Source organism: Paralichthys olivaceus, chromosome 11 (genome assembly GCF_024713975.1).
Source record: "Paralichthys olivaceus isolate ysfri-2021 chromosome 11, ASM2471397v2, whole genome shotgun sequence".
NCBI lineage: Eukaryota > Metazoa > Chordata > Actinopteri > Pleuronectiformes > Paralichthyidae > Paralichthys > Paralichthys olivaceus.
Genome location: NC_091103.1, coordinates 13,137,524 through 13,208,778, shown reverse-complemented (window position 1 = coordinate 13,208,778; position 71,255 = coordinate 13,137,524). Strand labels below are relative to the sequence as shown.

General features: G+C 40.3%; 5 protein-coding genes across 10 annotated transcripts in view; 3 read left to right on the top strand and 2 right to left on the bottom strand.

The window, feature by feature from the left end:
* fam168a (family with sequence similarity 168 member A) overlaps positions 1-24,999 on the bottom strand; it is a 26,335-nt gene extending 1,336 nt beyond the window's left edge. The window contains exons 1-8 of one of the 4 annotated variants that reach the window (XM_020088289.2): positions 24,728-24,999; positions 10,821-10,928; positions 10,032-10,123; positions 8,029-8,109; positions 5,273-5,418; positions 4,561-4,747; positions 3,960-4,086; positions 1,021-3,761 (exon numbers count right to left, since the gene is read on the bottom strand). In XM_020088289.2, coding sequence (XP_019943848.1) covers positions 3,974-4,086; positions 4,561-4,747; positions 5,273-5,418; positions 8,029-8,109; positions 10,032-10,123; positions 10,821-10,882 — 681 coding nt within the window. In that variant the 5' untranslated portion in view covers positions 10,883-10,928; positions 24,728-24,999 and the 3' untranslated portion in view covers positions 1,021-3,761; positions 3,960-3,973. Of the gene's footprint in view, positions 3,762-3,959; positions 4,087-4,560; positions 4,748-5,272; positions 5,419-7,980; positions 8,110-10,031; positions 10,124-10,820; positions 10,929-24,727 lie in introns of all 4 variants that reach the window. The other 3 variants (XM_020088288.2, XM_020088291.2, XM_020088290.2) reach the window with 3 other exon arrangements.
* Positions 25,000-26,797: 1,798 nt separating this feature from the next.
* On the top strand, positions 26,798-34,009 carry kbtbd3 (kelch repeat and BTB (POZ) domain containing 3). 3 transcript variants are annotated; one of them, XM_069533934.1, is made up of 10 exons: positions 26,798-26,918; positions 27,386-27,671; positions 27,806-27,971; positions 28,253-28,435; positions 29,174-29,350; positions 29,720-29,995; positions 30,737-30,979; positions 31,071-31,361; positions 31,466-31,615; positions 32,311-34,009. In XM_069533934.1, exons 2-10 carry the CDS (start codon positions 27,397-27,399, stop codon positions 32,431-32,433), a joined length of 1,884 nt encoding a protein of 627 aa, XP_069390035.1. In that variant the 5' UTR covers positions 26,798-26,918; positions 27,386-27,396; the 3' UTR covers positions 32,434-34,009. The 3 variants fall into 3 exon arrangements, with proteins under 3 accessions (XP_069390035.1, XP_019943721.1, XP_069390034.1); XM_020088162.2 differs by having other exon boundaries at positions 26,849-26,990; XM_069533933.1 differs by lacking the exon at positions 26,798-26,918 and adding an exon at positions 27,022-27,083.
* A 303-nt stretch (positions 34,010-34,312) lies between these two features.
* LOC109630159 (sarcolipin) lies at positions 34,313-35,321 on the bottom strand. The gene is made up of 2 exons (XM_020088182.2): positions 35,188-35,321; positions 34,313-34,713 (listed from the first exon to the last, which is right to left on the bottom strand). Exon 2 carries the CDS (start codon positions 34,616-34,618, stop codon positions 34,523-34,525), a length of 96 nt encoding a protein of 31 aa, XP_019943741.1. The 5' UTR covers positions 34,619-34,713; positions 35,188-35,321; the 3' UTR covers positions 34,313-34,522.
* Positions 35,322-40,789: 5,468 nt separating this feature from the next.
* Positions 40,790-50,541, top strand: alkbh8 (alkB homolog 8, tRNA methyltransferase). The gene is made up of 12 exons (XM_020087933.2): positions 40,790-40,987; positions 42,124-42,257; positions 42,371-42,471; positions 42,656-42,787; positions 43,110-43,205; positions 43,562-43,666; positions 44,222-44,292; positions 46,457-46,563; positions 46,647-46,807; positions 47,152-47,426; positions 48,713-48,862; positions 49,627-50,541. The coding sequence occupies exons 1-12, from the start codon at positions 40,850-40,852 to the stop codon at positions 50,371-50,373; spliced, it is 2,217 nt and encodes a 738-aa protein (XP_019943492.2). The 5' UTR covers positions 40,790-40,849; the 3' UTR covers positions 50,374-50,541.
* Positions 50,542-52,851: 2,310 nt separating this feature from the next.
* Positions 52,852-69,647, top strand: cwf19l2 (CWF19 like cell cycle control factor 2). The gene is made up of 19 exons (XM_020088670.2): positions 52,852-53,007; positions 54,550-54,660; positions 55,106-55,231; positions 55,426-55,542; positions 55,710-55,829; positions 56,229-56,322; positions 57,662-57,777; positions 58,018-58,615; positions 58,745-58,982; positions 59,720-59,837; positions 60,675-60,776; positions 63,368-63,496; positions 63,674-63,811; positions 67,266-67,478; positions 68,056-68,172; positions 68,309-68,464; positions 68,575-68,655; positions 68,766-68,867; positions 69,362-69,647. The coding sequence occupies exons 1-19, from the start codon at positions 52,915-52,917 to the stop codon at positions 69,500-69,502; spliced, it is 2,910 nt and encodes a 969-aa protein (XP_019944229.2). The 5' UTR covers positions 52,852-52,914; the 3' UTR covers positions 69,503-69,647.
* The last annotated feature ends 1,608 nt before the right edge of the window (positions 69,648-71,255 follow it).

Below are 71,255 nucleotides of genomic sequence, written 5' to 3'. Positions count from 1 at the left end.
GAAGAAGTGTTGGTGAAATATGGCACAGAACAAAGGGCATGAAGGCTGAGGCTTTCTGAGACAACGTTCCATTCATCTTTGTAGTAGCAGAACTTAGACAGCGAGGAACACCAAGGATGTCATGGTTACCCCTTCTCACCCAGCCAAAAATAATGCGATCCATTTCTGTTGTCGTTCATCCTTACTTCGTCAAAGTCTGAAAATCCATCATAAAAATCTGGTGACAAGAATCTCAACAAGGCCCAACTTTATTTACAGACCTTGTGTTAAATATCAGAGATTTTGAGAACTTATACTTGTTTTATTACGAGAATAAAGTTGTAATATTACAAAAGCAGTCGTAATTTTAGGTTGTGTGTCAAGTTAGATGGTGAATATCAGAAGATCAGCCCGCTTCATAGTTTCTCAAGAATCAATGAGATTCGTTCACGATTTTGGATCCAGGAGAGGAACTTCAGCAAACACTGGTTCAAATTGCTGCTTATTTCCTTTATTGTGACTTTTCCTCATTAAATTACGACTTTATTCTTGTAATATTATGGGCAATTTTCTTCGTATGGCCCTTATACCCCATCCTAAATACTCCCCTCACCACAGTGACAGATATGTAGAGGACAGAGATGCAGAAGAGGTAAAAAAAAAAAATATGTAAAAGCACAAACAGTAGCTGCCACACTGATGCAACCATGCTTAGCTAGAAATACATTACTGTACCACTTGCTGTATAAATATACTGCATTTTTTTTTTTAAACTTAGAGATCCAATGCTATAGTTAAATACACCTGAATATTATGCATACCCAATATGCTTAGTTGACCAGAGGGAAATAAGAAAAAAGCTAAATAACGTAAAAAAACAAAACAAATTGAGAAATAGTGACAGAAGTAGTGGTTAGTTAAATAAATCCTAATGACAAGTAATATTACTGCTGTCGCAAGAAAATCCAGTTCTGTATTTTCTCTGATCCATACATGGTGGGAATGTTTGATGACCCTTGTGTCAATAACAACCACTTCATGTCTTCTAAAATACAGGGGTCATTTATTAAAAATAAGGTTTTTTATCCGACAGCAACATTATGAGTATTTTCTTGAGAATTAACCTACTAGTGTACAAACATCTGGACTAAGAATACCTCAAAACACTCGATCTTATTGGTTTATATTTTAAAATTACAATATAAATTGCTTCTTCCTCCCATTTGCACTACATAGCCTAGGTACCTGTTACTTAGCATTAAATTGTATTCATGGTTCTCTTATGTTGTGCAATATTCCTCACAAATTATTCAATATCCCACATTTCTGATATGTTCTACTCTTCTTAGCAGTTAAGTGTAATAATTATTGAATGGAGGCCGTGTACAGAGCCTGTGATCCATATTTAGAGACTACAACAATAAGCATTTTATTCAAAAATCAATTCAAAACGCTGATAAAATAATTACTGTGTTAAACAGCTGGAGGCATTCCCTCTTGTTTTATTGCAATATCAAACCACTTCATCTACATACCAGCACAGTAAATGCTTTTGCTAAAAAACCTGTACTATACAGAAGTTGTGATTTGATCTTTTTTCTTTTATACTTTTTTTGGTTCATTTTTTTTTTAAATGCCACAGGCCTTAACTTATTATCAAACCCCACCACAACCACAACCCCGCACCCTAAATGTCCTCCAGCCAAGGACCAATAAACAAGACTCAGTGATTCATCATCATACTTTGGATGTAAACACCTTTGCGCTTACAAACCCAGCTGTATATGATCCAGGTCTCACTGGCTGTAATATTGTCCCCATGAAATGACTTTTATTAAAATAAAGGTTTTTGTTGAAAAAAATGAAGAACAATGTTGAAATGCAGTCAGTAAAACCAAATATGTGTAAATCTCTGACTCCGGCAAAATTAACCCAGTAAGCAACTGGATCTGTTTTGCCCATAATACTGCTTAAAGTCTAAAAGTCTCTTACTGGCCCCTTGATGGTCATGAAGCTCTTTACCTCCTGTCAAAAGAAGTGAAGTAGGTTAAAATGAGGTGAGAGAGACGCTGAGTCGTCACAATTTCAAGCTCCTGCAGTCCATTTTTTCTTGATCACCAACAGAGTTAAAATTTTGACTCAAATTCTGAGAATTACAAGCTGTTAATGCAACACAGACCAGGTGTATACAGCCTCCTGACTTCCTAATGTAGCACGCGACCCAGCAAAGTCCTTTGTTTGGCCTTTTCAGCGCTCACAGCACTGAGAAAACAGACTTGTGGATTGAATCCATACATCAGCACATCGATTTCAATGGTCCATCATAAATTGAATAATCTGGCTTTTCTGTTTGGTTATAAGTCTTGGTCTGGAATCGAGGAGGAGAGGAGACGAACTGATTACAGGGAAGAATCAATGTACAATACATGTAGTGCAAAAATAGCAGAATGTGAGTGCAGTTTCTTGCAAGTGAGATGTCACCAACTTAAATGTCTTGTACTTTGAAATGAAACGACTGACTGTAACGTCACCTGCTCCTCCTCCTCCTCCCATTGTTATCTGCTCCCCAGTTTCCTCCTGCTCTCATCGCCTGGTGCCAACACAATCCCTTTAAACTCCTTCTCTGCTGGCTGTGTCTGCAATGCTCACCCCTAGAAACCCATGTGTATGCATGTTTGCTTGTGTTGAACTGGTAGTTTGGTAGTTACTGTACAGTAAGTGCCACTAAGTGATCATGTGTTTTCCAACACACCGCAGGAGTCTGTGTGTGTGTGTCTGTGTGTGTGTGTGTGTGTGTGTGTGCGACCACCCATGCTGTTGACACGGTTAGTATAAATATTTTACATTTTCTTAATGGGTTAACCTACATTAACCACAATAAAAAAGCTTGAGGACCAGAACAACCCCGAAATGTTCTCTAGATTAAGATTCCATTTGTGTCAGAACATACTAGCCTGCATAGTATGTAGCATGAAGAAGGTGATGTTTTCCTATGTATGTGCTAGGTGCTAAGCTAATGTGGACAGGCTGGGACACGCAGCTGGTTGGGCGATGGTCGGCATGGAGACGAAATGACAAGGGTGACTGACACACTACTGCTGGACAGACAGCTACATGCTGGAACAACTAAGATTTAAAAATGAAACGAATACGATAAAAAAAAAAGGATGAAGAGGAAGGAAGGGCCAAGGTAGAAAAAAAGAAGTCTACAGGAAAAGTTAAGCAATCCAGTTGAGTGTGGTAAAAAGAAAGAAAAATTAAATAACCCGCCCCAAAAATCCTAATTATGGTAAAACCCTGTGCTGATATCTAGTCGTTAGAAAATTTGGCAGCATAAGTCAGTAAGTCTTTGTAGTGAATGATGGGAGATGATAACAGGGAGTAAGTGCCCAATATTATCCAGCCAACTGAGCAGCAGCAGGCGGGACCACACACACCAGCACAACACAGAAACAGGAGCGACCGACACCCGTGATTGGTCAAAGAGTCCCGCTGGAGTTCCAATGACAGACACAGCAAAAGAAAATGAGAAATAAACCCCAAAAAAAACATACAAAATAAAGTAATGACTGGTTGGCAAATGAACAGAGAAATAAAATTTAAAAAATAAAAGCAGCTTCTGTAAGAATGTTAAGAGAATGTCGCATAATAACAATAAAAATAAAAGTAAAGTGGCTGTTGCACTTTAGTTTTGTTCTTGCAGACAGGTGCGGAGTTCCCGTGGTTACCAGCGGGAGCCCGTGTAAGATTTGAGCAGTTGCATACGATGGTGGACTCCAGACCTGGAGAGAAAAAAAAGAGGAGCAGATGTACACATTGGTGATTGCTATAAAGAGCACCTCGAGCCCTGAGGGGAAAAGAAATGTGAGGCAGCAGTTTGTTCAGGTCAGAGAGACAACGGAGGAACAAAGAGAGGAATGAAAAGGAGGAGAGGAGGAGGGGAACATTTCAATGAAAACAGCAGCAGGGCGGACACTCACATGATGGGTGGGCTCTACCAGTGAGGTGGTACGTAGCTGTACCCAGGTGTCCCTTGGGGCCTGTAGGTTGGCACAGTAACTGGGTGTGCTCCAATCGGGGGGTGCTGGGGCGTTGTCAGCAGGGTCCCTACAGGAAGTTCACAACAACATTAATTAACTTACGAAGCTACTTTCAAACATGCACTGAACTCCAGACATCTTCCTGAATTATTCTGGAGGGGCTGTATGTGAGGATGTAAATGTCTGAGTGAGTAGCTGCAGACATTTTCTGTAACTTTTCCTAATTTTCTCTCAATCGACAGATTTCTTCGAATTCTTTCAGCTCTAATTTATATCTTGTAGTTTTATGATTTTGTGACCACACCCTGACATGCTATGTCTGTGACATGTGTGAGCAAAACTAAAACCAGACTACTCACCACAGCCATTACACACACATTCAATGAGTTAACATTTCTGTGCACAAGCAAGAAAGTCAAGAACTAATGAATGACTTCAAGTCAGAATCACAAAGTCTTGTCAGCCCTCAGGATGATGCTACCTCAATCTTGTCATGTTTGAAAACTAAAGTAAATAATCAGTCCTCAGTGCTGGGCCGTACCTGCACTCATCGCCATGGTTGTCCCAGCTACCATTCCCATGGCAGCCATGCCGTTGTTGCGAGGATTAGGTACAGGGACCGGGGCAGGGTAGAGGGCTGTGGAGGGGATGCTATTGGGCTGCACCACAGTGGTGTGATGGATCACATGTGGCTGAGCCGCATACACTGGCTGGGTGTAATATGCTCCCTGTCAGGGTAGGAACAGAACAAGGTTTGTGAGTGTTTGTGTATGATTTATAAAATATTATATAATATACATTTTCATATTACATAATATAATGCATGTATCATATAAAAAAGGTTTGACTGCTAATCATCATCTTCTACTGCAGGAACAAAAGAAATCAGAACACAAACAGCTCATAAAGTTTACTTTGGAGATTGGCATGTTGCATTGCTCACATTTTCAAGTACATTTACCTCTATTCTTTTCTTCTTAAATTTAACCATTCAAAAGAAGTGAAGCATAGAGTAGAAAAACTGGACGGTGTCTTTATTTTTAATCTGATTCTTGGAAGGAAATCCTCTTCTAAGGCTGAACATTGAGCTGAGTTTATATCTAAATAATCTTTTGCAAAGACAAATTCTAAAGAACAAAAGCTTGTATTTACTGATAGTGATTCAGTTTAGCGGCAACATGACAAACCTGATCAAATTTTCTTTCAGTATCAGACTACCAGGTTAATATTATCAGTTCTTTCAGTGTCCTTACCTGTGCATATATGTTCTGCTGTGGGTAGGCACTGCGGATAGGGTACATAGCTGTCGGGTATGGGGTGGGAGTCGGGGTGTAGGGAGGGGGTGCTCCATTTGACTGAGTGGGTGGCACTTTGTACGGGGTGCCTGCTGCAGTATATCCTAAAAAAAGAGGAGAGAGGAAGGAAGAGAGACATTTTTTTTTGACACTTTAACAGATGAGATGTTGTTTTCTTAAACCTGCAATAAGTGATTTACAGTGCAACCCCCCCAAAAAATAAAAACTCAAACAACATAACATGTATATTGTCATCTTTTGAAATTCATATGGGAAACTGGATGGTGAACAGCTTCTGACTGATACTTAAATGTGTTCCCTGCGCTGTAAACTAACCTATGACTGTTCATTGACTAGATACATTCATGCTGTGTTTAATATCACATTTATCACAAAATGTATGAATAAAATCTGCATTTATGGGTTGAACATGGCACACAGTTTTAAAACCGTGTTGGAAATTGGAGGTTGGTCGCTTCAGTGGGGGACTTTGGACAAAACTTAGAGGTGAAATTACAATTGAGACACTGACCAGGAAAAGAAAAACTTTTGTGAAACCGTTTTAACTCTTTAGCTGCTTTAGATTGCCGTTTGGTGCCGGGCAGGTAGATGCACAAGGTTTGTCAAACTTCTTTCACGAAAAACAACTTCCTCAAGTATCATGATGATAGTGAGAGGGGAAAAAACCCCAAAACACTTTAAGGCAGAAAAAAACCTACAATGAGCTTTGAAAAACGAAATTACTATTATCTTTAAATACAGCAACACAAAGAGAGGATGAGAGAATGAGCAATACTCTGCATTTTATGAAAAACTGCTGCCTTACATATAGAGTGTAGACATCACGAAGTCTGGGGGCAGAGCAGTGGCTAGTTAATTAGTAAAAATATATTAGTCAAACCAATGTTTACACTAATATGTGAAAATACCCACATTTAAAACTGTTTATTTCAGCTTTCAACTGTGTTGATTATTTCTATTTGCCACAAAATCCACCAGATGGGGCACTGGTGCCACCTTTCGATGGGTATCTGGTTCGCACTCTGTGTTCAGGTCTGGGCTCTGCTCTCCAGAGTGCAGTACTTCTGAACGGCCACTAGGAGGAGCCTGAAGGTCAAACATGCTACTAGCTAGCTGCTGCAGCAGAGCTTATGAAAGCTTCCCTCACACAAGGACAAGCGAACAAAGAGATGCTGGAGCTGCTCTGTGTGTGTCTGAAAGTGTGTACGTGTGTGTGTGTGTGTGTGTGTGTGTGTGTGTGTGTGCATACTCTCATACACATTCTTTAACATGCATGCAGGGCATTAGAGGACAATGGTGCTTGACAATTACACAAAAGCCCTGCTGACAGAAAACAGTTGTCTATTCAATGGTCTTGAAGAAATAATGACATTGATCAAGACACAGTTCTAATCAGACCATATCCAGCTCATCTGAAAAAAATGTAAACAATTGAATTTCTCCCTATATTTAATAAGCCCCGCACAAGGCAGAGAATTATGATTTGCAGACAAACAGCAGCAGCAGCCTCAGTAATGAAGTTGGGGTGGTCTGTAGGAACAAAGCTGTGCGAGATTCGACGGAGCATACCTGATATTTTGTTAGACTTCCAAAAAGATAAAAACACAACTGGGGGAGGGGATGAGAGGAGAGAGGGGCTTCAAAAGCAGAAAACTACAAACCCATCCTGCCTCGTTACGACACTTAAAATTCAGGAGGATGGGGAACAATTCAAGGAGGTATTTGCCCTCCTGCTAAGAACATTTCATGTTTTATATATTCATAGAAATTAATACTTTCCAGGTATGTTGTCATTTAGGTGCCAATCTTTATGATTTCCAAGACATATTTTAAATCCATTATTTTACCAAAATTTTGAAAGCACTTTATTTTCTTTATTCTTGTTATTTATTATATCATGAAACTTAAAGGACCAAACCACCACCAAGTTCCCAATCTCTGTTTCTTTACTTTGGGTTTGTTGTTCTGTCCTCTCTAAGACTAAAGATTGTTATTGTGCAACAAACGATTACAAGAGTCTCCATTTGATCATCGCAATTTACAGGGACTTTTTAATATATTATTAATCTAGGTTTTAAAAGCTTACATTTGAAAATATGTCTCAAAAAGTCTTAAATGCAATTGTAATGTTGAAGTTTAGATTCCTATATAAAGATGGTCAATGCCAGCAGTTTATATCATGAACAAAATTATAGTCAGGTTCGTACAAAGATAATTTTTGCATTATTGTCCTCTATAGTTATTTTGCCCCTGAAATGTGCTGTAATCTCAGCCACCCAATGCTGCTGGCTGTTTGGTTCTGTTGTTTTTACTGCATGATTTTTTTCAATTCATTTTTCTACATAATAATCAAGTGCTGTAGTGTTACCTTTTTGTGATGTGCAAATAAACAGACAATATCTATCTACTCAACAGAGCTTGCATAATAAAACATTGTTGAATAGTTAAAAACATCATTATTAGCCTGTAAAATCATCTGCATATATCAGTGTGTCTGTGAGACACCCTTTTATGAAAATCCCCTACACTCTGCTGTGTGTGTGGGTTGTTTATCTCTTATTTGCATTCCTTGAAAAAATTAAAAAGAATAAATAACATCCCACTCATTAACTCCAAACAAATTGGACAGAAATAAGAGATATTACCTTTTTTTAGATAAACAAAGCCATCAAATGGTGTGTGCCAGAGCTCACCTGGTGGATACCCAGGACTGCCTGTTTGATACAGGTTGGGGGTATAGGTGGGAGCCGTGGCAGGATAACCTCCTGGATAACCTGAGTGCAATCACAGGAGAGAAAACATTAGAAACCATAGCTTAGCAGAGACGCCAGACACACACACACACACACACACAGGACAGATTTGGTTTTGAGCAGGATGTGCACAGATGGCGCTCATTAAAAAACATGTCTGCTCCAATAACATAGTTGGTTGAATGCGCCTTACATACACCAACTGGCAGACGGGACACACCTGCCAATATGGTGAGGGTGGAGATGAATCGAGAAACATTAGCAAAGCACACAAGACATGCCAAGGGGCCACACACACACACACACACACTCTTGTGAGTCACCAATTACATGCTAAGCAAACAACGCTAGTTTTGACGTGAGAAAAAGCTTCCACTGATAAAAAAAGCTACAAGTTCGTCAGAATGAGATAATGAAGCAGAAAGGGAGGAGAAAAGAAGGTTAAGATAAAGAATGAACAAACACTAAGTGCTGTTCACTGCTTTCTATTACTTGTAGTCAGTTGCCTCAGAATACAAGCCTTTGTTATATCGATCTTCAGCTGCTATAGTCAAGATGTGTACATGTCTAATAAATACGCTGCATAGGTAGTCAGCAGTGGTCAGAAACCACAAGATAAGATGGATGTATATATATACACCATTATGTCGATTCTGGATTACTCCAGCTAGTAAAACTGGGATTATCAAAACCGGGATACTGAAATTGGGACATGACAGGCGCTAGTTTATTAACTGCGCATTTCTGAAGCAATGACTAAATTTGTTCAAATCTATGTTAAGATTACAACCAATTATCCTTCATTATTTCTCTTTATTACATTATTTCTGGTAATTGGCTTACTGTCTGTAGTTAAAGGTTCAGTGTGTAGAATTTAGTGATATCTAGTGTTGAAATTGCATGTTGCAGCTGAATGCCCGTCACATCAGCCTCCCCTTCCAAACATGAAAGAGAACCTGTGGCAGCCTTCACTTGTCATAAATACTCAAAAAGTGTTTAGTTTGTAGAGTTTGAACAACTGTAAAAAACATGGCGGCCTCCGTAGAGAGGACCCCCTTGATGTAAATATAAAGTATTTAAATATAAAGACCCAATTCTTGGGTAAAGAAAACAACAATTTGTACAATTTAGATGAAGCACATTAGTGAAAACATCACAAGGATTATTTTACATTCAATTTAGCCAATAGATCCCTTTCACCCAAATCTTACACACTGGACCTTTAAGAGACTCTTGGAGTCATTTTCAATTAGTTGACTTCATTCAAGACAGTTCTGCACAGATGGAAATCAATTTTTATGAAGCATCTTATCGTTTGAATGCGTCTGTCTTGAGAGGCTTCACATCAATGAACATATGAGATGAACTGTTTACTGACATTATTGACACACTTACTGCTTCTCAAACTGGGTCAACACATCTGCCTCCTGGTTTACAAGCAAAGGTAAACAAACCAGGCTGCACCAGTAATCTCATTTTACCGCATCTAATCTCCTTTTTAGAAACTACAGTGTAATCAAAATATTAATCAGTCCTGCAGTCACCTTTAACCTGCAGTTCTAACTCTTCCCTCTCCAACACTACATTCGCACAGCGAGCCCAAGGTCTGGGAAATCCTGCAACTGACCCCAGGTCAAGCAATGGACAAGGAAACAATGGATGGATGGATGTTTGATTTATAAGAATTCTGACAATCGTGTGAAATGATGTCACAGCTGCCCTCAATAATAATCAAAGCAGCTGCTTTACAACAGTAGCCACACTGATCGAGTCTGTACCTTCAACATACTGTTGGGATACTATGATGGGCAAGCATGTTGATTGCATTTCCTCCTACTGCAGCCACATTGTGCCCACATTTATCAAACATCCATACACACCCATCCTTGAGAACAATCTGAATATTAGTGGATGATAAATGTGTATGTGCTGATTAGTCTTACCTGTGAACGCCATGTTCTTAGGGTTTCCATAAGGGGTTCCAGGCTGAACGGGGCTGTAGACTGGATTCATAGCTGAAGATAATCTGTTCTTACTGAGAGAGAGAAGGAAAGTGTAGCAAAGAGGGGAGGGGTGTGAGAGGAGAGAGAAGAAAAATGGAGGGGAGAGAGACGAAAGCCATGTAAATTGGAAAGAAAATTGTTACATCTATCAAGGATACACACACACACACACACTCTCATCACACACACACACACATTAATCCCAAACTCAAGATTCTTAGGGCGACATCCAGCCGAAGGATTTTGCCAGCATGCAACAAAAATCAAGCACCATAAATCCTCACCCTCAAGTAGGCTCAAAATAAGCTTATGTTTAAAAACACAGTCTATTGACTGAATTTAAAAAAAAGCACAAGTACTCACAGAAAATCACAGAATAATTATTGTGTGGTTTCCTGTGTGGTATTAAATACAACCAGCCAAATGTGGCACACCTGCAAAAAAGAGGCAGGACGAGCTCTACCAGCTTGGTTCCCTCTACAGGAATGAAGAGTGGCTACTAAAAAGTTAAGGTGCTGGAAATGGTTGGCGTGAAGATGTTGTAGTAAGGATTTGTTTAAACTACATCTCCCATCAGGCGTCTTGGTCGCACGATGGCGATGAAAGAACCTCAAAGTGCTCCTCTGTTATTTTGACTTACCTCTTCATTGAGAATATGGGCATGGGAAATGTGTGTGTATGAGTGTGTGTCTTTGTGTTTGTGTGTGTGTGTGCATGCGTGCCCCGTACCTCTTGTGCGTGTCTGGTTGATACATGAAACTGAATTTGTCTGTGGGATGCCCGCTCGCCATTCTTGCTGTATGCAAATGAGGAAGGAGTGGAAGTGGATATGCAAATCTGAAATTAAAACAGCGAGAGGTCATGATTACAAAGAACACAGGAAAAGGGATAAAAAAAATTAAATAAAAATAAAAAACAGCAAAAAGCAAGCACCAGTGCAACAGCAAATGGTTAGTGATAGCAGCAGGGAGACAGTGATTAGGACGGCATGTCTGAGTGAGCGGTTGAGGTAATCTGTGTTTAAATGCCAATAAATAGATTTAATAATGGGTTCTACAATGTATGTGCCGTACTGTGTTGTAGCATGTTAGCAGCTTTAAGGTGATAAAACAGATAATAAAACAGGATTGAGCTCCTATTTTACTCACGTGTATATAAAGTCTATATGATCTACAGTATGTCCGAGTCAAATGAAGCATGAGTGTGTGTACTGTGTTTACATATTAGCGGTGTAACGATTCCAAATTTGCAGTTTGGTTAAGACCTTAATTTTTGAGCGACAATTCAGTTCTCACTCAAGGTTATTATCTATCTTAAAATAATAAAGCTATGATAACCGGGCTTTCCAATTTCTATTGTTTTAGGGGCAGGGTCATTTGACCTTTAGTGTCACAAGAATTTTTAAGGTACAAAGCGCACTGCATTTGAGTTCGAACTTACAAATAAATAACTGTTTCTGATGAGGAAAAAAAGACAAATGCCGTGAAAAATATTCACTTTTCAAACTTGTGTCTGAAAATGTCAGTTGTGTAACAGTCCTTGAAATAACATTTACCTAATTTGCCACATTAATTATTTAGAATAATAGTGAAGTGAAGCTCAAAAATTCATCCGTTTAAACATGAAAACACATTTTTGACTGGAGGGTGACTTCAAAAGGTATACAAGAGTGTTAAATCTAACTCATTTATTGTACATCACCTTTGTATCACGGTTTCAGTCTCAGTTTTAAGAATCCTTATACACCTAGTACATGTATATGTGATGTGCTGAACAAAACACTGAATACAAGCAGCAATTAAAAACGTTGAGAGCCAATGAAAAAGCACACCCAAGTGAGCGTGCAAGTGACGGAGAAGAAAATATATAGTATAAAAAGAGGCAGAGTCAAGCACCTGGCCATGAATAAGCAGGATCCAGTACACGTGTACACACACACACCAGCCAGAACCACAAGAGCATCACACAGAGTGGAACAGCATAGGAATACGAAGAGGCAAGGTGTGTGTGTGTGTGTGTGTGTGTGTGTGTGTGTGTGTGTGTGTGTGTGTGTGTGTGTGTGTGTGTGTGTGTGTGTGTGTGTGTGTGTGTGTGTGCGCTGTAAGTTTTGAATTCATGTGTATCCTGTGTTGTACACAGCATATCACCAGGTCACCAAGTACAAACAATACAAATGAACCTGGATTGTACCAGAACATGAATTTCCAGCTTAAATCCAAACTGATGCATCCGGGGCCGGTGTTTCATAGCCACTTATTCTTTACATAATTACAGCGTCACTGTCATAAAGTCTGGGCATACACTGTGCCATTGCAATGCCAAACGGCACTGTTGACACTTCAAATTAGTAAAAGAATCATTTCAGCACTGTGTCCAGGAACACTGACGTCAAAACGCCTGGAGACACTTGACAACTGAATGCCAGCACTAACGTGGGTGCAGTTGCTTTTGAGTTGTTATGCATGCATTCCTTAAAATAAATATTTGCATGCATCAAAACATTCAAAACAAGACAACGTCAACACCTAATATAGCTGGAAAGTATAACGGCAATGTGTGAAATTGAGGACCATTCAACTGCAAACTGACATTTTTCGTGATATAATTGCATCATATTTGCAATTTGTGTCCTGTCAGTCGATGTAGCTTCTTCAACAAAGATGTCAACTTGGAAGGACAAGATTGTGACACCACCCCCAGTCTGAATGTTCCGGACCGGCACAATCTCCCAACGCAGGGTTACCGAAACACGCAGGAAACATTGCACTGTGTTCTTCTTATGTGAAAGACAATTTCCCAAAAAAGCCCAGATACCATTTCAAGTGACATTAAGGGGAGTGCTGGCAACTGTCTTCTATGGAAAGGGTGGGCCTGACCCAAAATGTAAACACACACACAATGAAGTGGTAGACTGTGGCCAGTCCTGCCAAGAACATGAACATCAACTCTTGTTCATTACTCAAATTCACATCAACTAATGCCCCTTGAAAATTGATTTACCTATTGTTGAACCCAGCTCACAGTACAATCCTAATTAATCTACTGCATATTCCTGCTTTAATCCCTACCTCCATCTTCCCGCCCTCCCATCTTTCATTCCTCTTTGCTGCGTTTCTTCAATTATTTTGTCATTAGCTTTCTCCACCTCAGTTCATCAGTGTCTACATATAAAGCAACAGTTTAATTATAACAAGATTAAAGCAAAACCCACAGATTACTGCAAATGCCACATAAAAGAAGAGTTTAAAAATACAATCCCTGATTTTCCGATACGTCTGCCATGCTCACAGAGCAAGTTCAATGCAGTTGATTGAAATATGTATTTGCAAGGACCATAATAGAAAAGAAACGAAAGCTTTTATTTTCATTGTATCAGCTGAATACAACTAAATAATAATTGCTGCTCCATTGATGCATCGACAACAGAATAAAAGACAATGCATTCAAACCAGTGTAGCAAAACAACATGCACACATATAATACTAAAGGTGTTGACATGTGACCAGTTTCTTGATTTTATTCTCCATTTGTCTCCATTCAGCCCACATTGTGACCTGATCTCAAAAAGCAAATTAGTTGGGGCTGGTGGACTGCTCAACAAACATGGAGCATCTAAGATCGAGGTAAGCTTCACAATGGACGACTATCACTCATTTTTGTAAGGGAATACTTCATAGCATCTGCTACTATTTGCAGCTTTGGGAGTTAGACGAGCTGTACAAATCCCATTTCCTTCTACATGCATGTGATTTCCTAATTCCGATAATCAGATTTATGTCACATTTTAATTTGAAGTGTAATTTGAAGTGGTATGCCACAATTCTAACGCTGTATGGCATAAAAGCCAGCATTAGCATGCTACAATGCACACAATAAGAACATTAATATAATGATTCTTGAGCACTAAAAAATTTAATGCTATTCATCCAGAGGGGAGCGTGATTGTCCATAAAACATTACAATCCATCCAGTTGGTCAGCTGAAATGTCGGAGGATCAAGAAAATCATCAGGATTAGACCCCAGGAGAACATTAAATCATATGCAATTTCATGGCATTAATCCAATAATTGTCGAGATGGTGGTCAAACAATTGACGCTTTAACGTGCTTAAAATAATTTCTAGATTATTATTTAAATCATTGTCAAAATTAAGAGGAGGATATCTTACAACTTAGTCTTAACGTGGTTTATTTAGTTTTTTGCTATTATCAAAAAAAAAACGTGTAACCAAAGTGACATGTAAGAGCTGCAAACAGAATTTAATCCTAATCTGGTGTTTGTTCACTTGTACTAAGTTATAATGTGCCTGTTGAAATTTGTAGAGTGAGGGAACAATAGCAATTAACAGAGACAGGTGGCTAAGCTAGCCCTGAGGTCTACAGCAAACACACACATACCCAATTACAGCTGTGAATGAATAGAAACAGACATTTCAGCCTGGAAAAAACACAGCATGTGAGTGAGTGAATGAGTGAGTGGCTGTGTGTGTGTGTGTGTGTGTGTGTGTGTGTGTGTGTGCAGGCCAAGGTGACGAAAAGTGAATGGGTGAGAACAAGAGGGGCACATCAATGTGTCTAATGAAGGTGTGTGTGTGTGTGTGTGTGTGTGTGTGTGTGTGTTTATTTAAGGAACAGGATGACAGAAAAGCATGTGATGAGTAGGAGTGTCAAACCACAACTCCCTTTGTTTTCAGGGGGAGGTTGTGATGAGGTGCATCAGGCTGTCGAATACAAACCCTTTTCTAACAAGAAGACCTTCTGTTCAAAAGAACGCTGTGATTGTAGAAGGGCATTCTCCAGGGGACATTCACAATACAGACAGAGATGGAGACTGGTTGTATATTTATTTGTAGAACAGAGAGCAAAGGAAGAGAGTCTACACATCTCTGTGGCGTGAAAGCATGTTGCTTAAGGCAAAACACAAAACGAGTAACAACAACTCAACATACGGTTGTGTGCCTGAAATGTCAAAATTAAATCTGCAGTTACAGTCAAAGATGAGATGAAATGAATTGATCAAGCAGCAACTACTGCTGATCACTTGAAATTTTGGTTTTTGATTCTGCATTATATAATTTTTTTTTGTTTTATTATTTCCTTTTCCTGTAAAAAAAAAAAACTGAACTGCCATTTTGGAAAAAGCAAATCCACATACTACAGTCAGACAATATGAATTCTGTCTTTGTAGGGCGGGCAGTAAGTTGTATCTTATATCTGTACAAGTATTTTATCTTAATGATAAACCAACTATTATTTCATTATTTAAAAATCTTGTTTATTATTTTTGTCAATAAATCATTTAGTTCGTAAATGGTCCCTAACCGTAACTGATTTCTAAAATTGCTCAAATGTCTTGTTTCGACCACAAAAACGAAGATTCTTGGTTTAGCATTTTTTCCCCATTTTCTGAATTAACTGAAAATGATCAAATAAATTATCTATAGTCTCAATAATAATAATAATAAGTGCAAACACAGGAAAACTCAATCATACTCAGTAATGAAATAAAACAACAGCTGAGAGAACAATGAAAAAATAAAATAAAAATACTATTTTAAAAACAAACAAAAAAAATGATCGTCTATACACGTGAGTTTTTAAACTGAAACTGATTCTACTGATGTTGAGTGTGAGTTTGTTTCACAGCATAGGAGCTAAAGCAAGCACGATCCCCTTTGTTCTACGCATGGCTCGTGGGACGTCAAAACAGTGGATTCTCTGATCTCAGAGCAAAGTAAGGGTTTAAAGTTCTAAAATATAACAAGGTACTGTTAAATACAAATCATGGGTTGATACAATATTAAAGAAAGAAAAAGCATTCAATCTTCCAACCAGAGCAGAGTACATCATTTAATCTGTTCGCCAAAAGCCACTGAGGGTTAACTGCCTGCAAAGGGTTGGTCTGAATCCAGACCTGAACCTTTTGGCTCTTTTTCCAGTGAGCAACATTTCAATTTATGACTTTCCACATGCACAAACACACACTTTGTCACTGTCTCGTGGCTCCCTTCTGTGAAACCTGACATCTCTGTTATTTCAGCCTTGATACAAACACGTCACCTTCAAAGACGGCAGGTCGAGCTGCAGTCTAACATCCCTCCGTCAGTCAAAGGACAGCTGCTTGCAAGGACTCTGTGATGTGAAGCACTTTCACTTATTCGCCACCAGCAATTACACCTCTATGAAGGTTATGACGCTGATGCTAGATGCTGTGCGCAGTGTGCAATTATAAATTGAGACTTGTGCTTTTGGTAGCAGCCTCATTCGTGGTTCTCCTCACTTGCAAACATGGCTTTTTCCCCACTTTTAACGAGGGTGAAAATGTTTTTGTCTCAAGTTGACCTCTAGACTAAACAGACGTAATAAAACAAAATCGTCTGAATTGCCTGAAGATATTGTATGATTCTGTATTAAGTACTGAAAATAACACAACTTACAATTACTTTTGGATTCATTTAAAAATTAGTGAAGCATTCAAATGTCTTGTTTTATCGTCCAAAACTCAAAGATACTACATTTACTATCTAAATGACAAAATATCTTCCGAGGCTCAGGAGTTGCAACCAGAAAAGCATTTTACTAGATAAAAAGGCTCAAATGTTCATTGTTCATAGTTCATTTTTCTGGCTGCACAAATCCTGGCATCAGATTGTGTTGTAAATTCTCTCCTCATCTCACACATGAACACACAGCGACCAGGGATTCATTCATCACCACTGACTAACATTATTAAAGAGACCTTACAGCTCCCGGCTTAACCAGAGTTATTTTTCAGGTCTTTGTTAAGCTTAAACTCTATTAGTGGGAGTTCATTTAGGCTGAACTCACAAGCTATAGCCTCAAGGCCAAAGTAGAAAAATATACAGGGGCTCTATAACCTGCATGCTAATAGAGCTGGGGTTTGTGTGTGTCTGTGTCTGTTTTAATGTTTTGTGTGAAAGCAGTAAAGTGACCATCACATTTTGCATTGTGTCAGATCTTGGTCCTTTGTGTCTACATATATTATATGCGTGTAAGTATGTGCATGTTTCAAAAACAATTATCTTGGTTCCACTCTATAAAGGGAGATTCCTGCAGCCAATGGGGAGCAGAAGAGGTATTAATGAGGGAGGAGGAGGGAAGGATTGTGAAAGAATAAACCACAAAACACACACACACACACACACACACAAAGAGCTACCATTCCTGGAGAACATGTACAATGCAACACAACCCCCACACCAACTCTATCCTCCCACATAATACCTCAGCAGGCATCTACTCCTTAAGCAACTAATCAAAACCGGTGGGCGTTATCACACTTCAGCACAGGAGAGAATAGAACTTAACAGCTTTTTTAATCCTCCAGAAGGAAAGCATTTCACTTGGGTCATATGAGACAGAAACAGAGAGAGAGAAACCATTAGAAAATAAACTGCTGAGTGTAATGTGGTGCGTCAATAGTGGGGTTGCAGCCATAGATGGTGTAATCTCTGTGTTCTCTGCACACAGAGATTACCTAAATTGCCCATCAGCCTCATCGTCCGTTTAATTTTTGTGCAGACCACTACAATGAGCAACAGCGTAAAACCCTAAGTTAGAGTTCTTTTATGTTGTTAAGAGAAGTGCCCAAAATATTTGGATCATAATGAAACTGTTGGGACAAATGAGACTATGACTGGATGCCACAGTTGAGGTAATTAATGGGAAACACTGCACACATTTAGGAGATCTTTTAATATTTTTTTATTTTATTCTAAAGCATATTTTAGCATTGGCTTACTTTACGGTTGAGCTGAAATCATTGACACAATTAACCAGTGAATTTATGGTCAGACTCTGCTTCTCAAATCGACAAAAAGAGTATTTTCTTTCCACCCTTGGTCAGATGAAATTAGTAATTAAAAGATGTTCCATTGGGTACTGGGAAAATGTTGTGGCCATTTTCCATCATCTTCTGACATTTTAAAAACCAAACAATCACTTAAATGGGAAAAAAATGGCAAAATATTGATAATGAAAAGAGGTAAGGTGCATCACAAATGTACCAGCAACAATAAATCTTTATTGAAGCCTGAGGCTTCCTCTGTGACACGAAACATTCAAGGCTAACGAAGCAGCAATCCAAGTCAAGAGTTCAACACTCAACACCTCAGCTAATCTGCTTATGTGTGTGTGTGAGGTAGACAGCAGCCTGGCAGCAAGCAAGCCAACAAGAACATTCTTTCTGATTCAAATGTCTTGCTTTTCTGCCCACTTTTCAAACCAGCAAGTAAAGCACAGTGAAAAAGAGAAGAATGTGAAATATTCTAAACGGTTATAAATTAGGCAGAAAGCTTGTGTCAATGTAGGATCATCACAGCTGACGTAAAAAGAGAGCTTTTACGTCAGCAATCCTCCAAACAGCATGATATCTAACAAAACACAGGCCTCACTGACAGACCAACTAATAGTGCCTGTTATTGCAATCAGAGCCGACATCCATAATCAAGTCCCAGACTACATCCATCCTGCTGTAATATTAAAAGGCAGTGTGATGGAATCAGAAATCCCCCCCGCCTTACACACAATCAGACCTGCCCTGCAGCAACGAGCTTCAAACAGCCCTGGGCTATTTTAGATCTAGGACAGCATCTCCCCCTTTCTCTGTACTTCGTCCTCTTCTAGTCTCCTTTCCAAAATCATCTCATCAGTCACACACCTCATGGGTCTGCATCCCAGGATTATGTGACAGTATTGTGCCGGCCCACTGAAAATGGAAATGTTTCTCATACCCAGAGTGCCTACCATGAAATGAATACCCTTCAACATTATCCATTTATGGAGATCTCCACCCCTGCTGTGGGCCTGGGGTATTAACACACATTTAGAAGTGCTGCATTACAGCAAATAGTACAGTAGGTTTTCTTAAGCACTGCCACTGAGGTCAGCGTGACAAATAATTTAACGGCAAAATATCCTACCTTTGTATGTCTATGAGACAAGAGGCTATTCCTCATTTTAAGTACGTTGATTATTTTAGTGGCACCTAGTACTTTCTCTGCACTATTTATGTATTTTGATGGGACTTGTGTATATTTGTTGTTCAAATCTAGAAGGACCCACAGTTAATGGTGTAAAAAGTTAATAGCAGTATCTTCACTAGGTAAAAGGAAAAGAGACCGTGGTATAAATGGTTTTCCTCAACAGACTTGTAAAAAAATGTTGATTAGAGGCGTCTGTCTATGTTCCTTAAAAGGGGAGCATCAAGTAATACGACTTTTAATGAGCTCTCACTGCAACTAAGGAGTTATAACACTGATAGTAGGACTGAATGACACAGGAAACAATCCTAGAAGTCTACAGCAACACTGATTGCAAGTGAGGCCGACACTAATTACACACCACACAGAGAAATTGTTGTATGGATTTTCCAGAGACATCTATAGATAAGACACTAAAATGTACTCAGAAGACCCAAAAAATCATTTATGGACACTGCTGGAACACTAGTTAAAAGTCCATCATTGCCAACCAAATGAACTTTTGGGGGCGCTGTGTGTGTTGATTTATGGGTCTATTAAAATGACAAGTGCATATACAGTACAGCAGTAGCAATAAAAGAATGAAATACCTCAATACAGAAAATTACTTGGATTAAACATACATAGAAAATATATTGAGTCAGTCTGTCTGCGCAAAAGATTTACAAATGAATGAGACTACTTTGCAGTCATTTGATGGTTAATGGTTTAGGCCAAATGGTGAAGATGGGCAGACCTTGAGTGAGGGTAAGGCTGAGTGGGTCGGAGGCGGCTGCCCAGTCAGGCTCCACGAAAACGTAATCTTCAGCTCTCTGCGCTGAAGTGGTGAAGTTACACTTAGTAAAAAAAACTTGCTTTAATTGCAGGTGTGTGGCAGGGTGATCTTTCTTTCATACTAGCCCGAGCCAGCAGTGTGCAGAAAGCAGTGGTTGTGAAAATTTTAGTCATTGTGAAAATTAATGAAACGTGAGATTTCAAAAATAGTTGATTTGCATATGGGGGACACATCGTAATGCATATTTGGTTACATGTCTGGAAGTCTGGATCTAAGGTCATCAATGTGCGTACGACTTGTTCTTCTTAAAACTTAATGACAGGTTAATTATTAAAAGCAACTTAACTACTAAAAGAAAATAACCTGACAGTCAAGTTTATATTGTAAAATGTTCATCTTTAAAATTACTGAAGCAGTTTGATAGTATCATATTTCCCTCTGAAATAGAGTATATAAAGTAGTATAAAGGGAAATACTTGGGTACAAGTATCTCAAAGAGTACATAAAAGTACTACTTACATTTATGTACTAAATTACTGGGTAGGATAGTTAATCCTGACCTAAAATGTTTGGGACAGACACAAAGCTAGAACCAGGACCTGGCAAATACAAAGTACATACCTTTTGTCAAGAATGGCTTGTCCAATTGTTGTGGCTTCAGGAAAAAATGTTAACACTTATTATGTAACTGTAATTCTGGCAAAATGTGTTGTTAAAAATTGAGGTGCTGGTGCACATAAATGTAAAGTTGGGCACACCAGTGCAAAAATGTAGTCTTGAACCCCGACAGGAAACAAAAACCCAGTCAGACATAAATATTAGAGTGAACGCACACGCACGAGACCAGACAGCTTTATGACCTAGGACTGGGCAGTTAAACCCTTGATAAACAATCAATACCACAAGGAGATATTAACAGGATACATGCATTATTGCCCACAGTGGAGGCATGTGACTAGTACATATTATATTGTAGTTAAAATAACATCCAGTGATATTTTTTCAAAGGACCGTCAGTCAACAGTGGTAACAAAAAGTTAGAAAATATAGTGGAAATGTAGAATTTCTGTTTGTGCCATGTATTCCTTTGAGAATGTGAGAAGCTTCACTTCAATTTTGTTTTGGAGCTTCTCCTCTCCAGTGCTCAAACTAGCTAAAACAGAGCCTGCATAATAATTATCACACTGTTGCTGTGGTTCAATGAATTTTCACAGACAAGCACAGGTGATACGTTAACTCTGGCCCTGTCCTTTACAGGTGTCCCATTAAGCCATGACACGGACAGGGAGCCAGCATGTACGGTATCAGGACCATGACACTGAAAAATCTAAAGGAATTACATTTTTTTATCCGTTGTCTTTTCTATCACCAAATGTCGGCCATGAAAGCTTATAAATTTGGTAAACTAGGCGATGCATATCACAATACAGGTGACATTTTCGTCCCGATTTGGAAACGCCATACTCAATTAAATGCCCAGATTACAGAAAGCACGTTTCCTTTACATGACATATTAGGAGTCAGCTTGCTGGGGAAAGTAAGACATAGTGGCCTGGCACATAAACACAAGACATTTCAGTAATTGGCATTACAAGAAATGAAGTTTACTATATTGTAGCAAAATTGTGACCTTACAGTGAACATCCTACACAGAGTTTACTCAGACCTTCATGTGGGCTGCGTAACTGCTGGAAAAGTCCACCTACAACTCCTGATCATTCACAGACAAGCAATTCAAATAACACTAGTGCCACAAAATGTCTCCCTGAGCTACAGAGTAATGTTTTACAAAGGGGAATCTGGTGGTGCATTTGTCAAGTGGTTTCACCTTTTGTTGTCATTATGCAGTGAACAGGTCACAATAAGGCAATGTGAGTATATTATTTCTTGATCTAATGAAAATTAAAAGGGCATTGGCACTCTCCAAAGGAGAGGTGCTGCATGACAAATACCACGTATCTGTTAAGAGCAGTGAATGGAGAACCTTCCAAAACAATGTTAGTGTTGACTACACTCCACAAAACCGAAATACAGCAACACCAAAATAGACAGAGCTTGTGGGTGGAGAGGTAAGAACTGTTCCTCTAGCTTTAACTGTGAGGGACAGAGGTGTAAATTTGCCATATGTCAGCCCAAACCAATGTGGTTTTGTAGGCTATTTTATCAATGTAGTACATACAATTTCTTCTATATTCCTGGACAGGGTGTTCCCTGTCATTATAAGACTTGGGTGCAGTGCCTAAACCAAATGAATGGAAAAAACTATGCAGAGTTCTCTGCTGGTCTGACTAGAAAGGAAACCTTTTTGTCAAAAATATAAGACGTTTTTCCCTGAAACTAAGGTTTATAAAGTGAGGGTAACCTTTCTGAAAGATGGTGTAACATGTTATTTTGCCACAGAGGAAATGAAAAGCATCGGAGGGGGTAAAGCAAAATCTTTTTTTAATATTCTATCAACATTGCATGATGTCATTCCTACCAAGTTATTACTGATGAAGGTTTGGGTCATGTGTTGTCCTGTAGGATGCACAGATACCCATTAGAAGTATTTCTGTACCAACATTAATTTTGAACTTGTTTAGTATTACTTTATGACATCACTGCATTGTTTCCAATTAATCACCTAGACTGTGGCAGGACTAATTAGACCATAGTGTCAACACAAGAGATCTCTGACTTGTGTTTTGTTCTGTTGCTTTATTGTAGAGCTGTGTGCAGCACTCTTTGCCATGTTGTTGCTCTCCCTTGCTTTCTTGTTCTCTCTCACACAGTTGACCTGTCACTCATGGTCAGACTGACCCTCAGCACCGGGATGAATTATGTTCGCTTCAGTGGCCCCTTAAAACATCCATAAATTGTTTTATCCTCATTGTCAGACAACAGACCATGGTTTAACATATGCCCTGCTCTGTAAGGTAGTAATGTGTGAGTCTTGTTTTTTATTATTGCAATTTAAATATGTTACAAAAATGATCAATGTGAGCAGTTTGCTCCAACAACATTATTCTGTGACATTTAGACTAATTACTTAAAAGGCAATTTGATGAATAACTGGAAAAGATAAATAATTATTGATTGCAGCTAAGGTTTAAGCAATCACTGCTAATGATAAACAATTCTAGTGGTATTGGCTCTAAAATGTGGTAACCTCATTGTTAATCACTGACTTTTAAGCTAGTCCCACTACACAGATGTTCGGCTTCATTAGCCTCCATAAAAAACATGTTGGCCATCAAGTGGAGACACTGGTAACTGAACGAGGTAAACAATGGGAGCGTGAATCTGGAAGTCGTTGCTCGTAAGCGTTTTGTTTACCGGTCTGTGATGAGCAACTCGTTAATTGGTTCAAACCACGTGTGAATGAAGTGCTGGAAAGACAACGGCCTGTTAAAGAACCACCACTCTCGTAACATTAAGTGACTCCAGCTCCTCAAACGCGCGACAGTTTTATGGTTGCATTGTACAACCTACCATTCATAAACATGAGACTGCCAAAACCCACCCCCCCTTCCCTTTAGCATGGCAGACATGGTCACCTTGATTATATTAAACTCGACTTTTTTTCTCAGTTTAGAATCATAGTTTTTTGTTATATTTTCAATAACTAGTTATTGACACAATATACATTTGTTTAAAATGGCACAAAAATATTACAATTTGTGTGTGGATTTTTCAAGGCTGTCCATTGTCTCTGCTTTTAACACGACTTCGTGCCAGATGCCCCTTGATTTCATGCAAGTCTTTATAGTGTGGTGATCTGATCCCATTCTGCGTGCTAAAGGGTCCTTGAGCAAGATACCAAACCACAAATTGCCCCTGACGACTGTGCAGGCAGTGTATGGTGTGTGTATAATAGAGAAAGTGCTGCACATAGATGCACTTTATCAATGTAAGTGAATTGCAAAAATGGTTTTGTAAAGCTCTTTGAGGGGTCATCAAGACCATACCATAGAGAAAAAATACCTGAGTATGAGGTGTACATTGTTGTACGTTTTAAATTCATGTTGAAAACTGAATAGACATTGTCCCTTGTTCCACTGCACAGATGCATTATAAAACGAGTGCATCAAAAACAAAGTAGTTCTTCTCTAAGATGCAGTTGTTTTGTTCGTAGCGGGGCTGTAGCCTGGAGCTCAGTCTGCAGGCTTCTGTATTTTCCACCACATCAGTGGTTAAATGCAGTTATGTCCATCACAGTGTGGCATCACTGGCGGAGCACTGCATTCCTCAGATAGTCAGCAACGCCAAAACAGCCGCGGTCGGACAAAAATGGTCACACTCAAACAAGCTTAAGACACCATTTTGAAAATCCACCGATTTCTAGATAACAACTCCGAGATGCCATCTTGCCAATTATAGCCATATTAGCCGCCGTTAGCATAGCTATCCGGCCATCCCGAGCCAGTCCCGTGCAGGAATCCGTGCGGGACGCATAATACAAACGTTAGCTTAGCTTTCCTTGCTAGCCCCTGAAAAAGACGCTAACCCGCCGTAGCATCCCCCGACACACGCTGCACAAATGGCTAATTAGCGAGCTAGCTAGAGCAAGATTAGCAAAAGACAATGAAAAAACACTCCCAGTAGGTGAGGACGGAGAGCCCCGGTACGACAGCGGCTATCTCCACCGCCAACTCTACAACATCCATCATCGACCGGACAACTAGTATCGGTTTGAGTCCGCTATTCGAGCTAGCCCACTTAGCTTAGCCCGCTAGTTCCCCACTGTAGCCACCGCTGCGGAGGACAATTGAAGGGATACGGAGGAGGAAGAAAAGGCAGGAAAAAAAACACGAACAACTACCGAGTCGACACATGGACATTCCTGTCCGCCATAACAACAAACTGCGGCTCAGACTCACCGAAGTCACTCGGTCGAAGAATTGAGGAAAATGAAACAAGATTCTCCGGTGGTGCGTACGTGCTCTCTCCCGTGTGTCTGCTCGGCTCGGCTCGCTGTGGACTGGCTGTGCTACGGCAGCGTTTTGTCGGGGGCCAGTTGCGCTGAGGAGACGAAGACAGCTTTCACCCGAAGAGACGGTCACTGTGTGGGGGATGGGGATGCACTGCCGGGAGGGAGGGAGGGAGGGAGGGAGGGAGAGAGAGGGAGAGGGAGGGAGGGATGCAGGGATGCAAGGAGAGAGGAGGTGGCCCGACAGACCCACCGAAAACATGTAGTGAGTGTAGAGGCATTCATTCTAATAATAATAATATCAACAACAAGAATACAACTAATAACAACAATAATAAAAACCCAATAACAACAATAATACAACAACTAATAATAATTAAAAATAATAATACAATTAATAACAATAATAATAATAAAACAGGAAATTGTAATAAGTCCAGGAATGGCCCTGGCTTTTGTTTACGCTAATATTGATGGAGATCTTTTCATGCACTAAATAATGAGGCGTTCAGGGTCACATTTTCTCTGACCAATTAAAGGTATTGATAATAATAATAATAATAATAATGATAATAGAAGCAGGAAATGGTAATAAGTGAAGGAATGATTTGTCTTAGTTTTGGTTTACAGTGATATTGAAGGAGTTCCTCTCATGCACTCAAAAATGAAGGGTCGATGTTAATTTGACCAATGGTGGACTGTGGGTCATCAAGTTTCTAGATGTGTGTTGATCTTTTTGTGTCTCTGTTTAGACTTTATGCAGGAGCTCTTTTTTCTTTTTTTGCTCTGATGAAATCAGTATGTGTTGGCATGCATATTGTTATTACAAGAGGTAACCCTTACTGTGGTTGTTTTGGTTCATGTCAACAACGGCCTGCTGTTATGTATCGTTTGGATTCAACATTTCCAGGCAGGAAAAGTGGTGGTGGTGACACGGTACTGCAGTGTAGCTGGAGATTCACGTTTACTGATTTAGATTCAGTGGTTTTCTTTTCATGGCCTCCTGCATTAACACAACCACAATTTTTAGTTTTCCTTACAGCAGGTTAGCGCCATCGAGTGGTGAGGAAGTGACTTACACCACATTGACTGAATACACACGACCAACACTAAGGACTTCTTGCACCCACACAATACTCTGTGCCTGTATATACTTAGTTTTAAGTATTATAAAACTACAATACTGCACCTAGTTATCTGTTGATTATTGGCTGTAGTTTGTGCAGCTGTTGAACTGTATAGCTTTCTCCATAATGGTGTTTCTGTTACATCGCAGAGAAATGAGGTGAACAAAATATTAGAAACACTTGTCAGTTTAGCACAATACAATTCAAAAGCACCACAAACTCACCAAATATCAAAAATGACCACATTATGAATGCAATTATTATCAGTTCTAACACAACATGAACATTATAACCTTGGAGAAAGAGGATTTTTTGCAGGACTGTTGTGTTTAGACTGCCTTAATTTCAGCAAGGTGTCCCGAATAAACTGTCAACTCTGTATATGATTTGAATATAGGTTTTACTTGAATGCAGCAGATTACAAGATTAATTTTCATCCTATTTTAATAATTATTTATACATTTCCTCTCCCATTAGCCAGGTTCTTGTGCTATTATATGTGAATTTATCCATGAGAGTCGCTGTTTTTCAATTAAGTACCCAGTGCATTGTCATCATTGGTGCATTTAGAGCATAAATAAAAAACAACAAAACTCTCCAAATCTGCAGAGCACATGCAAACATAAAACTATTGATTTACCAGCAGTTTTTTTGCGAATAGCCTATTTAAGCATAGTCCATTAATATCTTGCAACTGAAAGCCATTTCTATGAGTTATATACACTTATATATAAATGACATAATATATAAATATTATATAAGAACTACATAATCCAAGACATGAATGGGTCACCCTCTTGCCGGGTTTTTAAACCAACCAATGAGAGAGAACTACATCTCCCAGCTGCCCTTGCGCCCAACTTGTACCGCAAACAAAGAGCTGCATACCCGCATGCGACTCTAGGAGGTTTAGAAGCGAGACAAATATCGAATCAATAGCATCGAAACAACGCCATTTTAAAAAGGATGATGTTAATGAGGAGCCTGAAAACTCAAATCTGTCCGGATCCTCGCGTGAGTTCAGACTTCCGGAAGTGTGAATGACATGAGTAAGAGAGAGAGAGAGCTGTCCGAGGTGCTGACACTGTGAGTAGAGCTCCTGCCTGAGACTTCTCATACATTTACCTGTATCTCTATATTTACAAGTGTTTGAGGTTTAACGGCAAGACGTCGTTGAAGGTTGTGTTATATCCTTTCTGTGTAATATCTGTGTGAATTTACTGAATGTGCTGCAAACTGAAATCTTATTCTTTTAGCTGTTCTTAGTGAGATGTTTGCATTAGAGTGGATTGTGTTACAGATATGCTCTAATGAAGTAGATTTCTTTATGAATTATCCTTTATTACCACCACTCACCTCTCTCTCACACACAGACACACAAATTCACATTATTCACTATAACTCAGACTCACTGCATTCTTTGAAAATATATTATAACATTTAGATTTTTTTTTTGATCTTTACTTATTTTTCATTGTCAGAATTTGTGAAGATGGATGAAAATCAAGAGTCATCCTCCTGTATCGCCAACGCCCACGTCTCCAGCAGCAGCCCGACCAACAGTGAATCTGGCACTGCTCCACAATGCAACGGGGCCCCGGAGCACCGGAGCCTGCTGCGGGCGTCTGAGTCCCACGGACTGCAGCTGCTGGGTGTGCTCAGATCTTTGAGGGAGCGAGGCCTCCTGTTAGACTTCACCATCAAGGTCCAGGATCGCAGTTTCCCCTGCCATCGTTGTGTTCTTGCAGCTTGCAGTGATTTCTTCAGGTATCTATCCATCTATCCATCTATCCATCTATCCATCTATCTATATATCCATCTATCCATCTATCTATCTATCCATCTATCCATCTATCCATCTATCTATCTGTTACTGTATTACGAAAGTGTTCTGTGTTCAGGGCTATGTTCGAGGTTGACATGCGAGAGCGTGATGATGGTTCGGTGACTCTGGGTAACCAGTGTCCAATGGCGGTGGGTTCTTTTTTGGACTTTGCGTATTCTGGAGAGGCTCTAATCACTGACAGCAACGTAGACATGCTGTTCCAGCTTGCCTCCTTTCTACAGGTAGAGATACACACATGACATCTTTAAATTCTTGCTCTTCTCAGATTAAAACTTAACCTCCTTGGTGGAGGTAAACGTATAAAATATGTAATGCATCGTCAGTGGGCCACAGACTCATCACTAATGTGTTACTTCATTCAGTGATACACAGGGACTTTATGGACATTTGTTAAAATGAATGACACTTAAAGTCACTGATATAAACTTTCTGTGGACATCAAATTTATTTCAAAATAATATATATTTTCCATGTCTACATTTCCCTGTTGTCATTCCTCAAGGTACCAGTCCTGTCTAGAGCATGCAGCGACTTCCTGATAGGAACCATGGATCTTTGTAGCTGCCTGTCCCTCTTGTCCCTTGCTGAGGCCTATGGCTCCACCACCCTCCTCAAAAGTGCCAAAGAGTTTGTGGTTCATAACTTCAACGACCTTTCAAAAACCCTGGACTTCCTGGATATGCAGGTGTTGCTAAAGACTTTACATTGATACACAAATTCATATGTTCTTTCAATTATTTTATTCCTTGGCAATATATCATGCAAACAGATGCAATCCATATGCCTGCACGACAACTTCCACCTGATTTTGCTCATTCTTGGTAGTAAACATTACAGTTATTGATCCAACTCAGTGAACTCATCTAATTTCTACACACAGGGCACAGCAACCTTCCCACGATTATGACAAAACATCTGTTACTGAAGGGTTTTGATCATTATCTTGCCCATCATAGACTGTACATACAGATGGACGACGTGTCCCCACTTCCTTCCACTATCCAGAAATGAAAGCAAAATATTCCAGATACGAAGGCTGCCATCTTGCACATTTGAAACCAGAACCTGCTGTGTAATAGTAATTAGTGGATTGTGCCGCGGTTGCAAGGTTTTAAACGATACAAATGCTCGACTAATCAGGAGTCAGTCTCAGCTGTCAATCATGATGTTCCACTTCTTTTTAGTAGTATCATTCAATTATATTTTAAAACAAAATTAATGGGAAACAATATATATCAGTGTGATAGGAACTAAAATGACCATGTTTGAGGAAATAGATGTACTTTGACAGGATTTATGATCGAGAGATTGAGACCCTAACCCTAGCTGTCACCTCGTCCATCTTCACATCCAGTCTATATTACTCACATAAAAAATGTGACTAAACTGGCTCAGCATTTACTGTTTGGATTGCTCGTTACAGGTGGATGTGTTGGAGGCATGCCTCAGGTCAGATGCTTTAAACATGCCCAGTGAGGAGGCAGTGGTGATGGCACTTCTCAGATGGGTGCAGTGCGATCTCCCAGGACGACAGAAGCTGTTATCAGAAGGATTGTTATCTCTAACCAGACTGCACCATCTACCTGCACCTGCACTTAAGGTATAAACACACTCCAAGTACTTGATTTAAGATGTAATGAAATGTTTCAGTCTTGTGTTTGCCTCATCCTTCCTCTGTTACTTACGTCTTACTAAGGACACTGGAAGCAGGGGTGCTGAGGGGGCTGCAGCATCCCCCATTGGCAAGGGTCTGTAACTGCAAGGCAAAAAGTCTACTAAAAATATCAATAAAAAATTAGATTTCACTTTCTAGGGAAAGATTTTGTGAGTACCATAGTAGTGGATGTATTATCCACCCATTATTAGTCCTGTAATATTTGATTACAATGTAGAACATTCAGTGTATTTCCTGTGTCTGATGTTCAAATGTAATACGTGACATCGACACTTCTCTTACCTTCTCTTTCAGACTCTTCGTAATTCAGACACTCTGCTCTGCGATGACGAGTCCTGTCTCGCCCTGCTGTCAGGGGCCCAGAGCAGACAGACTCAGTACGACGGCCTGCTAGCTGATGCCAGGCCGGCTACCACACAGAGCTACATCTACATCCACAAGACGGAGGAGAACGGAGAAATCCGCCACACCTTCTGCTACTGTCTGGAAACAGACCAGTGGAAAGAGCTGGAGGGGACAACCATATTCCCAGACCCACCAGGATCCTACCTGACCAGCTATGCTGAGAAGGTAAGTTTGGGGACTGAACTGCTGCTCTGTGTTTTCAGGCCTTTCAGAATAATGTAGCAACAGTATAAATGTGTGGCACAGAACAAAGACAGCTTTTCAGAAGAAGATCTTCAACCAACTGTGAAGTACAGCGGTGGAAATGTTATGGCTTGGAGTTGATTCAAAGCTTCAGGGACAGGGCAGCAGAAAGTCATTGATTCAACTATGAAGCCCCAGTATCATATCACAGCCTGCATAAAGATAATCTGTGGCCATTTGTCAGAAAGTACATGTGGATCTTTTGATGAAGAGTTATGGATCAGCATCATCAAAGCCCAGATTTGAATTCAAAAACCCTCAGACAGAATATTACTTATATAAACTTATGTCCAAAAATAATGGCATGAAGAATCCAGGTCCAGGCACTCAAAGTGGTTTGAAAATGTAAAAGGCCTTGTGTTTAATTGGCTTGAAGCTTTAAAATACACCAACACGTATCGGCTTGTGCCTTTATCAGGGTATTTAAGAATATCTATTGATATTTTGATTTTGATATTTTCTGTTGAGTAAATGATTGAAATTTGATTTCGTTTTGCTCAAGTAAACCACCTGTTTATTTCCATGGATAAACTTTTTACACAACTGTTTCTACAAATGTAACATTTGTCCAAAATCAAGAGATATACACTGTTTTAAAACTACATATGTTTTCATCATGTTTTACAGTTTTAAAAAATGTCCCTTTTCTTGTGTGGAATGGAGATGTTTGTCACAGGTGGTTGTCGTGGAAACTGTTGCCGTGCAGTCCGTCTTCACGTGGCAGAACCCTTCCACGATGCCACTGATGAGGTCTGGTGCTTCTGTCCTGTGACTCTAACGTGCACGCCTGCACCAGCCATGCTGAAGCCCCGCACCATGCACACGGCTGTGACCTGCCTGGACAGAGTGTACGTCATCGGGGGGCGGACCAAGGGATCCAGAGGAGGGACTCCCCGTTTGCTGGAGGTAACAGTGCTTCCTTTAAATTCTATCAAAGGCAACTTGTCATTTTAAAATGTGCAGGTCAAACTCTGTTCTATTCCATCCTGTGTTCCAGGTGGAATATTACGACCCTCTGTCGCAGACGTGGTGCTCGGTCAGCCCGCTGCCCACTGCCATCTTCTACCCTGAAGCCAGTGCTTGTGGCTGTGTCATCTATACTCTTGGATCAGAGGTGGAAATCACAGACTCATTTAATCCATCTCTGGACTGCTTTTTCAGCTATGATGCCCAGCAGGACCAGTGGAGCCGCCTGGTGGCAGAGTTTGGCCAGTTCTTCCATGCCACACTGGTCAAGGCAGTGTCAATTGATAGCACACTGCACCTATGTGACCTCTCCACCTATAAGGTTAGGAGCATGAATGGATGAGTAGATCAGTCATTAAATTGGAGTTTGTTTTTAGGTTTCCCAGCACAGAAACATTTAAATGTCTTTTTCTCTGTTCCATGCAGGTTTACAGTTTCTGCCCAGAGACGAATGTGTGGAAGGGTAAAGGGTCATTCGAGTGTGCTGGCTTTAATGCAGGAGCTGTGGGTACGAGGGACAGAATCTACATCCTGGGTGGAGATTACTCTCCTGACGAGATCACAGATGAAGTTCAGGTAGGAGAGAAAAACACTTAAGTCTTTATTGCTTGTAGGCATATATACAAAACAAACAGATCAAAAACACGAAAAATAAAATAAAACATCAATTATAATTTTTTTTAATCCATAACAGCTCAATGAGAATTACATTTTCTGTAAAAGTTAAATATGTGGGTCATTTCAGAAATCCACAAACTTGAGTGACTTAATTGGACACATTTTGTTTGCTTTTTTACTACACCCAATATCAAAAGCAAACAAGTTTTAATGAAGTTCAAGGATATATGGTCCCAAAGAAATGTTGTATTTCACATTAAATATAATAATCATACTAGGATAATAATGTGGTGCTGGCGAAAGATTCGGCCAAAACTCTACTCACAGCTGGAAGAAATCCTGTCACAAGAAACTCGCTTGATTCAAACACCCCGACATGAACAGTGGTTAGATATAGTACAGGAAATATATGTGATGGAAAATAGAGACATCAGCTCTACATAAAACTAATAACAAAATAAATTATAGGGAAAAAACTGTTGTTGACTTTAGAGGAGTTCTAAGCTTTTCTTTCATGACATAAATGTGGAATTCAACCGAAGCACTGATCAATTTGACAAATTACTTAAACTAGTTAACCTTATTTTTTATGTTTGTGGTGCTCACGTCAGTGTTATTTCTACAATCAGTGTGTTTTCTTGTTACATGTGCAGGTGTACTACAGTGGGAGGAGTCAATGGGAGGAAGTGGCGCCCATGCCCAGAGCGCTCACCGAGTTTCACTGCCAACTCATCAGCTTCAACAGATACAGAGACCCATGGGGTGAAACGGCATGATGCGCATCAGACACACACGCACTTGACTAGACTAAAGAATGGGACCTACATGTGTGTTACGTAAAAATCTACCCACGAATTGTCTCCCCTGCCCTCAAACCCATATGCACGATGGACATTGAACACCTTGACAGAGAATCACCATCAGCGTTGCCAGATCCACTATAATATTTATTATTTTTTATTTGAAGGATAACTTCACGCTTTGTACGAGCAATAATACCAAATACCCCATAATGTATGATCATTTCATCATTTAGTGACAGTGTTAGGACTTATAATTATCAGTATTATAAGTTACAAATCTGTGTATATGTCTGCCTGTTGTGATTATATCAATATGGACCATGTGTCTGTTTTTTTTAATTGTGTTTCTATTCACTTGAGACTTTCCAGCCAATCATAAGGATGCAAGAGATACAGGCAGCGAATCAAAGTTGGAGTTTGAACCAATTTTTTTTCTTTGATATGACTCATGTTATAATTTCCCCCAAAATATGATACTTTTCCACATTTCACATCTGGCGATGCTGATGACCATCTAGAGTTTCTCTTCGACTAACACCACAGCTCCTCTCAGAGATATAACATGTGAGCACCTGGGCCAAATTCTTTCTTTATTTATGTATTTATTTATTTATTGAAGCTTTAATCCCTGAAATTGTACATGTGAAGCACCAGCTGTCATAAGCTCTTTGACGTGCCAATCTAAATATGGTGGAACCATATTGAGCAGAGGACTATTTTAGAAATCCTATTTTAGTACCTGGATATTTTGTCTTTGTCTGATTAATATGTTTCAAATGGTGAATCTACTAAAAGAACACACACATATACACACACACACACACACACACACACACACACACACACACACACACACACAAACACTCCACAGACATTGTTTGTTTGTATGTTATCAGTAAATGTATAAGCTCTCTCACAGAAATACGTACAGTTTTATTATTTCACGCTTTTCAGGATCAATTACCAAAGATTTCTGCTTCCTTGACTTTTCTCAAATATGGTGATTCATTTTTGTTCTGGCTAATTGAAATTCCTTTCAACTAAATAAGCTTTATTTGATATTAATTTGTAATATTTTCAGAGGATGGTGCTATGTGAAGGGTTTTCCATCTTATGTTTTCATCTCTTAATTCTGGCTGACAGAGAGCTATTCATGTACAGTGACACAGCTTACAAGGCTGTGTTAATTCTCTGGGTGGATTTTCACCGAAAAGAAAAACTTGCCTTTGTTCAGTTTCAGTCTGTCATGTTTCCACGCACATGCCCTGTTTCTCCTCTCATGATAAACAGCTTATTGCAATTTTACATGACTGTAAAATGCATCACCTGATCTTCTTCTGCAAATGCCTGTTAATGCGAACGTTCAGCTTTATCTGCACTTGTAACGCTCTGTAGCTTCAAACAACACAACGTGTGTATGTTTCAGGAAATGCAAAGGAAAAATGTGGGCTTCTCAGTGGAAAACATAAAAGTTTATGTTGGGAAAAAGAAAGAAATAATCCAACAACTGAAAGACTGCTTTATGGCAAGAAATAAAACATGAACACAAGGCTGTGTTGTTTCTGTTGATGCCTGTTTTCTGCATACAGTATTTGCATTACACATATTCACCACTTTAGTAGAAACAGAACAATGGACATTAAATGTATAGATGTTCACATGAATGCCACACTGACATGGGTTACTATCCTGAGCTTCTTTGCAGTTAAAAACTGGAGACTCAAATCCAAATTCGGTTATTTTGATTCACCTTCCCATTTGTTCTATGATTTAACCTTTCTGGCTCTTGCCAGAATTTCAAGGCCACATTCAAACATGTCGGAATACGAGAACGGATCCAAGGCGACAGTCATTGGCAATCTGCCCTGGCTCTAGCATTCAGGGTTTGTTTGTTTATTTACCTCACATGAATATTACAGGCCAGTGATCGTAGTCTAAATGAATAAAAAGATGTAAACACTGCATCTGGGCAAAGTCCTACAACCATGCTGCCTTAATCCCTCCACATCTATACCTCCATCCCTGCTCCTCTCATTCATCTCCTCACTTCTATAGCTGTGTTTCAGTCCTGGTAAACTTTCACCAGCAGCCACATGAGCAGCACAGTGATTAAGACGATCATGAAGTTTAGGAACAGCTCCTGCACCGAGCGGTCCATGGTCGCGGGACAGGCAGAGTGGGCTGGAGAGAAGGACGAGGAGCAGAGGTATCTGCCTCTGAGGAGAGGACGATGAGACGATCCTGATCCACGACCTGAGAAGAGGCAGAGGTGGAGAAAAATAACACAATATTTTAGAAGAGGAGATTCTAAAGAAATACAGGAATGGGCATACAAGTTTACAATGAGGCAATAAAATGTTTGAATATGTGTTTAAGTTTGTGTGTTTGTGTGTGTGTATGTGTGTGTGTGTGTGTGTGTGTGTGTTGGTGGCACATGTCCTGTTTGTTTGTGCATGTATGTCGCCTCTTATCATAGATTAGAGGGATCAGTCTCTGCTCAGTTTGGTTAGTACATCTGTTCACAGTTACCATCACTCAACAGGGAGCATGGCCAATATTTTGTATCTCCTTGCATACAAACATAATGCACATTACATGATGCACACACACACACACACACATTGGTTTGTTTTCCATGCCTTAGTTGTCAGTTGCAGATGTTTGCATTGATCTTACATCATTCCACAAAGTGAAAACACACAGTGGATCTGCTCAGTGAGCTGTTACCTTTCCTCTGTTGTCTCTCACTATGAACGGGAACAGGAGAAAGCAGATGTTTCTGGCTGATCCTTTCTTGGTCTTGATCTGTGACACAGCAGCTCGTCTTCTCTCTGGAAACCTCTCTGTTGTGCAGCTTCTTCTCTGAACATCTACTGGCAGCTGATCCTGCTCTTGTCCAGTGCTCTACAGTTGCCAGGGGCAGGGCCCGCTCCTAAAGTAGCCATCCTCAGGGGACCGCCCATGGTTCACATGCACACAGACTGATGTCACACACCAACTAAATGACCAATAGAGTGTGTTATTTTCCACAATGCCGTCCACTGGAGTGTTTCCCAACTAAAACCATACAGAGTCGTGCACACACACACACACACACACACACACACACACACACACACACACACACACACACACACACACTGTGTCTCCATGATTTCTGAGGACATTACATTAACTTACACTGATATCCTGGAGAGATACTCAAACCTGAACCATTGTTACTATTTTCCTAACCGTTACTGTTATGCTAACTTTAACCAAAACCAAAACCAAAACCAAAACCTTAACTTAACCTTAAAACATGTCTGCACCTTAAAATGTAATGATTTACATCATGGAGATTTGCTTTTTGACCCCACAAGGACGACAGCTCCTCATAATGTGACTGCAACAGGTCCCCCACAACATGACACATGAGTAATACCTGGCACACACACACACACACACACACACACACACACACACACACACACACACACACACACACACACACACACCAGGTTATTTATAAAACACCATGGCAAATAGCAGGTGAATCAAATTAGTTCCAAACACAATATTGACTGATGGATAATGGAAACTGTGACAGTATCACTCAGTATCTGTGGAGCAAATACGCACGGGTCAAAAAGTAGAGAGCAACCACTCCAAACTGTAAAACATGAGGACCCCAGGTTTTAACCCAGCTGATGCCATGATTCATCTCGTCGTCTGCCCTGTCACTTCTGGCCTCATACATAAACAGAGGAACTTATAGGATACTAAGAAAATAATACTTTCTCCTGGTAATTGGATGTTTTTAAGTACAATAAAATAATACATAGGTTACAGAGGAGTGACACACACAATGATTGGCACACTTCCTGAAACAGAATGACTTGACTGATGGGAGAACAAACACTAGCAGCCGGGCTGAATTAAATTCTGCTCCTGTCAGTGGAGTGCAGACAGACTGACAGGGACCAGTTCTGCAGAGCCGGGGATTTGAGATTGTAGGCCTCCCCTCAGATCATGCTTGCTGTATTCAACATACATACAGTAAACAAGCAAAACATGTTTACTGGCTTGTTTCCTGTCTTCTTGGGTTAGATGATAAACCCAAAGTGAGTAACGTTTAGCTTAGCTTAGCACAAAGACAGGAAAGAGCTAGTTTGGCCCTGGGTTGAGATAATAAAAATCCATCCACTTGTTGATGTTTCATTGCTTTTTCGGGTTGTCCGTCTGTCAGTACATCAGTCCCATTCTTGTGAACACAGTATCTCAAGAACGCCTTGAAGGAATCTCTTCAAATTTCATACAAACACACTTGGACTCACAAATGAGATGATTTGATTCGGTGGTCAAAGCTTATAAAATTATGTTTTTGGCCTATTGAACCTGATATCTCAAGTCTACCTTTGGGGAAATTCTTTAACATTTGACCAGTTGTCACTTGGACTCATTGTATTAGACTTCAGTGGTCAAGGTTTAAAGCTAACCTTATCTGTCTGGAAATAAAAATGTTGTAATCTGAAATTGCACTGGTTGGTGCAGGCATACAAACCCAGGACTGTTTTATAAGGTTGAATGCCAGACAACATGCTAGTTAACTGGCTTTAGAGGAGCTAACCTGTTAACCTGACTAGCTCTTTCCCCTGTAGTCTTTATGCTAGCTGCTAGATATAGCTTCATATTTAACTCTAATTTAACTCTCAGCAAGAAATGAAACAAGCATTTATAAAAGAATGACTAATTGGGTATTTATCTTTCCAGTCACCTTCCTCTGTGTTATGCTGGTGCTAAGAAAAGGGTTTGACAGTGACCCTCTCAACTCATCTCTCACTTGACAGCTGCTTGAACAGTGTTATCTCTAAACTAGTGTTAAACCCCGTTGACACACACCTTCTCCTGTACATACAGAAGGGTCACGGTGGGACAAAGTGAGTACAAACACAGCTCCCTTGAACCTTTCCATCAGTGGATTCCAAGGTCATTCCCAGAGGATTTATCGGATCAAAACGGCTGCCATTTTATCACCCTGTTGCTCTGCCAGCGTCACACCAAAAGCCTTTTCACACTGGATTCCCATTGTCACACGGATCCAGCGCTTGGGTTTGACTAAAGCAGGGCGAGGTGGACCATGACCCACTCTGGCATCTCTGTGTATGTGTGTGTGTGTGTGTGTTTAGGATAGATAGAAAAGTGCTGGTAAGGTTACCCTCTAAATCGGTGGAGAGACAGGAGGGTGTCAACAAGGCCTCAGAGACACCATTCCTCAAATTCCCTCCCTCTCTTTGTGTGTGTGTACGTGCACAAGTGCATGCAGTATAAATACTGTTTATTGTCAAGAGAGAGTGATAGTTTCATATTGCAATAAAGTTACATAGCAAGGAGAAGATTATTAGCTAATGTTTACCAGCACCTACAAAGTTCACTGGATTTCTGTGGTTAGATTTAGTTTATTTAACTGAAATGTAAACTTGAACAAGTTGTGTTTTCTTTCTCTGCTACTAAGCTACTGACTGTAGACGCAAATTGAGTGTACAAACAAGAGATATCTAAAGTTCTTCATTAAAGGGTCAATCAAACATGATCTTAAAAGGCAGTGGCTCTAAGAACACAAAGTAACACTGAGCACAAAGACTGGAAACAGGTGAGAGAACTACATCTGACATTTCCTCTTATTCAATAAACACCAATTGCCCTGTGGTTTAGCCTGAACTTTAGTCTACAAATAACTGGCAGTGAAAAATGATTTAGCCTGCAGCTTTGTTCATTTAAAGTGATTCAATCTTTTCCACTGTGGCACCAGAGGTTGAAGAGGAATTAATTTCAATTGACTGAGAGATGATACATGCATCAATCAAATGATCAAACAAACACTTTCCCCGTTCATATTTTCAGTTTGTTTAAATATTATGTTTGAGGCTCAAATGTGAGGTGAAAGACTTTTATCTTTGTCTTATGTCCATTAATAGTTGCCTTTACGTCACAAATTGATCTTTCATTTTTAGTCTTCTCTTGCTGAAAACTTTTCAGGTTAGTTATACGTCTTTATATAATATTCTATTATATTGTATTTCAGATGTTTCCATCCCTAGAAAGAAGCCATGAAAAACAATAAACCGACAGTTGGTGCAGCCTAACAGAATCAGATTTAGAATGCAGATGTGTGTCTTTGTTATCTTCTGTTCCATCGGTGTCTTGCCATTTACCTGCTCGTTTCATCATTTCTGTAATTTTTCTGCAAGAGCACAGTCTCTAGAGGGCGGCAGAGATCAGGACCACTATTTTAAAAAGCAGGATCTGGTTTCTTTATGTGTTCATCTCTGTCCTACAGTCTCCAGCCAATTAGAATACAAAGATGCCAGCAACAGAAGTTTGGCCTCTGGCTGTCGGCCCTGCATTTCAAAGGTTGATGGCATGCCTCAGGGTACACAAATGGTTCCACTCTACTTCTCACCATAACGGTACTTTTTCAGAGCTTGGCTGATGTGTGAGGTGAAGCTGCCCTTGTGCACTGGAAAGGGAAATTCCTTGCCTCCTTTTAATAAATTACATTTCCACTTTGTACCTCTATAATTTATTGATTCACATTAATCTTACTCTACAGTCAAGCGTTTCATCATGTCACGTGATCTCCATGAGATCCATTAGATCATCATCATCTACTAAACTACTTTTAGTAACAGTTTTTTTTATAATTTGCTGTTTCTAAAGTCATTAAATTGCTCTGAACATTTTGTACCTGAAACTGCTGTTCTGAGGAAGGCTGACATCAGGGTAATAAACTGGCTATAAATCATTGGTTTACAATGACAGAAATACATGAAATATTAATAAATCTTCCTTGAAACATCTAATTCTACCTTCGGGTTTTCACAAAGTAGGGCTACACTGGATTAAATATGTATTCAATTTCGTGAAAACAAAAAAACCTCGGGGCTTCTCTGCCAAATGAGCCTGATTCACATTTTGGTTGTGTTGTCCAAAGCTCAGTGAATAGTGAGTGAATATCCAAGTCGTCTGTTTTTGAAAACAAGATTGGAGGAGACTGTTGTTGTCATGGCGGAGAGGGCAGCCGTGTGTTCTCCTGTCTGACCAGCTGTTGTTTTGCAGGCTAAACTGAGCTGTGCTGTAAAGACGACAAAGGGTTCCCACTGGCCAGAGGCTCAGCCTGGCACTGTAATCACTCAGATGGCTGAGAACAGGTGAGGGACTCATTACACAACACGCCCATGTATAAATGCCCGCACATGCACTGATCCACGTGCACAAACACACACAGACACACACAAAGATGTGCACGTGCATGCTGGAACACGCACTTGCACCCAGAGGGGCTGTAGAGTCATTAATCTGGCAGTGGAGGAATTCATACATAGGATCTGAGATAATTGGCTCTTTTGAACGAGGATGCAGTCAGAGAGCAGTGAGGCACTCTGCCAAAGACTAAAACAATACATTATTCCATTATAATTCTGCTCTCATGCCATGAATGTGACTGTGTACACCATCTGTATCTGTCCAAGTATGTGGGGTAGTTTGTATAAAAAGCAAGCCAACTAGCCCCTTGTGACGATTCCTTTTCAAAACTGAGTAATGCCAGATCATCTGAATTTGCCAAATTTTGAGTCTGACCATCGCAATGCATATCCTATAGCTACCCTCTGCATTTACATCTCCTGACGTCAAGTTAAAGGGGCTTATAGAGTGATCCATGGAGAATTTTACTCTGGCTCTTGTGAGGAGATTACAGAGGCATGCAGCATGGATTTACCATCAGGGTTTAGGTGCTTTACAATGGAGTCCCAGGGAAAAACACTGGTTGTCATTCAGACTGGGATGTTAGAAGAGAAGAAAGAGGAACCACTTGGACAAAAAGAGCAAAAGTCACCCCATGAAAAGCACAATATTTTAGATAGATACCACATAAGAACAGCTGGAATGTTAGAAAATATAATAAAGCTGGATTACCCATGTCACACTCATGAGTGACCAAGATGTTTTTTCCCCCTGTATTGGTTGTGTTTAAATTCTGGTGTTTGGGTTTTACATTGTTGGCTAAACAAAACTAAAATATTATCATTTCACTTTCATTTGTCATATCGGTTTCATTTCCCATACAAACACATATGTTACACACATACAAGTATATGCGCAAAACATAAAGACAGTGAATAAAGAAAGAAAAATAAGAGAGAAGAAAAGGTCACAATTTTTAAAGTTATGAATCATGAATTGATAAAAACGTTTAGAGTAATTGTAACCACTCCTAAAATAAATACAACTTAAACATAGAGACTTTAAAATGAGACAGGCTGTTGATGCTGGCCTCCTGTGAGGAGACTCTTCCGGAACCACCAGTCTGCAATCCTTGTTGCACCCGGACACTTTAAAGTGACGGACCATGGACGCAGGTGTAGAAAACAACGTGAAGGCCGCGAGAAGAAGCAAAGAGGAGAAGAAAGTTCTCCGAAAACAAATCAAAGCGAGTCACACTTTGCTGAAACATGAAGGCATCAGCACGACGCCACAGCCCAACAAGGTAAACACGGGTGGCAGTGATGTTTACAGGTTGAAAACAGGAAGTGTGACAGACATGTGGCAGATTCTACTTGTTTACACAGAAACCCAGACAACTTTCAGAGGCTGCACAACCCATTTAAAGATGGGTTGAGCTTCAGTGCACCGATGTAAACTCCGGACACTGTTTGAAGTAGTAGCTTATATCTTCGGTTAAAGAAAAGAAGGATAATATCCGCCCAGCAGTCTTGCCTCCAACCCTCACTGTGATCGTGTCTCCTAACATGAATCAGGTTGAAACACTGAAGGGATGTATTTAGGTTGGTTGCATTCAAATGACACATGACGTATATCCCACCTGAACTCCTTTCCAATGCAAACATGCACCAGTCACTTTGTGTAGTCATGTCATCTGCTGTCATGTTACTGTCATGCTGCTGCTTTACTACTTCTGCAGTTGTTTTAATACTTTTTTTAAGTGTTTTGCTCAGGTTGAACATTACTTTCCATTTAGTCTTTGCACTGCTCAATACATTTGTCTATGTTGTGTACTTATATGTCACTTGAGTACTAATATGTTGTGCTACTAATATGTTACAAATATTTTTACCTTACTTATGTGAAGTACTTATTTGTTCAGTTTACGCTGAGGATGAGCGAGAAACAGCATTTTAATCATGCCCACATCCTGTACATATGGCAGACTACTTTCCCCATCCATGATTAATCAACAGAGTGTTTCTGTGATTAATCTATTAAGTGTTCTGTCAATGAAATGACATAAAATACTCAATGATGTCTGTAAACGTTCCAAATCCACAAAATACTCATTTTATTCTCATGTATGATAAAGAAAAGCATAAAATCCTCACATTTGCAACAGAAGACACAACACTTGTTTGATTATTCTACCTTTTCTATTATCGACCAACTCAGCGAGCAGTTGACAAATACTTGCGGCTCTAAAATAGTGTATTTGTTGACCAAGGTCTGCACTGAGCTTTTAGTGGCTGCTGCGTTCTGGTGTTGTACGATTTAAATCTATGTCACAAGCTGTAATGTTTTCACAGATTCCGGCTTTATTAGCTGTTGTCTTTTCACTTGCTTTTAATGTTAAACATATTCTGCAAAATCAGTCTATGTCTGTCTCCTCTGCAGAGTTTGGTGGTGGCTAACGGCGGCCTGGGGAACGGCGTCAGTCGAGAGGAGCTTTCTGCGGCTCTGAAGGAGATGGGGGAGGTGGAGACCCTGATGATGCCTCCGCACAAGCCGTATGCTTTTGTCACGTTCAGGTGCAGTTGCTGCATGGACAGAACTTAGTCACAACAAGAACTTTTTTAATACTTTTAAACCCTTTATGTCGATCGCTCCTGAAAAATGACTGTTAGAAACTCACTGTTTCCAGATGTGAAGAGAGTGCTCGCAAAGCCCTCGTCCACCTCAACGGACACAAGCTGCAGTGTGGCGAGAACAGTGTCATACTCTACGTCGGTTATGTCAACTCAGGTACTTCAACACTGACGTACACACATGACTGATACTTTTGAAACATGCATTCAGTTTACTTCCCATTTTGTTAGAAGATGATGAACTACAGCCATTTCATTTGTTCATGTGCTTGTGTGTCGTTTAAGAAACATATTTTTGTAGCAGTAGTGTGATCCTTTATCGTGTGTGTAATTGTGCACAGTGACCTGTGAGGAGGAGAAGTCTGCTTCTTTGCCGGAGGGATTAGTCTTAGTGGAAGATTTTGTGTCTCCAGAGGAAGAGGCCCTGTTGCTCGCTGCTATAGACTGGTCATCCACAAATGATGATGTCACTGGTGAGGACCTACATAGTGTGGTTTATTTGATTTGTGCTTAACTGCTTTGGAAGTTCTCTTCATCTTCTCATCATCTTTAAAATTTGACCTTAAATCTGTATAAATATCATGTGAGTAGAGAATAAAAATGAAAACCTGATTTTGAAAATTAGTTCTCGAGATAGCGACGCATCTTTCCAATCAGTCACAGTTATGTTGAAAATTCATATTAATTGTAATCATTTTTCAGCATCACTCTGAATGAATCAGAATCACATTATCATTTTACTCATTAACTGCAATGATGACATTTAACCCTTTTTTCCATTGTCATTACTTTTAGCTCAAAAAGCTCTGAAGCACAGAAGAGTCAAACATTATGGTTTTGAATTTCGTTACGACAACAACAACGTGGATAAGGACAAACCATTACCTGCAGGTAATCTATCTTTTTTCATTGGTCACATTTTCATATCACTTACAATATCATTTTACTCAATAATTGCAATGCTGAGGTTGTGGGACATTCTGTGCTTTGCTCTTTAGGTGCTACCAGTAGCAGCTGTTAAAAGAAAATCTTTAAATCCTACAAATATTTTTTAGTCATCTTGTGGGACATATGCTTATGTTTGGCCCCCATCCCTGCACCAAGTGTTGTGGAAATTGGTTTAGTAGTTATTGTGTAACTTTTCTAAAAAATAAACCGACGAACCAACATGGGTGAAAACCTAACATCTTTGAAAGAGGTAAAAAAAACCTCAGGAAGGAGTAACTGATGAGGTGATGTGTAACCAGGTCTTCCTGAGGAGTGTCTGCCTGTTCTGGAGCGCTGTGTGAGGAACGGACACATCACTGTCATGCCGGACCAACTGACCATCAACCAGTATGAGACTGGACAAGGTGAGTTATTCCAGTGCAATGTTGTATTGATCAGAGGCTTGTAAAATAAACATAGAGACACAGCTGCTTATTAAAACCATTCTCTTGATTTTTCTGACATTTAAAGGAAACAACAGTAGAGTTTAATGATCATCACCACAAGGTGGCAGCAAAAACCTTTGCAGAATGTCTCCATGAGGAATTTTAAAGTTGTCGATTCCTGTTGGTTGTGTGAGATACAGCAGTGGCCTTCAATGACTGAAGTTTTTAAGGAAGGAATTTTTATTAATCATGCTTGGTTTTAAGCTCTAAGACATGAACTTATCAATTGTGATTTAAGGTGGGAATGAGTTGAGGTTCAGTGATGCCCAGCAGAATCACTGAACCCTGAACATTCTTATTTCACAGAGAAACCTGATGAGCATTCGTCTCATGATTTTCATTCTACATGTGTGTTAATAATAATAACAATAATAAATCTGTTAATATTGTTAGAACCTGGGTATCTTGCATTTTGTAGCTTAGGCTTTAAAAGCTGCTATATAAATTACTTACATAATTATTATTTTTTTACAGGCATCCCTCCTCATGTGGACACTCACTCTGCCTTTGAGGACACCATCTTGTCTCTGAGCCTCGGGGCAAAGGTAGGAAGTCTGTCCGTCAAGCAGCACGAGCCAGTCCGGTGTAATTCTCGCCACGGACCTGTGGCTAGTTAATTAAACCCAAATGTACAAAGTCATCGATCAGCTTGTGCGGTGAATAGCGATCAGTGGTACTGAAGGTGCATTCATCAATAATTCAAAGAAAAGTTATAAAATGTTGCGTCCAAAGAATCAGTTTTCACAGTTTAGCATAAAACAGCAATGTGATAGTTGGAGGTCAGATGTACAGTAAATGTGAAGATGTTTGTTTTCAGACACTCTTCTCTCTGATGATTCATCTTTCTGTGTTAATCAATCAAATTAACCGACACTTCACTAACCAGGGTGATTCATCTGTCCCCAGGGCTCAGCTGTCATCAGTGTGTGTGTCTGTGTGTGTGTCTGTCTTTGTGATTTACTGAGGGCATCTTGTCACCTTGCTTGCTGCGCTCCTTCTCTCTTACACACTTGCATACTGTCACACTCTCCTGCTCACTGTGTTCTTCTATTAAAACACTTTCTTTAGAGTCGTCACAGTCACCTTGCTCATAACACACCTTGTAAACAATGAATGAACAAAAGGGGAAAAAAAAGATTTTCCTTTAAACAGTGTGTGTTTTGCTCCTCGAACGTCCTTCACTGTGCCACTTGTGATCTTTTCAAAGTCCTGATAATGTGTTGCTGATGAGCCAAAACATCATGTGTTTTGCTATTTGTGAAAACGGCATTAAAGTATAATTTAACAAGATGCTCTACATTCCTTATTTTAAGGAAAGAAGACAAAAAAAACCCCCAGAAGTATTGCTGCACATAAATAACACAATGTAGCAGATGGAGATTTTGACTCTGGTCTTATTCAATGTTATTTATCTGTTTGCTCTTAGAGACCCTCCCTGCTCAAATAAAGGTCTTAATAAGAAAATCTCACTTGTAGTCGAGCACCTAAATAGATTTATCATGATTTGATGTCAGTGCTTCCAAATAGTAAAACGTTTGTAGACGAGTCATCATCGTTCAGTAATTAAAAGACATCACGTTAACCTGTTTCCTTGTTATGTGAAATATATCTGCACTTTCCATCGGTTTATTGAGCCTGTTTGCATTTCAGGAAGTACTTGACAGAGAGAGAGAATGAATGATGAATAGTCTGCAGTAAAGCATGGCTGCCAGCATGACCATGGATTTAGTCACATTCCACCAGTTTTATTGAGTAGCTAATACTCCGAGACCAGAACAGCACAGTCATGTGTGTGTGCGTCTATATGTGAGAGAGAGACACTCTCAGTTGTGGTTTGAGGGAAAGATCGGATCATTTGCAGGTGTTGTCTGTATATTGCTTCCCCACAATCATACACAAAGACACAAATCTCTCTCACTCTCTGTACCACACAAACACACACATATCCCTTCACAGACACACACACATGCACGAACCTACTTCACAAAATCCAATTTTCTTGCTGTCAGAAGTTGGAGGGAAGCAGTTTGAAATAATGTGGATGTAATTTCCCTGCAGAGCTCATGCTGTTACGTGTTGTACGGAAATATTAGGATCAAACACTGAGACGCCTCTGCTGGCCGTTAGTGAGAGAGCGTTTTCTCCGGGTGACATCACTCTGAACGGTTGTGTCCGAGGAAAGGTGGTTTTATTTTTGGAAATGTTTTATTTTACATTCTATTTGTATGTGAGGTTAAAGGTCTGCAGTAGTTTCATACAAACAATATTGCTGCTGTTAAACCAGCTTTTGTTGGACGACGAATTCAGCCCAGTTACACTTTAATTCTGCCTGAGTAATATCCATGGAAACTCAATGTGACATGTAACCACAGCATTATTGAAAGTCACAGTGAGTACAGTGGAGGCCTCAGTTTAACTTTCATTCTTAAAAGCTCTGAAAGATTATTTTTCACTGTCATACATTGCAAAATTAAAATGTTGTTTAATGTTGTCACATCTCAAACAGCTGAATAACAACATGCTCATATGAAATAGAAAAATGAACAAAATTAAATCAGGCATTTTCTTCTTAACAAGATGTGAAGATATGAACCCAACTCGTTGAATCTGTTTTTTAAAATGTGGCTGTGTGTGTGATGGACCTCCTCCCTCTGTTTTTTTTAATAACAAAGTTAATGCTTGTTTATGTTTTTTCATGTGTCTCTCCAGACGGTGATGGAGTTCCGTCATCCTGATGGTCGTCTTGTTCCTGTGGTGTTGCCCAGACAGAGCCTCCTGGTGATGAAGGGCGAGAGCAGATACCTCTGGACCCACGGGTGAGTTGGACTCTTAAATCTGGACTTTTCTTTTTGTGTGTTATTGTCAATAACTACAACAACAGTCTCTTATCTTGGCTCAGGATCACTCCCCGGAAGTTTGACATGGTGCCAGTATGCGACCCACAATCCCCTGCTCATTCAGCGTCCGACATCGGCAGCAACAGTAACCTTACACTGAGCAAAAGGGGAACCCGCACTTCCTTCACTTTCCGCAAGATCAGACATGAACCGTGCCGCTGTGGTGAGAATCCCACAAAAATAAAACACAATGAAAACTAGTATTTGTTGAACAGCAGCACTTTGGCAACTGTGGAAAGAGAAACTCCCTCATTAAGTAGAAGGAACCTCTCACAGAAGCAGACTCAGTGTGGGCGGCCATCTGCCTCGACCGGTGGGCTGAGCAGAGAAAATGGGGAAGAGAAGGGTGTGTGTGTGTGTGTGTGTGTGTGTGTGTGTGTGTGTGTGTGTGTGTGTGTGTGTGTGTGTGTGTGTGTGTGTGTGTGTGTGTGTGTGTGTGTGTGTGTGTGTGTGTGTGTGTGTGTGTGTGTGTGTGGCCCTCTGTCACACTTTTCTTCCTCTCTCCAGCCTTTCCCTCGACCTGTGACAGTCAGGGAGCTCTCTCGACGCCTTCTCCGCCGTCTGCCCCTTCCCTTCCCTGTTGCCATGCCGACGCAACCCGTCTGGAGGAGGTGTACGTGCACCGGGTGTACGACGCCATCGCCTCCCACTTCAGCAGCACTCGCTACTCCCCCTGGCCTCGTGTTTGCCACTTCCTGTCCTCGCTCCCGCCCGGCAGCGTGCTGGCTGATGTGGGCTGTGGAAATGGAAAATACCTGGGTGTTAACCCGGAGGTGATAGCAGTGAGTGTCATCATATGTTAGAATCATTTCTGTAATTCTCAGGTTCTCTACTCATCCCTGCTGGGAAAATTACCTTCTTCTTTTGTTTTTATTGCAACTGTGTCTCGTATTATCGTCAGTGAAATACCAAACATTTAGCTCCATTCCCCGATCCAAATAGCGAGGCAATGGCGGCACCTGTATCTGGGCTATTTTACCTTCATTTTCTGGTACAAAGGGAGGAAGAGGAGACACATGGTGCGTTTTTACCATAATACAACTGCCATGTGTATTGGTAAAGGCTCAAGGAAGTGCACTGTCAAACTTAGTGTGATTTGGACAAGTGAGACGTTCAGTAATAATGAACTTTGTGCAGCGGCAGCTTCATGGTTCTGTGGCCTGAGTCCTGCTGCGGCTCCATTACTGCAGATCACTTTTACAATTTTGAGAAACAAAGCTGCAACCAGCATCACAAGCAAACAGCCCATTCAACACAGGCAGCTTTAGAACAGCCACCGCTTTAGTTTTTGTAATTGGTCGGTAGCTAGTTTGCTTTACGTTGTCATTACATTTAAAAGAGAGAAATATATACTACACCTCAGAATCATGATCCTTGTTGCTGCTCCCCTCATTTCTGCTTGTTGTCATTGTTTGCATTAGCTCTGTTTCCATGGTAATACCCTAAACCCTGTTTACGCATGCACACTGGGATACGAATGTTTGGGATTTGGAGGTGCATGTAAGCAGCTTATCCTGACTCAGACTGTAACCGTGATAAATCACCCCAGAGAACACTGTGATCAGGTCACACGTTCACTTTCTGAGCTGAGTCTTCTGGGTTTTCTCTCCCCAATCACATTTTTTTTCTTTTCACTTTGTTCTTTATTCCACCTCTCTGTCTTCTCCTCTCATTCTGTCTCTCGTTGCAGTTTAACACTGTTAACCTTCCCAGTGTTAATTGAAATGAAAATGATTTCAACCTTTTTTTAATGTGTTTGCACGTCAACAGCATGTGTGCAGTGTTTCTCACTGTTTATTATCACCTCTGTCTCTTTTGGGAAGAGATCACATGACTAATGAAGCCTCATTAAATTGCTCCTTTAGACAAATTGTGCAGAAAATTATTCAAACAACAACCAATCCCCTCAGTCCTTTTTATTTCCTCTTCCTTTTACAGTTTTTTTTCCTGCTTTGCTTCTACATTTGCTACATTTCTGTTTTTCTTCCAGTCCATCCAACACTGTTCTTCACGTGTGTTCCTCATATTTGAGTCCCTCTGTATTATTATATGTTTTGTGTCTGTTCAGGTTGGCTCTGACCGCAGCAGTGCCCTGGTCCAGATCTGTGCAGAGAGAGGTTTCCAGGCGTTTGTATCTGACGCTCTCAGTGTCCCTCTGCGAACGGCCTCCTGTGATGCCTGCATCTCCATCGCCGTCATCCACCATTTTTCCACACAGGTACATACAGCACATGCACACACAAATAACATCTTTATAGAAAGCAGTGTGTTACTTTGTCAGTGAGAAACACGCAATATTAAACTGTAAAACATCTCATGGTTGATTTTAGAAACAGCTCTTTCCTCAATGATCTACTTTCCAACTAGAAGGGAACTCGGAGAGCGCGTACCACAATCCAAAATCTTTGTTGATTTCTGTGAGAATAATTCATTGGTCTTTATGAAAAAAATCATATGTTTAGGCGACTGATATTTGTGAGTGTGTGGAGTTTGGAGCAGATTCAAATAAAAATCTAGATCTGGTAAATGTGGTTTTATAAACTGTTGGGCCTTGGCGGATGTACGTACTCAACTAAGTGCCATTTTAGTTATTATTGGTATTAATCATTGACAAAGATGTTTAATATTAAAGTTGGCATATGACCAATTTAGGAAAACTTAAAAATAAAAACTCTTTTGTACTGTTCCAACACTATAGTCACAGAACAGTTTGTTGTCTCATCGTTTGGGGGAAAAAAATGTCTCAAATTAAACCAAGATGTCACTTTTAATCCTTCATTATTCAGTACCGCCATACAAGCCAGTAGTAACTGAAGTTATGTCCCCTACATCTGCCTTCCAACCTACAAGGGATATTAACCATCAAAATTCAGAAGTCAGATTTACCTTGACATTTAAAATGCAGTGGAAATGCAAACACACATTTGAGTCTCTGGAGTTTTTAGGTTCCCGGCTGATTGAAAAGGTTTGTCTGTGTTGTAGGAGCGTCGGCTGGCAGCAGTGAGGGAGCTGGTGAGACTTCTGAAGCCTGCAGGTCGAGCGCTCATCTACGTTTGGGCTTTCGAACAGGAGCACAACAAGCAGAGGTCAAAGTACCTCAAAGATCAGAACAAAGGGCAACCAGGGAACCTCAGCCCAGTCAACAACACATCAGAAGACAGACAGGAGCCTCATGTAGAAGACAGCGACAGACCTGTTGACAGCATGCAAGATGTTGGCAAAGTGACTGATGGCAAACTAAGTGTTCACACCAACCGCACAGCCTTCAACACCCAAGATCTTTTGGTTCCCTGGCATCTGAAAGAGGGGAAGAGACAAGGGGAAGAAGAATCTAGAAAGGATGGGAAGCAAAACAAAAGGAAAGAAATGTCCAGAAAGACTCCAGGTGACTTTTCACCCTCAAGTTTAAGTTCCAAACCCAAATCAGACTCTAACAGTGCACCGAGCCCAGGTTCTGACCCCAACGTGCTCTCTGGATTCAGTCCAGACACCAGCAATGCCAGTCACGGCCCTGACTCTGAACCCAGTCTGAGTGGTGACACCACACAGACGTCCAGTTCACCCCTGAAGCCCGAGTCGGAAAGTGGCCCCGCACCTGTCTTCCACCGCTATTACCACGTCTTCCAACAGGGGGAGCTTGAGCAGCTGTGTGCTCAGGTGGCTGGAGTCAAAGTGCAGAGAAGCTACCACGATCAGGGAAACTGGTGCGTTATATTAGAGAAAGACTGAAGATGAAGTGACTGACACATGCATCATTTAAAGATACATGTTGGGAGACTTAATCAATTCTACAGCGAAACACATAAATAAATATATCGTAAAAACTCATTTATTTAAATTGTTGTGAGAAGAATTAACAGGAAAGTGCTGCAAAATAAATGCAATGGTTTTATAAAATGTTATCCTTGTTTTCTTCCAACATCATGTTTTGACAATGGATCAAGTTTGACCTTTATAAGGTTACTAAGAAATATGAGACCATTGGATCATTATCTCGGCCAAGGATGTTATGTTCATGCCCCAGTCTTTGACTGTTCTATTGTCTGCAGGATCATGCCAAAAGAGATTTCCACGAAACTTAGTTGGAAGTTTTAAACATGGCCATGAAAGAACCCATTATTAATTCCCAGGGTGAATCCAGGGATTTTTTTTTCCTTTCTTCAAAATGTCATTATTTAGAATTTTTTGAGGGATAAATGTTTGACATATTGAAGGGACTCATTTCTATAGATGACTGCAATTTGGTGCAAATCCTGTAATTTATTTTCTTAATTTTTACAAATTTTTTTAGCAGTGGCGGATTAAGAATTTTCTATATCAGGGGCTATAAAGGGGCCACAATATACACAGAGTGGCCAATTACATGTCCAATATCCATGCACAATTCCTGATTCAGTGAGGTGCACATTTAAATCATTCCTTGTTAACTGTTAGCTCGATAGCTTTGAGCAAAGTTGCACATCATTGAATGTATTTTAAAAATAGATCCTTGTTCAAGAACATTATATACTTAAAAAAGCTTTGGAAATAATTCTTAAATTGACATTTATTGTTAGTAAGTAAAAAAAAAAAAGACTGATGAGAGGACAGGGGTACCTTTTTTATCAAGCTCTGTGATCTTGAACTATGCAGTTGCTGATCCAATTACAGTTTCATAACAAATGTTGAGCACAACTTAAAACCTGGAGGCAGAATTGATCCTCTGACATCAGATTAGTTTGTAGATCAGAGTTATTTATTTGTAAAAGTAACACTGAACAATGACTTCCTTACACACATGTTCATGTTAAATCCTAATTACAAGTTTTTACCAGATGGCTGTAGAGACAGAGTGACCTGTGGTAATGGGGTATTGATGGCAGTGGAGTGGAGCGTGGTAATTTGTTATGGTCCCTCTGTGGCAGGTTGGCAATGGGTCAGCGGCTCCTGGTAAATTACCCCAGTGGCTCCTCAATCCTCTGTGACACACACACACTCCCAGGCAGGTGACGGTTTGGTGGCTTTTATTGACAGTGGTTTATTGATTAAGGTGAAGTAGACATTGTGTGAGAGACTCCTTTTGTAGCACACACTATTGTGCATGAGTGTGCAGCAGTGTTACTCTGCCTGTCGGCAGATTGGTGCCTGACATTTGGAGAGATAATTAAAATTTAAAGGTGTGCCTCTCCCAGGTGGGGCCCATTGATTTGACAGAATAAAAGACATTTATATTCTTCAGCTCTCATGAGTCAGGAGACATTTATTCTGAAAAAAACGTGTAACTTCTCTCTCCCTGATGGATTATTGAAATGTGAGACGTGCTGTGTTGAAAGGGAGATCATTCCAGGGTGAGATGTAACAGTCATAAAGTCAGTCATGTTTTTTGAACATTTGGTCTGGAGTTTTTTTTCAAGAATAGAGCTTGGTCCAACATAAAGGAGTTCTTCAATTTCAGACAACTTATATGATTAATCAAATGATATAAACAGTAATTACATAAATAAACCTGAACATATGTCTGGTTGGTAACCCAGTTGTGGTATTGACAAATGTCGTTGACATGCACAAATTAATTTGACATGAGTGAATAATTTCTTATACATTTTGAACATTTTTAAAACCACAATGAAACAATGAAAAAACAGGTGCATAGACCTATGTTAAAAAAATACATAATAAGTTGAACACAGTAAAGTATAAAACGTACATGTAAAAAAAACCATGTAAAGGTCTATCATTAAAACAATATTACTGATAATGAAATAGAAAATAAAATAAACTGTAATGTTAAAGAAAATGAAAGTATGAGAAATCGTGCTTACAAACAAACAAACAAACTCATATGAAAACATAAGCTCCTCGGTAAAGTAACACACAGATCTGACATTTGAACACAATGATTTGATAAATAGGTCATAGATGGATGAGATGTATGATATTCGGATTTCAGAACATATATCCAAATACTATACTACTTATACTTGTATCTGCATTTAATCTTCTGTTGTAAGATAATATGTTATATGTATATTTAATGTGACTGTTCAAGTATTGCTCTAACATGTATTTGGTTGTAAAATAAGTGTTTAGCTGTTTTCTTCCCGTAAAGAAGAGAATGTGATACAACATTTAAATGTAAAAAATGTAAAGCGTTGGTTTTTTGGTATTTTTTATTTATTTGAGACGTCTCGTGCAGAATTCTCTTTACTGGACTACAACAGCCACAAAGCAGCAGTTGACGTAAACGGCAGCGGTTTGCGACATGTAACAAAAACACTTGACGGCAGTGTCATGGCGGCGTTCGGAAGCAGCTTCGAGAGCTCAAGCAGCATCGAGGAAAGAAGGGAAAAGAAACGACAGGCCAGACGAGAGGTGACGGAACAGGTATGAAGAGAGACACGTGGAGACAAAAACTCTATGTGTGGAGCTGGGTTTGGTTTCTCTGGTGTGAGGGACGGCGGAAGTGAGGACTGGACCGAAGGAAAGCTAACATGCTAAGTAGGCTAGCGTGTGATGGTAACGTGACGTACGGAGGATTTTAAGCGGTTGAACGGAATATTTCCCATTTCTGTTCTCAGCCATGATGTTAATGACTTTCTATGCGTCTCCTAATGAATCTCAGAACGTGTGTGTGTCTTCAGAAGTGTGTGTGGACAGAGTTCCAGCAGGACAAACAGTGAGTGATGCAGATAGGAGACCTGCAGCTGTTTACCCTGGCTTCATGTCATGGCCGCAGCTTAACACTGTGTCCACCTCACAGATAAGGTTGTAAACACACGCTGTACGCACACGGGAATCTAGCTGTGCGTTATCCCTTTAGCTGTGCAGCTTTGTTTACTCTGCCGTCGTATACACAGACCAACCATGTCCTGGAGGATAAAGGCTGTAAAGACATTATCTGCACGGATCACCTGTGCGTGAAGCGGCCAAAGCAAAGAGTGCAGCTGGGTCTGATTTATTGTGTCCGGATCTGAAGAGCAATCAGCTCGTAATGATCTTTCACGGCCATCCTAAAGTTAAAGATAAATAAGATGCTCCACACAGCTCTCCACAAGCTTGTCACTGAAGTCTGGTCGGCTGTTGCATAATGTTTGTTGTGTCCTTTAATTTGATTTCTCTGATTTGTGTAAGTGGCTGTATTTTACTGTAAGGGCGAGATAATAATAGAGACCACATGCCGCTAAATCACTTGTGGCAATACTATTTGGCCCTTTGTGTTCTCAGGACTGCCGTAATAATAAGAGCATCCTGATGTATAAAAAGCATCTTTTTTTTCAATCTGTGCCTTTTGAATATGGATGATAACTAACACAAACGTTTGTATTTGGTCCAGTTGATCACCTCCACCAGCAGCTGAAACACGGCAGCAGTGGCTCGACTGTAATCTTATAGGGTAACTGCGACACTCCAGGAAATGTTCAACATTAAAAGGCTGAAATATTTATCTTGGGTCTTTTCCTGAGAGTGTGGCGACATTATACATGTTTCGCTCAACGGAAGATGAGAAATGAGTAGATGAATGTAGATGGAGATGAGTGAAGGAAAGAGACAAAGTTGGAGTGTTGAGTTTGGATTTAACCATATCTTCTTCTGATTTTGACAAAGTTTATGAAGCATTTAACTTCGAGGGCTGCCCCTACTTGTTTGAGCCGGAACATTTGGAGAAAGAGGTCCTACAAACTGAAGAGCAAACATGAAGAGAAAGAGGGGCAATGCAAAGGGATGGACAACTGTCTGTTGTATGGTTTGTGAAGCTCTGGAAACCGGTGGTGTTCCTTTGGGTGCTGTGACCCTATGCTCACAGAGGACGAATGCCTATACTTTAAAAAATGTGTCCAATGCCTTTGCATGTCTGAAAATGTACACGCTTGTGTCCCCTTACTTTCAAATGTCTTACTGATTTTCTTATTTCTGTCCCGTCACCAGGCCAAGCAGAAGTATGAGAGAGAAGAGAGGAAGAAAGAGCTGAAGAGGCTGAGAGGGGAGGACACTTGGATGCTGCCTGAGGTCAACCAGAGGCTGCAGGAGATACAGGATGTAAGATGCAACGTTTTTTTTTTTAACATTTGTGCATATCAAAACAGACAGAGTATGTTGAGTAACTAATAACTTTATTACACCTCGTAACAGTGGTGACTGTTACTGCATAAAGTTACAGTTCCACACTTTTATAGTATGAAATCTGCTTTTCATGACAGTATTTTATAATTGCATTTTTTTATTTATCTACACATTAACTGCCATTATGATTTATATTGAAGCAATTATCCAGAGGACAAAGAAGATACTGATGCTCAAACACTAAGATGTCTTCAAACATAGTCACTTACAGTATATGTCACACATTCATAGTTAGTCTGCCATTATTGAGACAGGAGGAAGAAATGGAGATGTATCATACCTGCTGGATGTTTTCTATCTCAGTGACAAACAGTAACAATATGATTGAAAATGAAATTCATGGAATCTGAACCACCTACAGGAGGGTGGTTTGAAGAGCAAGCAGAAGAAGAAGAAAGAGAAGAAATCTAAGAAGAAAAAGGAGAAGAAGGCCAAGAAGGAGAAGAAGACAGTAGGAACAGGAGATGGCTCCAGTAACAGCTCAGAGGTACATTAATGATATTTTCCACCGCTGGATACCTTTTAAAGAAAGTCTCAAATGATGCTCCTAGGTAAAATTAAGTTTGATTTTGATAAAAGAAAAACCCTCGCCCTCTATATTATTTGATATGATAATCTATACAGTTTTTCTTCTTCATCATCTTTCTCTCACCAACGTTTTCTCCTCCCTGTCTCTGTCAGGACTCTGGGGATGATTGGGTTGAGGCTCAGCCTCAGATACAATCTGCTAAACCCTGGCAGGTTCCCGATGAGTCCAAACCTTCAGAGAGCAGCCTCAGCCCATCCCAGAATGTTCAGGTAGCATAACCTGGATAATGATGTGAACAATAATGAGTGTCACTCCACAATTTATCTATCAATTATCTTTCTCTTTTATATTTACCCTTTTTTGAATTGGGGTTGGTACAGTTAACCTCTCTTTGAAGCCTGTTTAAGCCTCCTCACCGTCCGACTCTGTCCTACAGAGAGATGAATGGATGACCTTTGACTTCCTGGCGATGAAGACCACATCCACAGCAGAGAGGAGGGCTGAGAAGGAAAAGCAGAAAGAGGAGGAGCGGGCAAAGGCTCAGGCCATTGAACAGGTGTGTTTGTTTCTCCACTTTTAAACATTCAGCCTGGTCTGTCTGCTCTGGTTCTTGTGGTCCTGTGTTACCTCTGATGCACATAGTATCTTTATATAATGTCATTCACATGAGCTTGATATGTGAATTATACCGCAAAACGACCTGGAAGTGTCATTGTAAGAGGCAGATAAAGAGTAATCATGTTTGTGTATTGCACACTATATGGAAGCACTGTGAGCTTTAGTCTGGTTACCATGGTAACAGAGGGTGTCCCTTCTTGGACAGCAGTTTACTCTTGCGTTTGTGTGTAATTATTGTTTACAGCATGGTTTTATCTGGATTTGTATTATTTGCTTCCAAGTTATGTTTTTTAAAATGCACAGAAATTATTCTGGTTTGTGGTTGTGGTTCATTCAGGCTGGTTTACACAAACTGGAGTTAAATCCATACTGGAAGAATGGAGGAACTGGCATGCCCCCAGGGGTGACGGCTGGTACTGCAGTAAAGAAAGGTAATAATTATTTGAGATCACAACTCTCTGCTGTCAACACATTTTTCCAGCCATGTAAAATATTCCACAAAAATGCTCTCAACACCTCAGAATAGTTTCACACCAGATTTTATTTATAATGTTATTCTCACCAACATTCAAGCACAAGCAGAAATCTCTTGTAGAAGAGGTGGAGATTTGTATCTCTCCACTGACAGTTCTAAACATAATTCTCTAGCACAGCGCCTCTCTAGACATGCAACTACACCTTACAATACAACAGACTTTGAGACCCCAACACCTATCAGTAAAACATATGTAACAAGTGAATATTTAAAAAGTTAAACAAAGGTTAAAATCAGGTCAAGAGGCATAGACCCCTAACAGATACAGAGTCCAGGTGGCAGATGTGAGGTGGCAGAGAGGTGCAGAGTCGTGGTGCAGAGCATCTGAAGGTTAAGCTGACAGGCACACGCAGGCATGTGTACATGTGTCTCTTATCTTTACATAGTAATTACAGTTGCCACAGCATGGCCTCTCGCTGTTGTAAGATTTACATTTAACATCCAAGCAGAATATGCTGACGCAAACCTTTCTGTCACATAGACAACATCAGAGCCAGATGGAAATGTTGTTTACTTGTGTTATAATTATGGTGTTGTAGGCAGTACAGGCTGTTTTGTTGAGAAAAAAATTGTTGGTAACACTTTGTTTAACATCAGATGAAATGCTCCAGGACTAAAACAGGTGATAAACAGTTGAATTTGAAGTGATGCAAAAGATAACTTTTCCATATTGAAAGAATATTAAAATTACATCAAGAGTATTTTATTATTTGTTTGATTTCCTCCAGTTTAAAAACTTGTCAATCAGCATCATCCTCTTGGCTCATCATAGTCTGTCACTTGTTGTTTATTTTCATTGGCCACTGATTTTATTTATGAATTCTACCCTAAATAATATAAAACAAGCACATGATTAAACAATCCTCTCGAAATTCAATATTTCTCTCTCTGCTCCTTACATCGATCAACATGAATCCCTTTTCCCCAACTTCTTAATGAATAGTTTTTGCAACATCTAGTTATGGGATGTACATTGAAAATAACATTTTAAAATTTCTTTAAATTAAGAGATCTTTTAATGTCTTCTTGAATTTCCGCATGTCCTTCTTGATTATTCTGTAGTGAAGTGACATAATCAACATAACTTGACTTTATACCATTTTATTATCTTTTGAGTAATAAGTCACAAGTTAATGACAATGTGGAAAATATGACTGACTCACTTGGGGGCTCAGAATTAGTTAAATGGAGCAAACACATTTTTTGTATCTGTTTTTCTTCCTCTGTTCCTTCAGGCTCAGTCGTCAATGATGGAGGTCTGAGCTGGCTGAGGAAGAGCTACCAGAGGATGAAGGAGCAGGCAGAGAGGGAGCAGCGCAGCGTCAATGATGTGGTGGCTGAGAGATATGGAGTGAGAACTGATGGCACACTGGCAGTGGCACACACACTGGCAGGCACAGTTTAACAAGCACATATGGTTATGCAGATCAGGATGTTGCATGCTGTTGAGTTTTTTCTAAATGGAGATTTGGATGTGTTGATTACCATTTAGTCTGGCATTTCAAGGTACATGCATGTTGGTTTTAAATAGATCTCGGCTGCAAAACCTGGGAAAGTATTTTGATATGTGTGGTGTTTCTCCTTTTTCCAGTCAATGGAAGAATTTCAGCAGAGACTTGCCGAAGCTGAGGAAGCTGCATATGAACAGAAGAGAGGAGGAGGACGAGGAAGAGAAGGCCCATCAAGAGACAGGTGGAGGGAAGGAGAGGCTGAGACCCGTGAGAGATGGAGGAGAAAAGAGGGAGATGCAGAAGATGAATGCCGGTGGAGAAAAAACGAAAGAGAAAGGGACTCATCACCTCGAGACCGGGAGCGATACCGTGCTGGGAGAGGAGAGGAGGGGGAGAGGGGAGCATATCGAGGGGGAGGGGAGGAACGACGTCGAGATGGAGACAGGTATAGAGAGAAGGACAGAGACCGAAACAGGGATAGAGACAGAGAGGGGGAAAGGGATGGAAGAAGAGACAGAGAGGGGGAAAGGGATGGAAGAAGAGACAGGGAGAGGGACAGAGAGAGGGAAAGGGATGGAAGAAGAGATAGGGAGAGGGATGTAGATAGGGAAAGAAATAGAGAAAGAGATCAACCCAGTGCTTCATCATCATCTTCGTCCTGGAGTCAAAGTTCCCTCTCACAAAGTTCACTAAAAGGTCGCTTCCTCAAACCCTCAGAAGACGATGACAGCGTTGAGGGTGGGTTGATGTCGAGGCCTTTTCTGACACCTGAGTCAAATTCAGCAGAGGAAAACACTAAACACTGTAGTCAAACACACCAAGCGTCTTGGTAGCTTTAACACACTTTGTGATGTCTTTGCTGTTCAGCCCCAGAGCGTCCTCCTTCAGCTCGGCCCACCACAGGCTTCCTGAAACCCAGCTCTGATGATGAAGACTCTGGTCCACTTAACGCTGGCGTTCCACACTGGAAGAAGAACAGCAAACCAGCCCCAGAATCTGACAGCTCGGAAAAACCACAGCAGGAGAAAGAGAAGATCTGTGAGAAAACTGTAGCTGCTCCTCAGGCTGGTGCATGTGGTGACAAAGCTGCTGTGACAACATCAAGGTTTTAAACTTTTTGTTTTGCTACCTTCAAAATTCATGTCATTATGCATTTCTTTAAACTATAACTGCAACATACCTGGAACATGTCTCATTTAAACTGATTCTAAACTTTAAGCCTACCAAATGTCTGGAGATCAGAGAATCTTTGGAACCGAGTCAAACGATTGCATCAGAAACGTGCATGTTTTCTTGTGCGTCCAACATATAGCAGTGTCGCGGGCCAGATGTCAGAGGACCGCTGCTTCCTCAATCCTCCTTAGTGCCATGCTGTGCCTCATTAGGCTAAGTTGTTTGGGTAAACCAGCACATGGAACCCCTGCAGCACAAAATGAGTCTTGCAGTGGGGTAGCAGAATGAAATGAGGCTATGAAGAGTGTAATAGACTAGAACGCTGTACTTCAGATTCTCACAGACAAAGCTGTAATGATCTCTGGGGGGCACAAAGACTCAAATGAATCAAAACAGATAAACACTGTGAGAGCTCGGAAACAAACAACTAGGTTAAACAAAAAAATCTTCCCAAATAAGTTTCCCATCAGTGGATTTCAGGGTTATAACCAGAGAGGAAGTCACTGAATCCTGTTGTTCAGAGGCTGAGTTGTGGCAGTAAGAGCTGGAGAAGTTCTCAGCCACAGGACCCGTGGTAGTGGTACCGCTGTTTGGTCTTCTCTCATTTTTTAAATTTCCTTTACTAACTTTTTTAGCGTTCTGCCCTTCTCACTGTCCTCTTTGTCCCAGAATTGAGAGTGAAAGTGAGGAAGAAGAGGAGGAGGAAGAGGAGATTCCTCTGCTGTCAGAGGAAGAGATGAACAGACTGGCAAGCGAGTTGGTGAAGGCAGAGATCAGGGGCAAAACGGTGAGTGGCTTATCGTTATAATACTGCTTGACATCTAAGGATGAAAAAGAGTAGAAGACACAGATGAAGATGTCAAATTGGAAAGACAATGGGATTCAAGAGCTTTAGGGTCGACACTGGTGTTGATGTGCCGTAAACAAAAACATGTGATTTTCACAGCAGATTTTATACTATGTCCTCTACCCTACATGTTCTACCCAGTTGCCACCTTTCACCTGAGCATTTCAGAGATTTGTCAAAGTCCTGACCCCTCTCTTTGATTCTAAGACTAATTGTAACTAAATAAACACTTGTTTAAAATGACTGAGGAGGTATAACTTCCTCAAATAAACACTATAAACATGTTTTGGTGGACTGGCAGAAAACTAGCTTTAGCTTTACAGTTGATTTGATTTTCTGAACATCTTTCTTTCAGCCTTTGCATAGATTTAACAGCATGTCAGGGGATCCATTAATTTATAGTGTTTATTGATCGGTGCACTTAACGTACCCTCTGCCTTCACTTGGCAATGCTAAGAGTGCTATTGGGATCTCTTATAGAGGGTGTCAAAGGGCTGACTGTCAAACCCACACACTTTCACACACTCTTACACCTATAAGTGTTTTCAACCTGACAGCCAGCATCTCCCTACACGACAAAGCAATCACACCAATATCCCCCAAACTCTCTCTCTCTCTCTCTCTCTCTCTCTCCCTCTCCCTCTCTCTCTCTCTCTCTCTCTCAATTGTATTGTCTTATATTTCCAGCACTACTGAATGACTTAATCTGAGCTGATGTTTACATGAAAATATTTTTTTTGTCAAATATGTAATTGTGTGTATCTGTGTGTGTTGCAGACTTTGGTTGAGAAGCTGAAATCACAACTGGAGGCAGCACGGAAAGCCAAAGAAGACCACGTCGCCCGAAGGAAGCTACTGGACACGGCTAAATCCAACCAGGTGTGTAGATGGTATACAGTAAGTCAACACAGTCACTGTCAACAAGTGATCAGGAGAAAGGACAAATAGGACACTTTTCTCATAATAAAAATATATAATTTCAAAAAATTATATTTTAAAGTATAGCCTCGGAAATGATGACAAAGTTAAACATCCCTCCTGAACAGTGTTTACTAAACTTGAAGATTAACTTCAGTGAAGGCAGGATATGTTGCAGCCTGTTGTATTAGACTCCATTTGTTTTACGTTCAGTAAAGCAAGTTTTTTTTTTATACTCACAGTTTAACTCTAAAAAGAAAACAATCATTAGTCCAGTCAAGAAAGATGGAAGAACTTTTTTAATCGGAAACTGTTTTTCTTCTCTCCATTTCCCCTCTTATGTGCTTTTCTTATCTTAATACGTTTTTCGCTTGTGCTTATCTACACAGTGTTGTTTACCCTTTACTTTTTATATATCCAACACAAACACGCACACACATTGAAACACACTTCATAAACAATACTGAAGATTTTCACATGTTCAGTCATATTAATTCCCGAATACACACACAACTAAATTGGGTATATAAACTGACATGACAACGCATGCATACACATGATTAGACATACAAACACACACAGAACACACACACTGAATCATCTTGTGCCATTCATCTGCTGGCTGCTTCTTTTTCATCTTCCTTAAATCTAAATAACAATTCCAAACACTCAAGCCTAAATGATATCAAGTCATAACCGTCAAAACAAAAATTTGCCCACTTAACTTAAAAGATAAATTGGTGAAACAGCCACCTCACACAATATGGGAAGCAGGAAAAGCATCTCACACACACTCGTCCTCAGATGAATTACCATCTGACTGCTGTTAAAAGGAACTAGTTTGTTTGAAGACCCCACGATGCTCAGCTCTTGTCCTGCTCTCTGTGCGGAAACACCTCCTTGCCTGCATTTAAGCAGAATGTCTCTCCTACCAGAGGTCGTTCAGAGAGTGTGTGTTTGTGTGTGTGTGTTTGAAAAAGAGAGCATCAGAGGGAGAAAGAGAGAGCGTATATACACCAGTATATATACCATCCTATCTGTTTTTGTAGTATAAGCCCTCAACAGGGAGCAATGGCTGTGCCCTGACATCTCAGCACTGCTTTATCTCCACTTACTGCCTTTTCTTCTGGATACATAAACACGCACACACTCAAACTTATATTCCCAGATAAATGGCAGTGTACTTCCTACATGAGCAGACTCCAGACATCTTTATAAAAATAAGAGTAGCAGGCTGTGATTATTTATATAAACTCTTTATCATAATTTGTAAGTTTGGCCAAATGCATCCCCAGTAAGGCTGTCCTGTCAAATTAAAATACTAGCATGAGATCCTCTGAAAGCTTTCAGAGAAAATGTCATAATTCTTAGGTTTTAGTGCACTTATCAGCTGAGAGGTACTTTGGCCCTCTTAAAGATGGAGTGCCGTTGATTTGCACTCGTTCGAGATCCTTCCAGTTTGTCTCGTTATGGACGACTTTTGGCAATTCCTCAACGTTCAGTCGCTCACATTCACTCTTCGCTGTGTGTGGAGCCTCAGGTGACCCAACTGAGGCGACTGGAGCAAAGAAATATTCTTCTCTATCATATTTTGTTCTGACAGTCTATCTCACATTCTGTTTTGACTGTTTCTCTTCCTCTGCTTCTTCCACCTTCGTCCTGTGTCTGGTCCGTCTCTATTTGTCAGTCCAGTCTTTTTTAGGCTGTCTAATCAGTGGCTGCGGTTACATAAGGTTGTTGTTACTCTAATAAATCGATGAGATGATGAGATACTGTGTTCTTTTTACTCTAGATTTCAGCTCCTCATAACAAGGCCAGAAAGAAAAACACAGACCTTTGTGCTACAATTTTATCAGAACATTATACTGCTGGACCAAAAAGCTTCTCTTCTCTTTCTGTCCACATTACTTAATGTTCAATTATGCAAAGGTTTCACTGTGTCATTTATAAATACTCCCAACAACTTGAATATAATACAATTAGATAATCATACTTGGGAAGTATAAATACATTTGGTAATCTGTGTTTTTATAAAATATTTCATGTGAACAAATTAATCCCAGATAATACCCAGCGTTTTCAACACTAATGACATTTCTTTTGGATGTTAATTGATGTGTCAATGTGAGATATTTCCATTCTGACTGTCAATCAGTGGAATATAAGTCAAAGAGAAAATACTTCCTCTGTCCTTGAGGTCTTGGTTTTCAGACAAAATCCACAACATTTCCAGATGGCTATTGTTGAGTTCACAGGCAGCGAGTCAGTCCACCTAGCGACTGACAAGATAGTTCAATACATAGTGAGTTACAAGACTAATTAAAACACTCGGTTTTATGTGTTTTAGACTTAATAAGGTTTGGCCCTCAGGAATTAAAACCTGTGCTTAGTGGTGAAGTCATCCAAGCTCTTCCAGGCCAGGCCTGGCAACGCTGCATTACTGATCTGATGGATGATATCAGGCATACATTTTGTGAATGTGTCTGTTGTGATAACAAACTAGAAGTCTTCCAGCCTTCTGGACTTGACCTGGCTGTGATTTCTCTTTCCAGGTCCCAGGTCGCTCCACTGAAGATCAGGAGGTCCTGCTGTTTAGAACAGATCAGTCGGGTCGAGCCTGGCCAGTCAACGCTCCCTCTGGACCTCAGGAGCCCCATGGAGGACGACGGAAAAAGAAACAGGTAAAGACAGCAGGATGGGGTGTGGTAGGAAAGTAGGGGGGATTTCAATCAGAGAATAACAAGTGCAGGGTTGTAACTGGCTCTGAGTTTTTTTACACCCTATTTCCAATGATTTTTCCTGTTCACTTCTCTGTCCCTCCTTCCTTTTTTCACACTCCTCTCTACCTCTCTCCTCAGATTGAGACCCATGCTGATGGACAGCGTGTGCGCTACTTCCATGATGATGACAATGTTGGTCTGAAGGAGATGGTGAAGAGGGAGAAGATGAGCTCAGCACAGGATCAGAACGCCCTCTACTCCCGCATGGCTGCCAAGGTAAGAAGACGATGGTTGTACCAGTTGGCAGCGCTGCGCATGGCCTAGATACTGATAACTAGATGAAAAGTGTGATCCATAATAAAGTGACTGACCATAAAAAAAATAACGGCTTGTTATAGCAGGGCACAGATCAGTTATTCTGACTTTAAAGTGCACTTATGGGGGTTCACTAGTGCTGTAACTAATAAAACATAATCCTTGCAGCCAGATTGAATACATTTACAAAATGGAAGATGTTTGCTTTTATTTATTTTTTACTTTCTTATTGTTTGACCAGTGCTCTCGCTCTGGTGGATCAGGCTTCTATTTTTCCCTTTCACCTCTGCCAACATGCCTCACTTTCTTTTCTGTTATGATCATATTAGATGCAAGGTCAGAGATTGTACCTGACACTGTGTCACCTTCCTCAAATATTCAGCCAAAAGAAAACAAAATGTATCTGATGAGGAAAAAGCCGTTTCATTGGGTCGAAAACAATGAAACAGTGCAGGAGAGAACTGTTCGTACCTGCGTACAAACTCAAGTATGGCAGATAAAGCTGGCTTGCATTCTGGCTTCTGTCAATTTGTTGCAGTTGCTCGTACTTAATATGGAAAATGTGCCCAGCCTGTGTTTAGATTTGCTCTGTGGACTTGCACTCAGATATTTTGTTGCTTCGACAGATTTCCCGCTCTCTTCAGCTCTTATCTTAAGAATAAGAGCTTCACAAAGGATAATTTAAAGGATTTTTTTTTCTTATGTTCATGAGCATCACCAAATGATGACAGGTGCTTTCAGCAGTTTGAGAGAAAAGACTCAGAATAATATAAAAATAATCACAGACAGCATAATGGAGCTGTAACTGAATATGTGTTGAAGAACTGAGGCCCAGCGGAGGTTGAAAGAAAAGATTATGTGAGTGAGAAGAAGGTAGACATAAAAACAAACCAGTCACTCACTCACTCACTCACTCACTCACTCACTCACTCACTCACTCACTCACTCACTCACTCAATCATTACACTTGCCCACCTATTAAAATAAACACATGCGTGCTACAGCAACAAAAATTGACACTAAAAATACATCCTTAGTTACCATGGCAGAGCTTCTATAAATACCATCTCTAATCACAACTATAGATTTATGATCAGAGAGAGCGTGCTGTACTCTATCCCTGCATCCCCCCCATCCCTGCAACTACACGTCTCTTTTCGTCCCTTCCTCCCTTCTCTTTCACTCCTTCTATAATTATCTCTAATCCTTTTATGTGTATGTCCATTTTTTGTCACAGTGTTATTAATCTTCCATCTTTGATCATTCTTCTATTGTCCATCTGTAATGAAATTGTTAAAAAAAAGATAAGTCTTTTAACAAAGAAATTGCTTTAATAGTAATAATAATCTGCTGGTTAGTGCTTCAAAAATATAAATAGATGCTTGATGAGTAAGTTTAGGCTTAAAGCTGCTGATGGCAGGCGGCCAATCTCTTCACGTTACTGTCCAAGCAAGAGTTTTTTCCGTCAACTGCGTACAGCGGCTGTCCAGTGCACTATTAAAAAATATAGAGCAGATGATCATCACCGAGGTTCATACTCCTCAAAGGATGGACACTGCACGAGCCTTATCACACAAACTTGCTCTTAAATGAATCACCAGACTGCTTTTAAATGCGTTTTAAAGGTTCAGAATTTAGTGACATCTAGTGGACGAGTTTCGTGTTGCAGCTGAATACCCCTCACCTCACCTCCACCTTCCAAACATGACAGAGAACCTGGGGTAGACTTCAGTTTTCATAAAAACTCAAAAGGATTTTAGTTTGTCCAGTTTGGACTAATGTAAAAAACATGGCAGCCTCCATAGAGAGGACCCGCTTCAGCTGGCGGGCCATATTCAACAAAATATTGGATTAAAATTGCTTAACGCGCCTTTAAAGTTGCCAGAGTAAAAAAAACAAACAACCTGTAGTTATCTGTACCGTTTAGAAAAGGATTACATCATGTTTCTGCAAGCTTAGCAACTGCAAGTTTTATCCATTGGTCAGTGACAATCTGCTATTGTCTGGAGATATCATGCTGTGCATTTTATATTAATACATGAGTAGTATGCCAGCAATGCAGTATGCAAATCCCTTCCAGCTCTCCTGCATTGATCATTAGCTGACACTTATGTAAAGAAAAGATCATGAGCAGTGAATATGAAGACTGACGTCAGGTATATTAATTTATTACCATATTACAGCAAGTTAGTGTGTGTGTCATGTGACTTAATGTACGTGTGCAAGAAAATAAAAATGTCCGCCCCTGGACACCTATGTAATGCAGCACAAACATGCACACACACACACACACACACACACGTACACACACTCCCTCCCACACTGCCACTAAACTAATCCAATTTTCACCCTCACTCTCTCCTACACAGCGAGTCATGCACACACACCACTTCAACCAGGCCTGCCTCTTGCTCTCACTCAGACACACACAGATTCCAACCTGTTGCCTGGTTGCCATGGTGACAATGCCCAGACGTAGATACGCTAGAGTCGATACGCCTTGTCCTGTCACACACCGTTAACACACCGAGACAAACTGAGATGTAGAGGGCAGTTCAGGCACATTGCATGCAGACACACACACACACACACACACACACACACACACACACAACGAATAATCCGTGGAAACGGCACAGACGATAATATTGCGTCAGCACCTACAAAAACCAATTAGTGAAGCTAGCAGCCAGTTGGCCTCTCTACAGTAGTTTTTAAAGGTACAGTGTGTAGAATTTAGTGACATCTAGTGTTGAAGTTGCATGTTGCAGCTGAACACCCCTCACCTCACCCTCTCCTTCCAAACATGAAAGAGAACCTGTGGTAGCTTCAGTTGTTATAAAAACTCAAAAGGTGTTTAGTTTGTCCAGTCTGGACTAATGTAAAAAACATGGCGGCCTCCATAGAGAGGGTCCCCTCCATGTAAATATAAAGTATTTAAATATAAAGGGCCTTTTCTGGGGTAAAGAAAACTACAATTCATACAATTTAGATGAAATTAACTAATGAAAATATCATGAGGATAATTCTACATAAAATGTCTGCCAATAGATGCCTTTCACCTAAATCTTACACACTGGACCTTTAAATGATCACTTTCCCACTTTTGAAGGAGTGCCAGCATTGAATTGTTTACTTTTAGTCTCCTCATCATATAACGTGCCTCTAATTTACATAAAGATTCCACAGAGTGTGAATATTTTTACTGTAGCATGTTCTTCCCACACTTTTGATTGGATAGAGAAAATGCACCAGGTTTTGTCAGTAATGATCACATGCCTGTCAACTACTCACTCTCTCTCTCTTCCTCTCTTCTTTCCCACATCTACATCTCCTCATCCACTTTAACCTTCTGTCTCGTCTGTCACGCCCATCGCCTCCATCGCCACCACTTGTGCTCCACTCGACTCCCCAGATGATGGGAAAGACAGACGGCGACAACTACACCCTGGATGACATGTTTGTGTCGAGTGCAGCACAGCGGGAGGGCGAGGGGATGGAGGAGGAGAGGATGAGGAGCAGAGCCATCGGGGAGAGTAGGAGGCTGGCAGCCTCTCTGGAGAAATGTCACCACTGCTTCAGCAGCCAAGAGCTCCAGAAGCACCTCATAGTGGCAATTGGCAGCAAGGTAAGGCATTGTGAATGTGGGACCGCTTTTTCAGACGGGACGAGTGAGCTTTATTCATTATTTCACAAAGCTTTTGTCTTTCAGTGTATCTTTAAGTCAGATCAACGGTGGCAGAGACGTATCACACAAGTGCAGAAGCGAAAAACATGAATGCAAAATCCACAATGCAACTGCATAAGCCACAACACAAAGGCAGAAATGACAACACGACTATAAAAGCCACACAACAGAAACACAACCACAACAGAAGTGAAAGACAACAGAACGGCAGTCAAGTGAGCCGTCGCTCGCTTAAAGGTTCAGTGTGTAGAATTTGGTGACATCTTGTGGTAAAGTTGAATGTTGCAGCTGAACACCCCTCACCTCACCCCCCCCTTCCAAACATGACAGAGAACCTGTGGCAGATGTCTCAGCCCCTGTTTAGATCAGCTGTCCAATTGAAATTACATTACGTCTTCAAATATAAGATAAAGATGTGATGTTTGACTTACAGTTGTCAAGGTTAGTTTAATTATTATCGTAGGTCTTAATTTTAGTGGCTATTATGAACAGTATGGGTTTATGATCTTGTGTGCAGGCGTACCTGAGCCTTCCTGCAGGAGTGTCGATGACGGAGGGCCACTGTCTCATCTGTCCCCTCCAGCATCACTGCTCTGCCACCGGATTGGACGAGGATGTCTGGTCAGAAATACAGGTCAGCCAATCAGAATGACAACTTCTGTGACTGTTGTTTTGCAGCAGTGGTTCATCAAATCAGAACCTAAGTCTGATTTCACTTTTTCAATGAGTAAAAATTTAACACGAGTTCCATTTGGCTTTGCTGCCCCCAGCTGTTCCGGCGTACTTTGGTGCGTATGTTTGAATCCCAGGAGATGGACTGCGTGTTCATGGAAACACACATGAACCCACGCAGAAGACAACACATGGTCCTAGAGTGTATCCCACTGCCCCGAGAGTTGGGTGATATGGCACCCATATATTTTAAGGTCTGTGGTCTCATTGTTGTGATGAAGCACATTTAATGAAGACATAGGTTTGAGTATAAGGCATGAAAATCAAATTGGTGTAGAATCATAAATGTTTTCTTTGTCTCCAGAAAGCTATCATGGAGTGTGATGAGGAATGGGCCATGAACAAGAAGGTGGTCGACCTCTCTTCAAAGGACGTCCGCCATGCTGTATGCTCTTTTTTTTTTCTTTTTAACAATCTGTCGATCATTTTTCTTTGCTTCTTCTTTTCTCACTCTATTCCGCTCTTTCTAAAGTTTTCTTGTGTGTGTGTTGCTAGGTTCCTCGAGGTCTGCCCTACTTTGCCGTAGACTTTGGACTCCAGGGAGGGTTTGCTCATGTCATAGAAAATGAACAGAAGTTCCCTCATTACTTTGGCAAGGTCAGTTTTTGAATTAAAGCCGTTTCTTCTCGTACAGTTTTATATTGTAGAAGTCACTATCATTTTGTTCCAGTAACTCCATAAAACCTGTGCATGTGTGACTGGGTCGCAGCTCAAATTGATCTTCCAAAGATTGAGCTGGATTTCCGGCTCACTTTAAATTAAATCAGACTGAGTCACTTCATGACATTGTGTAACAGAGATTTAAGAACATGTTTGATGATAACTCATTATACAAGTTTAATAAATTGTTAGTCAGACTTAAAGCGACTACTGTCAGGGTTTTGCCCAGGACGCCATACAAGCTAGAGCTGCCACTGTATAGCTGACTGAAATATTTTACCAACAGTCATGATAAAGTTGTTTAACATGGACTTTGTTAGGATTTTAATGCCACTCTTTATTTGATTGTTTTCCTACCATAACTAATCAATTTAAGCAAATTCTCACGGCAATATTTCAAAAAAAGGGATCAATCTCTCCTCCCCCCTCAGGAAGTGGTTGGAGGCATGATGGACCTGGAGCCGCGTCGTTGGAGGAAGTTGATCAGAGAGAACTTTGACGATCAAAGGAAGAAAGTGCTGCAGTTTGCACAGTGGTGGAAATCGTTCGACTGCACCAAGACTGAGAGCTAAATGAACACAGACAGAAAACTGTGCGTGTTTGATTTGACTTGGAAAGACGACAAACTCACAGACGTACAAACTGTGCAGGCGTCAGTACAATTTTAAATGTATTATTGTGGGAACCTTTTTCTGAAATAAAAAACAAATTAATTGATTTATGTATTAGCTGTCATTTGTGTGTTACATAAACACGGCAGAAGTTATTACGTATAACCATGTTTTTAAAAGCTCTCAAGACCAAAATCTTATCTTCCATCAAAAAAAATAACACAACATATTTAAACACTGTAGTCTGTTTTTCATAGTTTGCGTCAAATCTTTTCTGAAATCTCAAACTGGGGGCGGCAGCACCCTTAGGCACCAAGGGAAATATGTAGAGTGACATCACGCTGCATTAATATCATTCATGTAGGAAAAATAAACAAAATGAATTTGAAGATACAGCTCATTTTTAATACTTTTTTCATTATTTAAATCTTAATGATTTATTAAAAAGGATTGTGGTTTTACAGTGTTTGCAGCATCTGAACCACCACCATAGAAAACAATAAAAACACTGGACATTTGAACATCTATGAAGAATATTCTTGCAGCCAAGTTGGGAATTTGAATCGAGCGTCTCCACGCTCCATTTTTCAAGCTTCTCTCTCTTCTCCAGTGCAGGGACATAATTTCTTACTCTGCGGCCTCATGATCTGCTGCAGCTGTCACTTCATTTTAAGAGGTTTCAGTGTCATCACAGTCAACCCGGGCGAGTGTACACGCACACACTGCAGCATCGCAGCCCTCACGCCTGCCATACACTTGCTCTCATGAGCAATCAACCATGTTGCCCTGGTGTGCGACCTCATCTCTGTTTTTTTCAGTCGTGCTATTGGCTCTTTGAAGCTCATCAGTTCAGAGGCTCACCTTATTTCCAGGTTTCATCTCAGACTCCATGTGGTGCATGGGTGCAGCTGGTTCGTGCTGAATCTGTGTGGATCACAGGAGGATTTCATGTTGATCTGTTGTTATGTGTTTGTGGTCACACAGGGAGAAAGGGAAATGCTTTAGAATCACTCGTGCATCAAAAGAGATGATCCCTCTCATCAGAAACCTAAAAGATATTCAATCAAATTATTAGTGACGGTATTTATCGCAGTTAGATCATTGTTCTGTGATCTGGTCCAACACAGCAGACAGGGATTTGATGAAGCTACAGGTCGTTCAAGACAGCAGCATGTACGATGAATAATGGTTTGGCTTTGTAGTAATCTATCATTGTACCTTGTAGTAATCTATCATTTTTATCAAACACACATCATTATTTTACTCATTTAATCATCAAGCACTGGTGGGCTGGGTTCTTTGACATTAGACTTTACTCCTTTAGCCCTGCATGACTTTCTTGTTAATGTTGAAGATGCGATGTGGCTGCAGAGAGCCATTATCCCATGTTATCATTTGTTGCCTTATGGTTTAAATTTACCAGGGATTTATTTCCTACACTGATATTGAGCCATCACATGTAAGAACGGTTTTAATTTGATGTTTGTTGAAAAAAAAAAAACTCCACGTGGAGAAGCGGCTCCATCATAAATCTGCACTAATTGAGTTTGTCAGCCTCCTCTGTCGTCCACCAGTTGACCATGTGACGTAAGTGCTGGAGAAAAATAACCACCTATAATCAAAATGTGTATCATAAGGTCAGATGATAATGACACATTTACAGGATATTCAACTGAATTTGTGTTGCAGTTTACAGTGTTCACACCACAACATG

What these genes read in the sequence shown, in the direction of transcription:
- kbtbd3 (XM_069533934.1), top strand. Translation starts at nt 27,397, where the DNA reads ATGGATGAAAATCAAGAGTCATCCTCCTGTATCGCCAACGCCCACGTC. An exon ending in GGACTCCCCGTTTGCTGGAG is followed by an intron (nt 30,980 to 31,070) that starts GTAACAGTGCTT and finishes CCTGTGTTCCAG; the next exon opens with GTGGAATATTACGACCCTCT. An exon ending in AGATCACAGATGAAGTTCAG is followed by an intron (nt 31,616 to 32,310) that starts GTAGGAGAGAAA and finishes TTACATGTGCAG; the next exon opens with GTGTACTACAGTGGGAGGAG.
- LOC109630159 (XM_020088182.2), bottom strand. Translation starts at nt 34,618, where the DNA reads ATGGACCGCTCGGTGCAGGAGCTGTTCCTAAACTTCATGATCGTCTTA.
- alkbh8 (XM_020087933.2), top strand. Translation starts at nt 40,850, where the DNA reads ATGGACGCAGGTGTAGAAAACAACGTGAAGGCCGCGAGAAGAAGCAAA. An exon ending in CACAAATGATGATGTCACTG is followed by an intron (nt 42,788 to 43,109) that starts GTGAGGACCTAC and finishes CATTACTTTTAG; the next exon opens with CTCAAAAAGCTCTGAAGCAC. An exon ending in CCAGTATGAGACTGGACAAG is followed by an intron (nt 43,667 to 44,221) that starts GTGAGTTATTCC and finishes ATTTTTTTACAG; the next exon opens with GCATCCCTCCTCATGTGGAC.
- cwf19l2 (XM_020088670.2), top strand. Translation starts at nt 52,915, where the DNA reads ATGGCGGCGTTCGGAAGCAGCTTCGAGAGCTCAAGCAGCATCGAGGAA. An exon ending in GACGAGAGGTGACGGAACAG is followed by an intron (nt 53,008 to 54,549) that starts GTATGAAGAGAG and finishes TCCCGTCACCAG; the next exon opens with GCCAAGCAGAAGTATGAGAG. An exon ending in TCCCTCATTACTTTGGCAAG is followed by an intron (nt 68,868 to 69,361) that starts GTCAGTTTTTGA and finishes CTCCCCCCTCAG; the next exon opens with GAAGTGGTTGGAGGCATGAT.